The sequence below is a fragment of the Vigna unguiculata genome, chromosome 10 (genome assembly GCF_037176805.1).
Source record: "Vigna unguiculata cultivar grain cowpea cultivar isolate G323 ecotype 2 chromosome 10, ASM3717680v1, whole genome shotgun sequence".
In the NCBI taxonomy this organism is placed as follows: domain Eukaryota; kingdom Viridiplantae; phylum Streptophyta; class Magnoliopsida; order Fabales; family Fabaceae; genus Vigna; species Vigna unguiculata.
In genome coordinates this window covers 10,648,949-10,721,037 of record NC_140801.1, presented here as the reverse complement: position 1 = coordinate 10,721,037, position 72,089 = coordinate 10,648,949, and the positions used below count along the sequence as shown (strand labels likewise).

The 72,089-nt window shown below is 32.1% G+C and overlaps 2 protein-coding genes and 3 pseudogenes across 2 annotated transcripts; 1 reads left to right on the top strand and 4 right to left on the bottom strand.

Moving 5' to 3' along the window:
* Positions 1 to 21,886: 21,886 nt before the first annotated feature.
* Positions 21,887 to 24,279, bottom strand: LOC114167574 (double-stranded RNA-binding protein 1-like; annotated as a pseudogene).
* Positions 24,280 to 39,155: 14,876 nt separating this feature from the next.
* Positions 39,156 to 43,618, top strand: LOC146882128 (uncharacterized; annotated as a pseudogene).
* Positions 43,619 to 46,728: 3,110 nt separating this feature from the next.
* On the bottom strand, positions 46,729 to 51,952 carry LOC114194840 (uncharacterized; annotated as a pseudogene).
* LOC146882127 (uncharacterized) lies at positions 47,315 to 48,655 on the bottom strand. The gene is made up of 4 exons (XM_085668104.1): positions 48,410 to 48,655; positions 48,129 to 48,335; positions 47,811 to 48,047; positions 47,315 to 47,736 (listed from the first exon to the last, which is right to left on the bottom strand). The coding sequence occupies exons 1-4, from the start codon at positions 48,653 to 48,655 to the stop codon at positions 47,383 to 47,385; spliced, it is 1,044 nt and encodes a 347-aa protein (XP_085524230.1). The 3' UTR covers positions 47,315 to 47,382.
* On the bottom strand, positions 48,775 to 50,115 carry LOC146882126 (uncharacterized). Its single transcript, XM_085668334.1, has one exon. The coding sequence runs from the start codon at positions 50,098 to 50,100 to the stop codon at positions 48,775 to 48,777; it is 1,326 nt and encodes a 441-aa protein (XP_085524460.1). The 5' UTR covers positions 50,101 to 50,115.
* Positions 51,953 to 72,089: the final 20,137 nt, after the last annotated feature.

Sequence of the window (72,089 nt, the reverse complement as noted above, 5' to 3'; positions counted from 1 at the left end):
TTTGCTTTTTGTCGATTCTTCATCTCACTATGTTTCTCTATCATCTTCGCATCTGTTATTTTTTTTTTGTTTTATGTTTGTTCTTGAATTTTTTGGTGATCAATGAACTGACTCTTCACATTCTTCTTATATTTTAACCCAGATTTTGTTGATGCTATTTTTTAGAACTTACAAGCTTGAAATGAAGAGTTTCTAAACATGCAAGAGTCTTGAAGACCAAAAATCGGTCATTCTTTTTCTCTGCAGATCTCTTTGAATTTTTGCTTTTTGTCGATTCTTCATCTCATTGTGCTTCTCTAACATCTTCGCATATGTTATTTTTTTTATTTATGTGTGTTCTTGATTTATTTTGTCATCAATCAACTGACTTTTCATGTTCTTCTTATATTTTAACCCAGATTTGTTTGATGCTATTTTTTAGAACTTCCAGGCTCTAAATGAAGAGTCTTAAGGAACAAAAAATGGTCAGTCTTTTTCTCTGCATATCTCTTTGGATTTTTGCTTTTTGTCGATTCTTCATCTCACTGTGTTTCTCTAACATCTTCGCATCTGTTATTTTTTTTTTTGTTTTATGTCTGTTCTTCAATTTTTTGGTGATCAATGAACTGACTCTTCATATTCTTCTAATATTGTAACCCATATTTCGTTGATGCTATTTTTTTAGAACTTACAAGCTTGAAATGAAGAGTTTCTAAACATGCAAAAGTCTTAAAGACCAAAAATCGGTCATTCTTTTTCTCTGCAGATCTCTTTGAATTTTTGCTTTTTGTCGATTCTTCATCTCACTGTGTTTCTCTAACATTTTCGCATATGTTATTTTTTTGTTTTATGTATCTTCTAGAATTTTTTGGTGATCAATGAACTGACACTTCATATTCTTCTTATATTTTAACCCATATTTGTTGATGCTATTTTTTAGAACTTATAGGCTTGAAATGAAGAGTTTCTTAACATGCAAGAGTCTTGAAGACCAAAAATCGGTCATTCTTTTTCTCTGCAGATCTCTTTGAATTTTTGCTTTTTGTCGATTCTTCATCTCACTGTGTTTCTCTAACATTTTCGCATATGTTATTTTTTTGTTTTATGTCTGTTCTTGAATTTTTTTTGTGATCACTCAACTGACTCTTCATGTTCTTCTTATATTTTAACCCAGATTTGGTTGATGCTATTTTTTAGAACTTCCAGGCTTGAAATGAAGAGTTACAAAACATGCAAGAGTCTTAAAGAACAAAAAACGGTCAGTCTTTTTCACTACATATGTCTTTGGATTTTTGCTTTTTTTATTTCGATTCTTCATCACACTATGTTTCTCTAACATCTTGGCATCTTCTATTTTTTTGGGGGTTATGTGTGTTCCTGAATTTTTTGGTGATCAATGAACTGAGTATAACATTAGTCACGGCCAGATTTCAGGTTTTCAAAGGAAACAGTTGATCTTGCTCAATGTTTTTGATCTTATTCTCCTATTTTTACGAAGATTTCTTATTTTTTTTATATTCTTCTTCTACCTTTACCCATATTTATTCTTTTTAAAGCTTTCATTTACTTTTTTTTGGTTTAACACATTTTATTCAAGACTTTTGAAGACCAAAATATGGTCATTCTTTTTCTCTGCATATCTCTTTGGATTTTTGCTTTTTGTCGATTCTTCATCTCACTATGTTTCTCTATCATCTTCGCATCTGTTATTTTTTTTTGTTTTATGTCTCTTCTTGAATTTTTTGGTGATCAATGAACTGACTCTTCACATTCTTCTTATATTTTAACCCAGATTTTGTTGATGCTATTTTTTAGAACTTACAAGCTTGAAATGAAGAGTTTCTAAACATGCAAGAGTCTTGAAGACCAAAAATCGGTCATTCTTTTTCTCTGCAGATCTCTTTGAATTTTTGCTTTTTGTCGATTCTTCATCTCACTGTGTTTCTCTAACATTTTCGCATATGTTATTTTTTTGTTTTATGTATCTTCTAGAATTTTTTGGTGATCAATGAACTGACTCTTCATATTCTTCTTATATTTTAACCCATATTTGTTGATGCTATTTTTTAGAACTTATAGGCTTGAAATGAAGAGTTTCTTAACATGCAAGAGTCTTGAAGACCAAAAATCGGTCATTCTTTTTCTCTGCAGATCTCTTTGAATTTTTGCTTTTTGTCGATTCTTCATCTCACTGTGTTTCTCTAACATTTTCGCATATGTTATTTTTTTGTTTTATGTCTGTTCTTGAATTTTTTTTGTGATCACTCAACTGACTCTTCATGTTCTTCTTATATTTTAACCCAGATTTGGTTGATGCTATTTTTTAGAACTTCCAGGCTTGAAATGAAGAGTTACAAAACATGCAAGAGTCTTAAAGAACAAAAAACGGTCAGTCTTTTTCACTGCATATGTCTTTGGATTTTTGCTTTTTTTATTTCGATTCTTCATCACACTATGTTTCTCTAACATCTTGGCATCTTCTATTTTTTTGGGGGTTATGTGTGTTCCTGAATTTTTTGGTGATCAATGAACTGAGTATAACATTAGTCACGGCCAGATTTCAGGTTTTCAAAGGAAACAGTTGATCTTGCTCAATGTTTTTGATCTTATTCTCCTATTTTTACGAAGATTTCTTATTTTTTTTATATTCTTCTTCTACCTTTACCCATATTTATTCTTTTTAAAGCTTTCATTTACTTTTTTTTGGTTTAACACATTTTATTCAAGACTTTTGAAGACTAAAATATGGTCATTCTTTTTCTCTGCATATCTCTTTGGATTTTTGCTTTTTGTCGATTCTTCATCTCACTATGTTTCTCTATCATCTTCGCATCTGTTATTTTTTTTTTGTTTTATGTTTGTTCTTGAATTTTTTGGTGATCAATGAACTGACTCTTCACATTCTTCTTATATTTTAACCCAGATTTTGTTGATGCTATTTTTTAGAACTTACAAGCTTGAAATGAAGAGTTTCTAAACATGCAAGAGTCTTGAAGACCAAAAATCGGTCATTCTTTTTCTCTGCAGATCTCTTTGAATTTTTGCTTTTTGTCGATTCTTCATCTCATTGTGCTTCTCTAACATCTTCGCATATGTTATTTTTTTTATTTATGTGTGTTCTTGATTTATTTTGTCATCAATCAACTGACTTTTCATGTTCTTCTTATATTTTAACCCAGATTTGTTTGATGCTATTTTTTAGAACTTCCAGGCTCTAAATGAAGAGTCTTAAGGAACAAAAAATGGTCAGTCTTTTTCTCTGCATATCTCTTTGGATTTTTGCTTTTTGTCGATTCTTCATCTCACTGTGTTTCTCTAACATCTTCGCATCTGTTATTTTTTTTTTGTTTTATGTCTGTTCTTCAATTTTTTGGTGATCAATGAACTGACTCTTCATATTCTTCTAATATTGTAACCCATATTTCGTTGATGCTATTTTTTTAGAACTTACAAGCTTGAAATGAAGAGTTTCTAAACATGCAAAAGTCTTAAAGACCAAAAATCGGTCATTCTTTTTCTCTGCAGATCTCTTTGAATTTTTGCTTTTTGTCGATTCTTCATCTCACTGTGTTTCTCTAACATTTTCGCATATGTTATTTTTTTGTTTTATGTATCTTCTAGAATTTTTTGGTGATCAATGAACTGACACTTCATATTCTTCTTATATTTTAACCCATATTTGTTGATGCTATTTTTTAGAACTTATAGGCTTGAAATGAAGAGTTTCTTAACATGCAAGAGTCTTGAAGACCAAAAATCGGTCATTCTTTTTCTCTGCAGATCTCTTTGAATTTTTGCTTTTTGTCGATTCTTCATCTCACTGTGTTTCTCTAACATTTTCGCATATGTTATTTTTTTGTTTTATGTCTGTTCTTGAATTTTTTTTGTGATCACTCAACTGACTCTTCATGTTCTTCTTATATTTTAACCCAGATTTGGTTGATGCTATTTTTTAGAACTTCCAGGCTTGAAATGAAGAGTTACAAAACATGCAAGAGTCTTAAAGAACAAAAAACGGTCAGTCTTTTTCACTACATATGTCTTTGGATTTTTGCTTTTTTTATTTCGATTCTTCATCACACTATGTTTCTCTAACATCTTGGCATCTTCTATTTTTTTGGGGGTTATGTGTGTTCCTGAATTTTTTGGTGATCAATGAACTGAGTATAACATTAGTCACGGCCAGATTTCAGGTTTTCAAAGGAAATAGTTGATCTTGCTCAATGTTTTTGATCTTATTCTCCTATTTTTACGAAGATTTCTTATTTTTTTTATATTCTTCTTCTACCTTTACCCATATTTATTCTTTTTAAAGCTTTCATTTACTTTTTTTTGGTTTAACACATTTTATTCAAGACTTTTGAAGACCAAAATATGGTCATTCTTTTTCTCTGCATATCTCTTTGGATTTTTGCTTTTTGTCGATTCTTCATCTCACTATGTTTCTCTATCATCTTCGCATCTGTTATTTTTTTTTGTTTTATGTTTGTTCTTGAATTTTTTGGTGATCAATGAACTGACTCTTCACATTCTTCTTATATTTTAACCCAGATTTTGTTGATGCTATTTTTTAGAACTTACAAGCTTGAAATGAAGAGTTTCTAAACATGCAAGAGTCTTGAAGACCAAAAATCGGTCATTCTTTTTCTCTGCAGATCTCTTTGAATTTTTGCTTTTTGTCGATTCTTCATCTCATTGTGCTTCTCTAACATCTTCGCATATGTTATTTTTTTTATTTATGTGTGTTCTTGATTTATTTTGTCATCAATCAACTGACTTTTCATGTTCTTCTTATATTTTAACCCAGATTTGTTTGATGCTATTTTTTAGAACTTCCAGGCTCTAAATGAAGAGTCTTAAGGAACAAAAAATGGTCAGTCTTTTTCTCTGCATATCTCTTTGGATTTTTGCTTTTTGTCGATTCTTCATCTCACTGTGTTTCTCTAACATCTTCGCATCTGTTATTTTTTTTTTGTTTTATGTCTGTTCTTCAATTTTTTGGTGATCAATGAACTGACTCTTCATATTCTTCTAATATTGTAACCCATATTTCGTTGATGCTATTTTTTTAGAACTTACAAGCTTGAAATGAAGAGTTTCTAAACATGCAAAAGTCTTAAAGACCAAAAATCGGTCATTCTTTTTCTCTGCAGATCTCTTTGAATTTATGCTTTTTGTCGATTCTTCATCTCACTGTGTTTCTCTAACATTTTCACATATGTTATTTTTTTTGTTTTATGTCTGTTCTTGAATTTTTTTTGTCATCAATCAACTGACTTTTCATGTTCTTCTTATATTTTAACCCAGATTTGGTTGATCCTATTTTTTAGAACTTCCAGGCTTGAAATGAAGAGTTACAAAACATGCAAGAGTCTTAAAGAACAAAAAACGGTCAGTCTTTTTCCCTGCATATCTCTTTGGATTTTTGCTTTTTTTTTTCGATTCTTCATCTCACTATGTTTCTCTAACATCTTGGCATCTTCTATTTTTTTGGGGGTTATGTGTGTTCCTGAATTTTTTGGTGATGAATGAACTGAGTATAACATTGGTCACAGCCAGATTTCAGGTTTTCGAAGGAAACAATTGATCTTGCTCAATGTTTTTGATCTTATTCTTCTATTTTTACGGAGATTTCTTATTTATTTTATATTCTTCTTCTACCTTACCCATATTTATTCTTTTTAAAGCTTTGATTTACTTTTTTTGTGGTTTAAATGTTTTTATTCAAGGCTTTTGAAGACCAAAAAATGGTCATTCTTTTTCTCTGCATATCTCTTTGGATTTTTGCTTTTTGTCGATTCTTCATCTCACTGTGTTTCTCTAACATCTTGGCATCTGTTATTTTTTTTTTGTTTTATGTCTGTTCTTGAATTTTTTGGTGATCAATGAACTGACTCTTCATATTCTTCTTATATTTTAACCTAGATTTCGTTGATGCTATTTTTTAGAACTTACAGGCTTGAAATGAAGAGTTTCTAAACATGCAAAAGTCTTAAAGACCAAAAATCGGTCATTCTTTTTCTCTGCAGATCTCTTTGAATTTTTGCTTTTTGTCGATTCTTCATCTCACTGTGTTTCTCTAACATCTTCGCATCTGTTATTTTTTTTGTTTTATGTCTGTTCTTGAATTTTTTTGTCATCAATCAACTGACTCTTCTTGTTCTTCTTATATTTTAACCCAGATTTGGTTGATCCTATTTTTTAGAACTTCCTGGCTTGAGATGAAGAGATACAAAACATGCAAGAGTCTTAAAGAACAAAAAACGGTCATTCTCTACATTTCTCTTTGGATTTTTGCTTTTTTTTGGATTCTTCATCTCACTATGTTTCTCTAACATCTTGGCATCTTCTATTTTTTTTGGGGGTTATGTGTGTTCCTGAATTTTTTGGTGATGAAAGAACTGAGTATAACATTGGTCACGACTAGATTTCAGGTTTTTTAAGGAAACAGTTGATCTTGCTCAATGGTTTTGATCTTATTCTTCTATTTTTACGGAGATTTCTTATTTGTTTTATACTCTTCTTCTACCTTTACCCATATTTATTCTTTTTAAAGCTTTGATTTACTTCTTTTTTGTGGTTTAAATGTTTTTATTCAAGACTTTTGAAGACCAAAAAATCGTCAGTCTTTATGTCAATGAACTGCGTAGAACATTGGTCACTGCCAGATTTCAGTTTTTCGAAGCAAAAAGTTGATGTTTCTCGATGTGTTTCATCTTATTCTTCTATCTTTATCTAGATTTGTTATTTTTTTATCTTCTTCTTCTATCTTTGTTACCCAGATTTTTTTTTTGTTAAAGCTTTGTTTTTTTTTTTGTTTAAATCTTTTTATTCAAGAGGTGGGATTTTGTTTATTCTTATTCTTATTAACTTCTTAAAATTTAATTATCATTTTACGAATTATCATTTTATAATTAATATTTTGTTATATTTACAATTTTTAAGTTAACATATTTTTTTTTAATTCGTAATTCATTTTAAGTTTTTTTATTCCCAAGCGACTGCATTAGTTATGAAGCAGTCTGTCCAGTAAGTACGGACGCTTCTAACAGGTATGACTTATCATATTCTCTTTATATGTATTCCCAACCTGTGTTACGCATTACCAACTACCGAGTGACAAATCTTCTTTTTCTTCTCTTACCTATTATATTCTCTTACTAATATTCTTCCTCACCAATCTATTATCGTGCAATGGCAATGACATCAATCGCCACCCCATAATCTATACTGTCTGCAAAACTTATTGGCGGATTCCTTACTATGTTTCTGAAGGACCATGTTTCTTTTTCATTCCTCCACATTTATTTTTTATCTTTATTTTGATTTCTTTATTCTGACCTTGCTAATCTTTGAAGGCTTTTGGACACGTTGACCGACTGTTCATAATACGATATGGGAAGGACATTGGTTCACTGTGGACCATTGTTGATTACGAAAGTAATGTTCACAATGTTACCTACAACATGAATATTCACACTCCACTGATTACCGAAGGCTGGAATGATTTAATATCTTTCTATGCAGCTAAGTTTGACAAATTGGTTTTGTTCAAATACGTCGGAAATTCTTCTTTCCAACTCCATGTCTCTAACCGTTCGACAGACTCATGACTCCGAGCGAATTTCCTAAACCATATTTGCATATGTCGTCCTCTAAGTATGTCAAAGTTAATTCATTTTCAAGTTCAACTATCCAGATACTACTGTAAAGCCAGCCACTTGGTTAGTTATTTTTTTTTGGTTTAATTATTTTTTTACATGCCTTCTTAATAAGTAATATGACTTCACATTATGTTTCCAGTATTGAAAAAAGAATTTGCGAGTTATTTTCAAAACAGTGGACTTTCATCTGTTGTTCTACATGGACCAAGGGGCGAAGTTGAATGTAAATTGATCATAAGATGTCGTTCTGTAAAGTTAGGAGCTGGCTGGAAGAATTTTTGTGCTCTTCATGAACTATCTGTAGAGGATCACAATGAACTATTTTTTGAAGTTGAAAGCGAAAAACCAAGCATTCATATCAAAGTTCATTATCCTTTAATTTGGTTTAAAAGTTGAACATTTACTATGTTATTTTTTTTGGAACTTCTTATATATATATTTTGCAGTTATTTGTTTTTAAATTTAAACTAAACTTTAATATATCAAGTTATGTGTTTTTTCTTTTTGTCGTTATATAGTTATGTCAATGTAATTATTTTAATTTGGAAGTTCTTTGATCCAAAATATGAAAATCACTTTTTAGAAATAACTCTAAATAAATGATAATTATATTTTGAATTAATCAAATTAATTATCATGCCATCTAAATTCAAAATTAAGACGGCAGTCCAAACATTAAATATTATTTATTATTTTTTTAAAAAGAGTTTAATGTAAACATTAAATTTTAATTCTCAGAACATTCGGTGGCCTACATCATTCGAATTTAACCTAATCCTTTAATATTTAATTATTTTTATGTAAATATTACATAAAGATTTACTTAAATGATCAAATAAAAATCCAATATTTTTTAATCTATCAATTTAAATAATATTACAGTGTCAATAAATATTCAGAGTCATTAATATTCGCACTGCTCGAGATAATGATGATTAAAGCAGTGTTTTACGTATTTAAACTGCTGCTTCATCTTCCACACATTTTCATTATTGAACTGATTCAGATTCTTGATCACGGTGCAGGTTTTCTTTCATTATGGTGTTCAATTCTCAATAAAATCATGATTGCAATGTCAAGACTTCTCAACTGCTCTCTTTCATATTTTAATCAGCACACTCTTTGCTCACCATTACGTCTTTTCACATTTCAAAAGACATTTACTTATCTCATCTGCCTCTTATCTTCTTCGTTTCTGCATCCTCTTCTCTTCTCTGATCATCATCTATTACAACTTTTAAATTATGTACTAATGAATAATAATTGTGATTCCTGATCACTGTGCAGGTTTTACTTCTCAATAAAATCATCATTCCAATGTCAAGATTTCTCAACTGTTCTCTTTCATATTTCAATCAAAAGACTCTTTGATCACCATTACGTCTTTTCAGATCAAATCTCTCATCTGGCTCTTATCTTCTCTGTTTCTGCATTGTCTTCTTTAATCATCATCTACAACAAGCTTTTATCTTCTACATTTCAGAAAGGTATGTACGTTCTTATTTAAGATTTCTTTCACGAATGTAACATCCCTAAGGAATATTACTTTTAAAATAATATAAGCGAATCAAAAGAAAATAAAATAAGATGCGATAATAATGATAATACCTCATTTATAATCACGTGTTCTCAAAATCCGAGAAAAATAAAAATCACAAAGTCGCTTACATTATAAATGTTCATAATCCAAATTTATTACAATTATTAAAGCTAAAATAGCTAATGTCCAAAAACATGAAAATATCATAAAATTCAAAATCTTCAAATGCCCCCGCTCTCTAAACTCAAGCGTCTCCTGGCTCACTTGTCAAATCATCTGCTCCCGGATAATAAATTATCCGATCATCGCCACACACAAACAGATAAGGTGCTATGCACATATGAATATAAAATAAGTATGACACCCATCCCAAGAAATAAATTTTTCTGATATGTTTTAATTGCAAATTTCCACCCCTAATCTCATATTCCTTCATGAGCCATATGCATGAAACTAGGTCTTGGGACTTTACTGTGCTCCCACGAAACTATCCCTTTCGTGGTCCAACCCTACGAGCCAATCCTGCTTATAGTCCAACCTCACAAACTCCTCGTCTGTAGTAAAACATCCAAGCCTTCCTAGCTTGGACCTTGGCATGCACGCAATCACCATACTATGGACTCCTCGCCCAATAGCAGCCAACGGGAATAAGACTATTCCTTGCCCATCGTGCGTCCGACGCATGCAATCACCATACTAAGGACTCCTCGCCCATTAGTAGCTGACGGGAACTAACCAGTTCCATGCCCATCATGCGTCCCACCACCAAGCACATCCCAGACCCCTATTGGACTTAGTCCATCAAGCCCAAGCATAAAAGTAAGTGAACTTAGTCCTTCAAGTCCACTAATCAAAATAATAACCAATTACACAGCCACCAAAACCGCCTGGCACCGCCTAGACACCACTAGGCGAATACTGGCAGAAAACTGCACGGCGGTCACACCCCCACCGCCAGGTGCTGCTGAAAAAAAACAGAACTCACACGCCTCCGTCACCGCCTGGCGGACACAACCCTGTCGCCAGGCGCCTCTTGCAGACAGTGGCCACTGCCACTAGTTTAAGGCACCACCGCCTAGCGGTCTGTCCCGCATGGTCAGGCGCCATACCAGTAGCGCAATGCTACTGGTTTTTGGCACTTTTTACAGGTCTTAAGACCTCAACTTGCAATACTACTTTCACACATCAATCATAGTATTTAAGACATATCACCAAAACTAAAACACACCTAGTATAATCAATTCATGTCCAACTCAAATATTATCATGTCTTAACAATCCTCAATTGATTCTCTAACGGAACAAGCCACAATCAACAATAGTATCCCTACCATTTAACATCATACAAGTTATTCAGTGTACATTACCATACCCAAAATATTGCAATATACCCAATTAATTCTTGCACCCATCCTTTTCCCATTTAATTACCTTAAACTGGTCCTCATATTCAATATACCCCGGGTTCTAAACTCTTACAATCTTTTATTCATTCTACCCAATCTGATCAGTATTGTACATATACTTGGACATCCAAACTAACACTACAGCTACCAACATGTAGAAACACCCTATGCACATATTTAATCCTTCATTTATTATTTAAATATCATAGATAATGAAATCCCAACCTATCCCGTCTCAAAATACTTCCAATAAGAACCCCAATTCAATGCGCCCCATGGCAAGAGCACCAACCAAATCAAACTTGTTGTTTTACTGACAGGTCGCCTGTCAGACAACCTCAGTGCCGCCAGGCGGTACGTGAAAAACTGGGCTCTGCCCAGATTTCTCCCGCATTCGACGTGACTCACCAACCCTATTGTTTCACAGTTCACCCTCAGGATGATGTAATTTCGCACGCACCACATCCCAGATTCAGAATACACTCATGTTATCATCAATCTCACAAAAACAGTACACCACTCACAATCATCGCTTATGACATTCATTCCCAAACCAAAGCAGGACCCAAAAATCCCAACTCAAATGAAAGTTCATGTAATCTTCCCCCAATTTCGCGATTATAGGTAATCACACAACACTTCAATCATACACAAATCATATAAATTAACACAAACATCCAACATCACAGAAACACCCAACATCCGCAAGAACTGGACAAACCAGTTCGTATCACCTGGCGGGCAGCACCTTGCCGCCAGGCGGTGCATGAAGAAAACCCAGTTTTGGGTCCTGAAAGTATGAGTCGCCTGGCGGACCTTCAACACCGCCAGGCAGTTTCTGGGTAAAATCCAGAAAATTGCGAAAAGTATCATAAAATGCAAGGAACACATGCAATTTCATTCACACATGGCATAGTTTATCATAACCAGAATAAAACTAACATAAATAACTCCCCTAACCTGGATTAAAGCTTTCCTTGAGTGATTTTGTACTTCTTCCCTTTGACTCCAAAATGGCCTTCCTTGGCTTCTCTCAATTCAGCCCCCAAGAATCCACTCACGCTCTCAATTTCTCACTGAAATTCGCACTCCTCTGCCTATCCAACAATAACCTCTGCAGAAACCTTTCTCCCCTCTCACAATTAGCTTTTTAGTGATGTTTTAATGATGGTTTAAGGCCCTAAAACGAAAATTGCATTAAGGAGTGGTGTAATTGCCATTCAAGCACACTTAATTAGATTATTTTCCAGCTACCCTTGACTGCTATGTCTGCTAGGGTTTCCTTTAACCCTTCAACTTCAAATCAAAACTAAAAATGGCAAAAATAGAGTTTCATTTGGGTCCTCCAAGGTTTGAACCCACACCCATGCACATACCAAACCAATGCCAAACCATTCAACCAATCCAGATTTCATGCTAACCAATATGATTCAATGATTATAACACTCCACAACATGATTAATATATATATAAAATAACAACATAGGACTCGAACCCAAGTCCTTTCACACAATAAAGTACTCTCAACCATTTGAGCTAGTACTTTTCCATGTCATAACATTCCGCATTTATTACCTTAAAGGTTCCTTTTACCCGCATTTATTAAATAATTATTTAATTAACTATTTAATTTTTCCCGGGTCTTACAACGAACACTCTTTTTATCTTCTCTGTTTCATGATCATTGTTTCTCATCATCATATTCAACATTTCACTTTACACCGAGTCTTTTTTCAACTTCTTCTCCATTATAGAAAGGTACGCATGTTATAATCACCAAATATAAGAATACATTACCATCTACCATCTTCTTCTCCATTTCAATTTTGTTTTAATACATGACCACTAAACAATGCATACTTGGTGAAAGTTCCATTCTTTCTGCCAAGTGGAAGGGTGGTTTCTTTGCTATTTTCCTCGAAGAATAGGATTGTGTAATATTTCACACATTCCAATCTTGACTACCATTCTTATATGATTTTCTTTTATTTTTTTTGATGGTCTTCCTATTTTGACAAGGATTTTGGGTTCGTGAACCGTTTGTTTGTCATAAGATTACGCCATGAACTCGGTCCACGTTGGACTATTTCCGATAACAAGGGTAATATTCACCATATTACCTTCAACATGGATATTTATAATCCAAGGATTACTGAAGGGTGGTCTGATCTAAGAAATTTTTATCATTTACAACCACCAAAACTTTGTTATTTAAGACACACTCGAAATTCGGCTTTTGAAATATACCTTTACCAACATTGTTCAGAGTCAAATGTTCAAAAAATTTTAAGTCATGTTTGAAAAAATGCTCCTCTGACAAGGTCCAAGTTAATTCATTTTGAGTTCAGGCTATCTAAAACAAACTGCAAATCAAGTTTTTTGGTAAGGTTTCATGACCAAACTTGTTGTTTTCTCTTCTATTATTCTCTATTAATACCTTATTTTGATTTCATATTAATTCTTCTTATTTTGTTCTGCAGGATTTGAATTCAGACTAATGTAAATATTTTCGCAATAGTCAATTGTCAGATATGTGTGTGTGTTTAATTTTGTTCATTTTCAACTATATTATTGCCATTTTAAAAATTTGTCATTTAATTCAACACTGCTCCATATCTTTTTCCACAATTAAATATATTTGCCATTTATTTAATGTCAGGCACCAAAATGTCTTATCAGTCAGTATTTTTTTTTAAAAGATTTTGTAATTTAAAATTTGATTTTTTAACTATTGATTAAAATGACTCTTAAGATTTTTTTTCATTTTTTGCGCTATCCAAGACACTTATGCAGTTACTTAATGCCATACTGAACCGTCAAAACTCTCTCTCGTCTTTTGAATTTTAATAATTTGTAAACTCTGGTCTTGAAATTGTGTAATGTTATGATTGTATGTGCTTCTCGATATATTTTGTATATATTCGTCCAGATTTTTCACTGCTCATAATTAATGCATATCAACACGTCATATAGTTATAATAAAATAAAGTATTAAATTTATTCCATCGGATATTTACTTTGCTTCTCCATGAAGTTTTTATCAGTATTGAAATTGAAATCTGATATGTTTTATTCACCCCAATCTTTGTATGCACAAGTTTTCTACCAAATTTCTTAACACTCGCAAGGTACGCACTACATCTTCCTATGAGTTCATCTGTATACGAGCCTTAAGTTTATCAAAAATTTTCAAATCCATGTTATGCATTGTTTGACAAAACAAATTTCGAAACCCATTTGTAGTTTGCTTCTCCAACAAGTTTGTATCAGTATTGAAATCTTATTTGCTTTTTTTACGACAAATCGTCTGTGCATAAGTTTTTAGCCAGATTACTTATCCCTAGCAAAGGTATTGACTTCATCTGTTGTTCTTTATTAGGGTTTGTCCTTCTTTTGTTCAATTTTGAGATAACATCTTCTCTCCTCAATTCTTTTTTTTTTTGAATGCTTTGTACGCCAATATGTATTTGCAGATCTTCATTGTTTCCACATTAGTGATATAATTAATGTTTGTCTGCGTAATAGATTGACTGGAAATTATGTATATACTTTTAAATAATCTTTTACATGCTTTCTGTTCAGCATTATTTTTTTGTATTACTTTTGGCAGAATACAGATCTGCATTGGTTCTGACATGAATACATGATATTTCCAGTTTTCACCAAAACATGTTAGTATCAAATTTGCATTTGTAGATGAAAAGTATATATTACTATTAACATCATATGCCTATGACTTTTTCAATAGCTTACAAGTCAATGAAATCTGCATTTGTCCTTTATTGATTCTTCTATCATTGAAAATTAAATACCCAAGAAAGATATCAGCGTTAAGTTTTTCGAGAATTGCCAAATCCATGTTATCTTACAATTTTGTATGCATTGTTTGACCAAAAGAAAAAGCTAAATGTTTAGGCATGTGAAAAAAAGGTGTTTTTTCTTTTCCCCATTTTTACTTAATTTGTGAAACCAAAACCACAACATGCATCTGGTTTTATTTTTGATGTATGATCTCTACAAATACATCAGACCATTCTTATTTTTTTAGGTTCTCTACAAATACATCTATCCACACCTTCCTTTTTTCATTATTTTCTAATTCCACATTTTCCTTACACCATTTCTGCTTTGCAAAAACAAACGCAGTCATTACAAGAACTGAACCCGGAGAAGGAAAGCTGGAATATCGTTGCAAGAGTTGTAAGGTTATGGTTTGTTGAAGATTACACAAAAGGAAAATCTCCATTTTCAATGGAGATTGTTCTTCAAGACAAAGAGGTACTACCCAATGCACGTTATTTTCTTACTTTTCCTTATTATTTTAATTACATTATGATATTGTTATGTGATATATGGAACGGTTTATGAAGGGTTTCCTAATTCATGCATCTGTTAGACGCACACTGATATACAAATTCCAATCTGAAATCAAAGAGGATAAGGTTTATGCCATTCAATCTTTTAGTGTTTCATGTAATGGTGGTTCTTATAGAACTACAAATCACGCCTATAAGATCAACTTCCAATTTTGAACCAAGGTCAATTTGGTCGAATGTAACTTAGTTCCGAAAAGTAGTACTGCATACACCCCTTTTTCAACCATCACTGCTCCTGGTTTTGACACATATTACTTAGTTAGTAAGTATCTTCTTTTCTTTTTCTTCTTCGTTTCGTTTAACTTTTCATTAATGCTTTATTTGGTTATTGTTTATTTTTTTGTAGATGTCATTGGAATGTTTACTAGTGTTGGAACAGAGAGAGAGTTAGAGAAAGGTGGTAAGAAGACCAAGATGAATGTCATCCTTATTGAATCTGATGGGTAAGAACATTGTTCTTCTTTTATATGATGTTTAACATTAGTCTTATCTAACGAATTTTTACATCATTCAATAGTTATCGACTGCAGTGTACTTTATTTGGTCAATATGTTGATATGTTAAATGCATTTCTTGCCTCTGGAGAGGATCAATATGTTGTCATTGCTTTACATTATTGCAAAGTGAAGACCTTCCAAGGTAACCAATTTGGTTCATTTATAAAGTTGTAGTAATTTTATAAATAGTGTTCTATTTTTCTGTAGAATTGTTGTAGTCAAATATGTTCTCATATTTTATAGATAAAGTTTCTATTCAAAATTGTATGAACTGTATGAGGATAATCTTTAACTGTGATGGTGAAGATGCTACGAAGTTGAAAAAATTGTAAGTACATTTTACATGCTATTTATTTTTATTTATATATACATACATATATATACATACAAATACACACACACACACACACATATATATATATATATATATATATATATATATATATATATATATATATATATATTGTAGGATGTGGGATAGTACTGAATCTCCTTCTTAACCTTTTACCCAACTATGTCAAGCTTCAAAAGTTAGCTTAGAAGAATATTTCATTAAGCTGCATCCTAGATGTTCAATTGAAGGTCTTAAAGATTTTAAACAGGTTGAATTCTTTACTCTATCTTGCATTTAAATTGTTTTGTTTGAATACCGTGCATATGCTTTAATTTATTTTTTTTTGCTCTACCCAGGCAAGTACTTTTGTAGTTAAAGCCACTATCAAACATGTTCTAGATCATGATGATTGGTGGTACACAGCATGTATCTGCAACAAACATGTCATTAAGGTTACACCTAGGTAATATTATTAATCTTCAAATTTGTGATTTTAAATTTATTTTATACTTAACTTTACTTTAATTTTAATTTAAATAATAAATGAATAATTTTCCTAATATTTATTTTTAGGTACAAACTTAGACTTCGTGTAATTGATGCTACTGATTCTACAACTTTTGTTGTGTTTGACCGTGATTCAAGTGTAATGTTGAAGAAAACATGCTATGATATTCTTGACTTACAAGACAAGGTTAAGTTTCCTATGTAGTGAAACAAATTCTTAATCATTCTATATTCTTGACTTCTTTTCAAATTATTTAAATCATTTCTATTTGTACTTCTTTTAATAGAACACTGCTTCTGGGAACTTTCCTAAAGAGCTTGAAGTCCTCATTGATAAGACCTATCTGTTCAAAGTTGAGTGCAAGAATGATTATAATAGCAAATTTGATCAATCATTCAGAGTTAAAAAAGTATGCATGGATGAAAAAGTCATTGAAAGCTTTAGTGATTTTGAAGTTAAGTCTTTGGTAAGATCTGATTTATTTCTTTTAACGTCTTATCATATATATAATTTTAATTTTTCTCTTTTTGTACTTGAATATCTTTGTTAGGATCTATACACTACAAATGAAGAAGAAAGCAAACTTAAGCAGATTACAAATGAGATCTCATCTGATACCATTGTAGAGGTATGTGAAGATTAGAACTATTAGAACTATACTTTTTTTTTGTAAAACTTGATATATTCTTACTTTTTCAAGTTTATTTATAGGATTTACTGATCAAATTCACTGAAGAATCAAATGATGTGGATACTCTAACTGATGATTTGAACACTATAGCATCAGAAAATGATTCTATAGAGGAGGCCTTGATCAATAAAGTAGTAATTGATGTTGAAATTGATGAGTTAACGCGCAAAGAAAACAAGAATCGATCTTTGGTTCAAGAAAACAAGAAGATCCCAGTGAAGATGTTGAAGAAGAACATCAAAATTGAAAAGTGATTTGTGTTATTTCAATCTCAAAATTGTACTAGACTTTATTTGTGTTTTATTTGGTGATGTTATTTTTTTGGAAAACATTTGCTGCTTTTAATTGCATGTACTGATGAACAATATTTGTTGTTGTTTTTAATTTGTTTTTTTTCAAAACATTAACTTGAAGTTTCTGTTTGTGAACTATATTAGTTATTGCTCAACATTATTTTGTGGTTATTTTTGCAATGACAAATTGCTAGCAGAGTCAAATTGTGTTGATATTATTTTATATTCTCAACACCATAATCATGCTAGCTACATGAATGATGATGCAAACAGAAGAGAAAATCTCACAACAAGACTATATTACTTGAATCCATCGAAGAAGACAATGTTCCATTGAAGATTCTGAAGAGAAATATTAAAAAGGAGAAATTATTGATTTTATAGATAATGTTGCTTTTTATATTTCAAGTAATTTTTTTATGGTATTTTGTGATTGTAATATGTGTACTACTCCGTCTGTCTGTAATTTGTATTGAACTACTTCTGCTTTTGCTAATGATTTTATGCGTTTATGTTTTATTAATTATTTTTTATTTCCAATTTAATCTCCGCTGGTTTACCAATAATTGTTGACATTTATGAAGTTGTGTCAACAAAAAAAACTGCCAGCTACATCAAGTTTCTACAAATCGTTTATTACTTACATTTATATATTTTCAAATATTTGTTAACATCAATTTCTACAAATATAATGAAATATTTTTTATGAACAACGAATTTCCAAAAATGCTTTGATTATTTAGTATCATTTTCGAAAATAATTTATATTGGTTAACCAAATAACTGTTGACATTTTTGAAGTTGTCTCAACAAAATTGGATGCCATTTACAATTTTGAATCATTTTGCTTTGTGTACTCACTTTAACCTTAAAAAAATAGATATGAATATAAATAACTATATATTTATCATTCTCTTAATTTTATAATTTATTAATTATCATATTTTATGAATTGCTTAAAAAATTTAGTATTTGTTAATGTATCAATATAAATAATTATATTGGTACCATATTTTCAATCAAATTTTTAATTCATTTGTTTATATTTTGTTTTATCGTATATTTTTATTGATATTTTTTTTAGTGACATAATATATGCGTAGGTGTATATGTTATTTTAATACTATAGTTATTAATATATATACTATATATATTATACACTAGAGTTGACATATATTATATATATTATATTATAAGTATAAATATTATATACCAGAGTTTATATATATATATATATATATATATATATATATATATATATATATATTATATTATATTATATTATATTATACGATTATTAATATAGTTAATATTCTAAAGTAACTATACTCATAATATTAATTGTTTGTACGTTTTCCAAAAAGATCAGTAATGACAATATTGTTGTCAAATCTAATTGCAATCGTTTTGTCTTTTGATGTGCCTTTTTCTGCTATTAATATCCATGTCCAGTCCATCGCAACCCTGAGTTGAAACAGATTCTCTATTCTTTCAACCCTCTTTCTACTATCATTGATCAAGTCCAACCAAATGGAAAACCACTTCAATGAAGATGAACTTTTTTTAAAAATGACTAGGTACCAGTTCTCTATTATTCTCTGTTACAAATTTGTACATTGCGTTATGTGCCCGCAATAAGCCGAGTGTTACTTCTAGGTACTATCATTGGTGGAAGCAATCAAATAAAAGTAAGGAAAGAAACAAACATTATGATTGTGTTGAAATTAGCTCAAGACATGCGTCACCAATATCATTATATGTGAAGAAAGAGAGCAGCCTATCCTGTGGCCCACCACCTGGTTTTACTAGCAAGATTAAGAGAAAACATGAAAATGATTTTGATGAAATGAAAAAGCCTCCAGTCATTGAGTTGTCCAGTTCTTCAAGTGAAGATACATGTGTTGGTGATGAAGAAGTTGAAAATGTTTCTGGTCCGGTATCTATTGTTTTTCCATCCTTAAGTGCCGAAGAATCAAGAAGTGTCAAAGACAACTGAAATGGAGTCAAAATCAAGAATTTATTTTTTGATAGAGATGGTGTCAGTGATGTGGAAAGGAAATATACAAGCTCATGCATAGAAGAAATAGCTTCTGATCTTGAAAGCCGGATTGGGAGGCTTGAAAGAGTGGTTGCCAAGCTTAAAGCAGAAAAATTAGGTCATAAAGTTTAAAATATTGGAGTCAAAGCTGAACCATAGTGTCCTTTTTTGTAAATGAAGACCAAGAATCCTTTTTTGCCATTATAGAGCAGAGTTCCTGAATCTAGCTAGCAGAACAGAATGTGTAGATTGCTAACTTATATTGCTGCTTATTTTGATGCGATGGTCCCTCTTTTGGTACAACATGTGTAGTTGCCTTTACTTGTTTATTAGCAATGGTTATGTTAAAATGAGATATTTGAATTTTGTTTAATTCATTGATAATTCTCTTGACCTAAGTAACAATATTCTTTGAAACTTGAATATTGTCTTGTACTCAAGCAAATTCAAATTATGTGCAGACTTGTATGGAACTGGTTAAAAGAATAGCTAAGAAAATTACCAAGTGTATTTGATTCTGCTTTTGTACTTCACGGCCATTGTTTAATTCAATCTATTTTTGTCTCAAGTTGTTTTAAGTTTCTATGCCTTACGATTAACAAGGATTAACTATGTTAGAATTTATACAGATTGTGAATTTAAATTGGCAAGAGGCTACTTGGGAATCCTAATTCTATTTGCTCCTGCTTTCCAGAATTTGTCCTTGAGGGCAAGGCCAATTTTATGCATGGTGACATTGATAGGAACCATGCCTCAGAATGGGATAAGCCATTTTGGACTTATCAACGAAAGCCCAAGCCCAAATGTAGTTAATAATTTTTGTTTTTCTTTTGTAAAAGTTAGAAAGGGTAGAAACATGAATTTTGGTTGCATGGAGTGTGATGTGTGCATTTCTGTTATAAGAAATGATGTAGTGATGAAGAAGTATCTTTTTGGAGGATCATAATTAGAAATTGGAGCATAGAGTTTCTCTTGCTTGAGGGAGCTCTGACTCTCATCCACTCCCATCCTTTCTTTTCATTTAACTGCTGCTGTTTGTCACTCATTGGTTTTGTAGCTAACTCTGACACATCAGAAGTTCATGTTTTTTTTCCTTCTTATTTTTTTCCTACTTATGCATAAGATACTTTTAACATCAAGTGTAGGTACTCAGCAAACTTTTCAATAAAATAAAAGATCTTATGTCATTTGGAAATTCCTGTCTCACACAACCTATTTATTGTCACTAATAGGTAGTAATGTAATTCCTCAGGGAATAGAAGTTTGAGAAACATGTATGCACTTCGAATCTGATACACAACAGGTGCAAAGAGTGATTTTAGGTTCTGTCCTTTTCTTGCAGGATTAGAGAGCATTGTTTATTCCTTCATATCATTCTAGACTTGTTGAAGTACTGCATAGGGAGAATCTCCGCTAGCATCTAGAATCTGCATTAACATCTGTTCCTACCAACTCTGCCAGCTTTGGGTTCACATGCATGGTTTCAGTTTTTTTGCATTCCATTTTGCATCATAATTGCATATCTAATATTAGCAAGGCAAATTAGACTTGTTGCATGCATTAGATCATAAAAATGAGTATTTGGATCTCTCTGTGAACGTCTATCAACAGTTTCTAAAGTTGCTAGCCTGCACTGTTTTCAGCTTTCTTGTATCATCATTAGTTGCCTTTTGCATTCTCATAGAATAGCACGCATTAGGTTAAGTTTAGGTATATACATCCTTTTAATCGTTCATTTCCCCATTGTTTTCATTTTAATTTTAGCAAAGATAAAAATACATGCTTAAGATTACCATCTTGGATTGATTCCCGAGTTAATTCTCTAAACTACATCAGGAGGGAACTTGAATTTTTGTTTGAACTTGTTCAAAGGACTGTAAAAAAATTTGTCTAAATGAACCAATATTATATATACAAAAGTTGATCAATTTCCAAATGGAAAACAACCATCTCATACACCAGTGTAGGTCTGGGCATAAATATAACAATAGAGTGCATTCTAGTTAGTAATAAGCAGAACCATAAACATTCAACCGTGCAATCAGAACAGTTACTCAAATTACTAACCATCTTATATATTCTAACAGTGCGCAATGAATATGAACATTTTGGAATCTGTAAAATCTACCATGGCATTGCAATCGGCTAGACTAACAGGAATGATGTTTATTTCATATTCTGCATTCATATATCGTTTTTTTTAGTCTAAAAGGTCAGAAGGATGCTGAATTATGTCTAAATGCATTGGCTCTGTAATGCTGTGAAATATATCTAGGACAGTGTACCAGTGCTAACTAAGATCCTATAGTAATAGTATCATGTTAAACTTGTTTTTCTGAACATTCATGTCATGTTATTCTGCAAGTATATATAAAAGGAAATACATGTTAACAAGTAGTAAGGTTTTGGTTTGATAAGCTAATAATTTTTTCAATAGTGACCAAATTTTGTTATCTTTAATTTTTCGATCACTGTCTCCAGTTTTTTTATTCTCTGTTCAAGATCGATTACATTCATTCCAGATACACAATTATAGCTTTCACCTTGAGCCCCAGATAGGCTCACTCTTCCTTCAAAATCAATGGTTCAACAGTATCTTTCCCAACCAGTTTTGCCTGTGGTGACATTCTTTTAGCATTTCTGTAATCTACAGTAGAGGCTGAAGAACTCTGGTTGGACAAATATTTACATCTTGCTGGAACTTCAGCATCAATATTTTCCTTATCTTTGAAACCATCTTGAGCATAATTTCCACAAGGAACAGTTTTCAAGCGTTTAACAAGAAATTCAAAAGGCACATTAGCATCGCTGTTACCTTTCCTAGCATTTAAAGCATCATCACTAGATTTTTCAATATACACAGTGCCACCAAGTTTCTGAGGAAAACCGGGAGAAACATCAGCATCATTACCATTTGTACGATGAAGTGACCTCGTACTTCTCTTTCGCTGCACAATATTCTTAGCAAAATCATGTTGATCACACATCACTGGTAGTAAAAAATTAAAAATAGTGAGTGGGGGAGTCTCCACAAGGTCATTTAATTGGTGTAAAATTTATATTAGGATTTCACAAAATAGTATAATTGATCTAGAACCATCATCCAACGTTTGAGATATCATGATTTAAGTAGATGTCATGCCTTAAATAGAAGTCATGATTTAAGTTCAGGTCATTCAAAATACACAAAAGTAGAGGTAAAGTTTTTGGTGATATATCAAAATTTCCTCAGTGTTTCTTATCCATGGAAGCAAAATTAGGGATGTACACCAATGAAGTGGGACAATGAACTTACACTTTTTTAAGGCAATGTAAGCCATCTTTGCAGCATCCTCTTCTGCCTCTTTCTTGAATCTACATCCCTTTCCATGAAATTCCTCACCCTCTACTTCCAAGGTAGAGAAGAAAGATGGCTTTGCAGGGAGAACCAGCCTGCATAGTTTTATATGTTGGTTTGTGAAAGCCTTCTCTCTTAGTTAATTTTATTACTGAAGTCTTGAATGAATCAGAGTCACCCTGGATAAGAGGATAAAAATCCATATACAATTGTAGCAAATTTTAATGAAGACATTGTAAAACTAATAAAGGATCTTGAAGAGTTATGATTCTCACACGATAAAACATTAGAGCACTAACCTTGATCCATGGGAGATCCTGTAAATAGAATATGCTTTCTTCAATATATATTCCTGTGTGCTCTTTGATCACCGTTTTCCAATCTATCTCTTTGCCTTTCTTTCTCTTCTCACACGTTCTTGATGGGTTACTGTGAAAAGAACCTTATGACCGTAGACAGAACTCCAATCCTTTTATATACCAATGTCCATCAAGCTGGTTTTTATTTTATTTTATCTTATCTTTATTTTATTTTATTATCATTTTCCATAATAATAACCAATAAGTCTTTATATTTTATTAAATCACAATTGGATCCGTAATAATATTTCAAATAAGTCATTAATAGAATTAATTCGTCAATTAATTCTAATAGACAGAACACACGAACATACATGTGAACACAAGAATAGATTTGACCTTTGAACGAAGTTGATCAATTTAAAATCTAAATGCCTTCCATAGGTAAAATTTTCTTCACACCGAATAACAAGTAAACATTCAGATATTATATATAATATAGAGATCGAACAACTATTTTTAAACTGAATTTTTTTTATATAAAGACATTCTAAAAAAGATAAGACAAAAGAAACTTACCGAGACATTCTATATTTTTTACCTGGAAAACATCAGTATAAAACATATTCACTTTTAATAAATTTTTCCTCATGAGAGGATAAGTGTAAAAGATTAGGAACTAAGATGGCAATTTAACTAATTTGTCATATTACTTTTTGTTTGTAACGTATTTCTTGGTCACAGCAAGTATTAAAACTGTAGCTGAACGAAAAATACATAAAATAGAGTTCCCTCTATGTAATTGAACTATATAGGTCCTGATTTTTTTTTTTCTCTTACATTCTTCTTAGTTAGTAACAATGTTAGACATTAAAAGGACACTTGCCATCTGAAAGATGTCAGGTGATAATAATCTAAGGAATAAAGTAGACAACTCCCTTCACATAACAGGAATTCACTACTTCAAGACTTTCATGTTTATCAAGAAAAAACAGTAAAGAAACCAACTTTCCAAGGAAACTGAGAAAGGAAAGAGGTGGAGTACCAGAATAGAAGCTGAGGAAAGCAACCATGGCAGCTTTGTTTTCAGCTTCTTTAAGGGAACTAGAGGCACTGTATGAAGTGAAGATGACACCATTGACATGAACAGAAGCCTTAAAGCTTGGTATATGATCTGGACCATCTTTCATGGCAGAGTAACTTGGCAAACCCCATTTTCTCTTGTGGCACAGCTCTTGTAACCTTGTCTTGTATATTTTCACTTTCATACACAACAAAAGAAAAATGCTCTCCAAATAATACATACATGAGAGGAAGAACTAATATTGTTGATGATTGGATTAGATTTTAGTAAAATCAAATCTAGTTTAAAACCTATGCATAAAGGACCTTTAAAATCAATTAAAAGAAATCATATCAGGAATAGATTTTAAGAAAATTATTGTAAAAGCCAATAAAATTTGCTAGGACATGTGAAATCTAAGCATCAATATATGTTAACATATGCATTAACACTTTTATTCACTTATCATATATGATCAACTTTAAGTAAAATAATCTCAAACTTTAAAGGACTATTACATGATAAGATTGTTTTTTCTTATCTTAATATATTGTGTTTGATTAGATTCTCTGAGAAGAAATGCTTCCTGCATGAAGGGGAGTGATTATTTGTTCGTTTTCTAAAGTTTATGTTCTACTGCTTGCTTAGAAAATCATGTGGAATGTATGCTTTCCTTTGAATTCGAAGAAAATTTGAAAACATGTTTTTTGCCTTTTAGTTCTGTTAAAAAGAGTTAGGCAGTTTATTTTACTTGTCTAGTGTGAAATACATACTTGTAATTAATTTCACATATATGAAATAACTGTGAAACGTTATTAAATCCTTTGTAATAAAATTATTAAAAACTAAAACAATAAAATTTTAATGAAAAATAATCAATTTAACAAACAATTAACCAACCAAATCAATGTTTAAAACATCAAATAATATATTCAAGAACAATCAACAATAATCATCTCGAAAATCAAGTTGAACATGAACAAGTGTGTGAAGTTTATTCATACTTATCTTAGGTGACAGATCTTCAAACAAATTTTAGGAGGTGTCAAAATAAAGAATTAAGTATGTTTTTAGACTTTGAACTTTAACGTCAAATTTAAATTTGTCACCATCCAAACTTTGATACATTTTTTATCCATAAACTTTTTTACAAATGAGTGGATATAATCCTTTTATCCTAATTGTGTTAAATTTTTTTTATGTCAAACGCATTTTTCAATAGATATTAAAGAAGGAGCGTGTTAGACAATGTAAACAATTTAAATGATAACACAAAACACATCTGGCACTTTTAAAATATTTAACGTAAATGGGTTAAAATGATTATATTTATTATTTTTTAAATTTAGGGACAAAAAAATATTAAAGTTTGAGACATGATCAAATACAAATTTTATATTAAAACTCTGATAAAAATAACTAAATCCAAGATAATATAAAATTTTTGAAAATATAAAATACATTATATATATAATAAAATAATAAAAATAAATAATAATATATATTTATATATATATATATAATAGTAATTATTATTAATAATATATGTATATAATAATTAATAATAATATATATAATATAATAGTTAATAATATATAACAATTATTATTATTAATGATATATGTATATAATAATTAATATATATATATATATGTATAATAACTAAAATATTATTAAAATTTAATATTTTTAACTTATCTAAAAATTATTTAGTTTTATTTTTATCGTAAGGGTAATTAGGTAATTTCCAAATTCTAACTATTATAATTTTTTTTAATTTATCATATCATTCAAATCACTCACTAACTTTCGAAATTTATCTCCAAATTCACTCCTTTTACCTTTTAAACACATGTTCCTCTCAAATCCATCTCTTCAAAGGAACTTTAATGCTTGAACTACTCAAATCCCACCCAATTCGGAACCCCGACCTCATCCAACCCAAAACCTACTTGCAAAAGTAAAAAAGCATTCACTTGTTTGGGCAATCCAAGCTTGAAGACACGTTTGCTTTGCATGACGGAGAATTTGATAGTGAGTCCAGTTATACAAGACTCGTTGTCTTTCGAGAGAGGATCATTGGAAGATACAACATCAATGAGACATGAGCCCAAACCACGTACATAGCGGGCACAAGGGATTGACACGACGATGAGTTTATGGACCTTCATCTTTATTCAGTGCTTAACTTTCTCATTTTTACTCAATGTGGACTTAGTGCTGATACCACTATTGGGTTTTTCAAGAGAGGATCACTAGGGAGATACAACACCAATAGGACATGAGCCCAAATCACATATACGGAATTGACATCACTCTTAACCCAAAACCTTAAGGCAATAAGTTTATGGGCAACGGAGGACCTTGCATGTGACCAAGAGGAGCCAGCTGTAACATCCCAATTTTAGCATCTTAAAAACTAATAAAATAGGATTGTTTCACTATGAGAGTCAAAACAAAAGATCCAGTGTATAAAGTATATTAATACAGTCCTAAAACAGATAGGATATAAAAGTATAACATTTATATAAACCAATTAAGAATCAATTCTAATTCTAAGCACGAACCACTCACAACAGCTCCCACAAAAACCTTCCATCACCCTAAAAGATGTCTCACATCCTCTAGAGGTGCTTCTGACACTGCAACCACATATACTCCCACCAATAGGCGATCATCGCAAAAGAAAGAAAAACAACACAAAAACACAGAAGAAGGGTAAGCTAATTCACAAAAGAGATAATCATACATATTTATATTGAAATCTTGCCAAATACTTACAATCATGTTCTAAAACATAACTATGATATAAAATCACACAAGCAGTTGACACTAAACTTAATTATCCGGATACATGCATCTGACATCGGATCCCCTGGTGGCCTACACTTGCGGATGGTTCCCAAACTCTACAGAGTTTGGCCTCAAGGGGTTATCACCCAACCACTCGCAAGGAAAATCCCCTTTGCGCCTAGGACTTGATCAAGTCCAGTGACTAGGATCTCTTGCTACTCCTCACGACATAACTCATTCTGCTATATTTGGGGATTAATGATTATTAGAGCTTCAGGATACCAACCAATATCAAGTCCTTATGTCATTGCATACTCTAAAATACCACCACAACCATCACCACTAGGAACTTCTCCTTGAAATTCCTTAAACATCATAACTTTGCATGCTCACACAACATTTCATACCAATTATCATCGTATATACCTATAATGACATTTTTATCTCAATTCATATCAATAAGGACTATAGAATCTAGTTCAAGTATACACAGAACATCCATAGTAACCAAAACAACAAAAATAGGAAACAGAGAATTGGCGCTATACATGAAATACATCCAAATGGTGGAAATAATTTCTCTAACCACAGACTTCAAAACAAAGATCCCACCAGTCAAAATGAAGACTCACGTGTCTAGGATCAGCTGTCAAAATTTCAACTTAATCTGACGGTTAACGAAGCAGGAATCTTCATTTTACCAATAAGATGCAGTGTTGAAAATTGGGTAGCGCTCAGCGCCAGAAAGTTGTGCCCAACGTTGATCAATTCGCAAAAATCAACGCTCAGCATCACCTAGCCAGCGCTCAGCGCCAATCAATTTGCAAAAACGAGCACTAAGTGCTGCCACGTGAGGCTTAGCGTTGTATCAAATATCAACAACATCAAATTAAGGTTTTTGAGCAATCTGGACCTGTTTCATTACTCCAATTGGTACTTCTACTATAGACAATGGTCAAAAAGAGTTTTAAATTATAGTAGATCACACCAATTAGATTCATGATCCAACAACTCCATCTTTCTCAAATACCCCTAATTCAAACAATACAATCAATTCAATTCAATCATTTAAAAGATCAGCATACCACAATCACAAACATCCATAATTCATCATAGCATACAAAATACTTCATAATCATATAAGATATGACTCGCTAACTCTAAAAGCTATTAGCTTCCCTTACCTAACAAAGCGAATCTGCAGACCAAACCGCTAAAAGAAGACCAAAACGCATCTAACTCCACAGGATGCTCTATCTACACATAGAAATATCATAAGAACGATCAGGACCTACCATTATGATCACTAATCAACAAAGACTCATACTGATGATTAAAACAAGGCATGGAAGTGAAAGATGACTCACATGCGAGAGAGAACAAAATTAGACCAAAAAGAGGGCAGAAACTTAACTTACTCGAAGAGAGAAACTAATCAGTCCAACTTGAAGAGCTCGCCGAGAGGATCAATTCTACGATCTCGGTTCTTCAATCAGATGACCAGAGAGACAAAAATCCTAGAGAGAAGTCATAGAGCTCTAGAAAAGTGGTTTCTAGAGAGAGTGTGTTTTAAAATAATGAAACTCTTTTAGAATGATTCTATTTATATTAACACTTTTTAACATTAAAATAATCGAGTGTCACTATTTTTAAACCTCTATCACTTCTAAAATGCCATTTTCTAGGGTTTCACACCGGCCATGGCTCCCCCAAGGTTTTTAATTTTAATTCATATATATACATATATATATATATATATATATATTTATATTTTTTAAATTTAAATTTATATGGTATAATTACAGATTTGGTACCCCAACTTTTTTGTTAAGTTCAATTTGGTACCCAAACTTTTGGTTTGTTTAATTTAGTACCCTAATTATCTAAAGAGATTTAATTTGGTCCTCTCCGTTAAGTTGGAGTTAACACCGTATCCGTACAGGACACGTATCAAGCCATTCAATTTTTAATTTTTTTTACAAAAATTATTTTTTTTTTTGAAAAAATATTTTTTTTTTCAAAAAATTTAAAAACTTCCACGTGTCAGTTTATCATTATGCCACATGGCAGCTTACAATCATGACACGTGGCAGTGGTAATAGTTGTTTTCAATTTAGTACCCCAATTTAAATTTTTGATTCAATTTAGTACCTCAATCTTTTAAAATGATCCAATTTCGTCCTCTCCAATTTGAGACCAAATTAGTAAATAAGCTTAATTACAACTTATATATACATGTTACAATAACTTTTTCTAATATATACATCAAATCATTTCACCTAAATACTTAAATTATTTTATTTTTTACATTTTAACCTTTGTAATTTTTTACACATGAAATTTTTTACACTGGTAAAAAATAAAATAATTTGAATATTTAGGTGCATTGATTTGATATATAAATTCAAAACAATTATTTTAACATGTATATATAAGTTATAATTAAACTTAGTTACTAATTTGGTCTCAATTTGGAAAGGACAAAATTGGATCATTTTAAAAAATTGGAGTACTAAATTGAACCAAAAATTTAAATTGGGGTACTAAATTGAAAACAACTATTACCACTACCACGTGTCATGATTGTAAGCTGCCACGTGACACGATGATAAATTGACACGTGGCAGCTTTTAATTTTTTTTAAAAAAAACATATTTTAAAAAAAAAATTAATTAAAAAAAATTAAAAAAATTAAAAATTCCATGGCTTGACACGTGTCCTGTACAGAGATGGTGTTAAATCCAACTTAACGGAGAGGACCAAATTGAATCTCTTTAGATAATTAGGGTACTAAATTGAACAAACCAAAAGTTTGGGTACCAAATTGAACTTAAACAAAAAGTTGGATACTAAATCAGTAATTATACCTATTTATATATTTATATATTATTTTTATTAAGTTATATATACATTATTTATATATTTTTAAAAAATAAAATAAAATCTAAGATAGATTTTGATTAATAAAGGATTAAGGTTTTGTATCTAATCATAAAGTTTTTTCATAGCAAACCCTTAATAAAGTGTAAATATAAAAAGAAAGACAAATTGGAAAATGGAAATGAGAGAACAAAAAGATCGAAAAACTCATATTCACAAGATCTCCTAAATGAGTATCCTAGTATTCTAGTATGATTTATGCATATTATATTTATGATTTTTCTATTTTGATATATTTCTTCTAAATTAAGTTTTTCCTAAGTTAGTATGAAAACTAACTTGATTTTAGGGATTTTTTTATGAAATTGACATGAACCCTAATTATATTTTTCTTAAATTAGTATAACCCTACATTACAAAATATTAGGATTTTATGTTTTCCGGTGCATAAATGAATTAGTTAAATAATTTTGAATTGGACTAGAAATTAAAATATCCATTTTGTGTGAATTCAATCAATTAGAAAGATCAAAAAATTGAGAAGTGTGAATTATAGTATGAAAATGGTTTAAGTCAAAGAGATAATATGTTTTAATTAATAAATTATATATAAAAAATTTAAATTGGCACCCTTAGATTTTTTTGTCTAAGTTCCGCCACTTTTTATGTGTTTCTAAGCATTAACTAGGAAAATTTTATTTTTGTTTGGTGATGCTCTTTTCTAAAAGAGATATATAATATTTTACAAAATTATCAATTATTTATTTTGTTTATATATATATATATATATATATATATATATATATATATATATATATCGCATAACATTAATTATCATGTTAAGCCTCAAATTTGCTTGATAATTAAAATTTCAAAATTCTCATTAATTATCATGTCAAATCAGGTGAATAAAAAATAATATAAAGAAACTAATAATTGATTAAGCTAAACTAGTAATATATAAAATGAAAAAAAGAAAAAACGTTAGGTGAAAGAAACAAGACCCATATTTGTTTCTGTTTGCATTGCTCTTTTTGAACCCCTTTTCTGATATTTGCAACTTTAAGCTTCATATGACCAGACTACTTTGCACACCCCTGTTTCTTATGTTTTGCACCTCCGTGTTTCTTATGTTTTGCACCTCCGTTCTTTTTTCATAATTTTAATTATCATGTCGAGTCCCAAACTCGCTTGATAATAATTATTTTTCATAATTTTAATTATCATGTCGAGTCCCGTAGTGGCGGATCTTGACAAATAATTTTTGGGGAGCCAAAATAATATATTCAAAATTCAAAATTTATATATTTAATTATTGTCACTAATACAATAAAAATAAAAATGAATAAATAATTTAGTATGATTGTACCTACGAAAGAAATCACACATATACAAAGGATTGTCCTTCGTTCTTTCAAATTTTTGAACCCATCAATAATTGAATTAAAACTAAAATTTTCAACTATTTATTTTTCAATGTAAATATAAACACATTCCAAATAATTAATATAAAATAAGTTCCTCTAATTGAACAATATGATCATTTGTATCATAATTTAGGATACGTTAAGATAAGATATTGAATTTGAATTGTTTTCATCGCCATGGATAACTTTCTTTTTATCACTTTTAAAAAATAATTTCATTCTTTTATTCAACATCAATATATCTATTTTTTTTAAGTTTAAGATTAAAAAATAATTTATCATAATTTAATTATAAAATAAAAAATTAAGAGTCACTAAAAGAAAAAATCAATGACAATCAAGTTCCAAATAAAAGATAGTTATGGAAAAACATATAGAACAATCATTTTTTTTCTCTCATAATCATAAAAAAATGAATATAAGACTCATATGGTAAAAAATAATATTAACTATTAAACAAATATTTCATTATCAAATGATATCAAAAATTTGTTTTTTTTTCCTTCACAAATGAAAAAAAAAACAAATGAGAAATGAAAGCAAAATTAAAAAAATTGTATTTAACTGTTTTTTTTTTTTCAAAACAAAAACAAAAGATGTGAGAGTGTGAGAACATAATAAGTTCGGAAAAACTTAAAAATACAATAAAAAAATATCTTAATAAATATTTTTATTCTTCATTATATTTAATTTTATGTTTTATTATTTATTAATATTAAATGTTATATTTAAAATTAAAAAAAATACTACATTAAACTTCTATCAAATTTTAATATATATTACATATAATTTGAAAAATTAAAAAAATCAAAATAATTAATATACATATACATAATATAAATAAAATTAAAAATTGAGGGGGGGCCATGGCCCACCCCTGCTCCAATAAAGCTCCGTCACTGGAGTCCCGGACTTGCTTGATAATCATTTTTCATAATTTTAATTATCATGTCGAGTCTCGAACTCGCTTGTTAATAATTATTTTTCATAATCTTAATTATCATTTCGAGTTCTGGACTTGCTTGATAATCATTTTTCATATTATCATGTCGAGTCTCAAACTTGTTTGATAATCATTTTTCATAACTTTAATTATCATGTCGAGTCCCGGACTTGTTTGATAATAATTATTATTCATAATTTTAATTATCATGTCGAGTCCCAGACTTGCTTGATAATCATTTTTCATAACTTTAATTAACATGTCGAGTCCCAAGCTCGCTTGATAATAATTATTTTTCATAATTTAAATTATCATGTCGAGTATCAGACTTGCTTGATGATAATCATTTTTCATAACTTAACTTATTATGTTGAGTCTCACACTCGCTTGATAATCATTATTTTTCATAACTTTAATTATCATGTCGAGTCCCAAACTTGCTTGATAAGCATTATTTTCATAACATTAATTATCATGTCGAGTCTCGTACTCGCTTGATAATCATTAGTTTTTATACTTTTTAATTATCTTTTTTGGGTCTCGGACTTGTTTGATATCTACTTTTTACAACATACAAAACTTCTCTAAAACAATTTGAGTTTACAAACCCTTTCATCTTTTCCAAACTTTATTTTTCATTTAGAACTACGTGATCCCTGATTTTTCATTCTGAATGGAAATACGTAGGAGCAAGGCCAAGTCTTTGTCGGGTTCACCTTAAAAAAATTAAAATCTTTTCGAAATCATTTTCCTTTTTTTTTCACTTAGAACTACGTGATCACTGATTTTCCATTATGAACGAAAATACGTAGGAGTCAGGCAAAGTCCTTGTCGGGTTCACCTCCCAAAAATCTAAAATCTTTTTTTTTCCAAATAGTTTATAAAGAACTACGTAACATTGATTCTCTATTGCGAATGGAGATACGTAGGAGCAATGTCAAACCTTGTTGGCCCCAAATAAAAATTTCTATAATATTTGGTATTCTTTTATTTGTTTGATTTTTTTTTTTAATTTTAATTTTAATTTTAATTTAATTTAATTTAATTTCATTTCATTTAATTTAATTTAATTTAATTTAATTTAATTTAATTTAATTTAATTTAATTTAATTTAATTTAATTTAATTTAATTTAATTTAATTTAATTTAATTTAATTTAATTTAATTTAATTTAATTTAATTTAATTTAATTTAATTTAATTTAATTTAATTTAATTTAATTTAATTTAATTTAATTTAATTTAATTTAATTTAATTTAATTTAATTTAATTTAATTTAATTTAATTTAATTTAATTTAATTTAATTTAATTTAATTTAATTTAATTTAATTTAATTTAATTTAATTTAATTTAATTTAATTTAATTTAATTTAATTTAATTTAATTTAATTTAATTTAATTTAATTTAATTTAATTTAATTTAATTTAATTTAATTTAATTTAATTTAATTTAATTTAATTTAATTTAATTTAATTTAATTTAATATAATTTAATTTAATTTAATTTAATTTAATTTAATTTAATTTAATTTAATTTAATATAATTTAATATAATTTAATTTAATTTAATTTAATTTAATTTAATTTAATTAATTTAATTTAATTTAATTTAATTTAATGTAATTTAATTTAATTTAATTTAATTTAATTTAATTTAATTTAATGTAATTTAATTTAATTTAATTTAATTTAATTTAATTTAATTTAATTTAATTTAATTTAATTTAATTTAATTTAATTTAATTTAATTTAATTTAATTTAATTTAATTTAATTTAATTTAATTTAATTTAATTTAATTTAATTTAATTTAATTTAATTTAATTTAATTTAATTTAATTTAATTTAATTTAATTTAATGTAATTTAATTTAATTGAATTTAATTGAATTTAATTTAATTTAATTTAATTTAATTGAATTTAATTTAATTTAATTTAATTTAATTTAATTTAATTTAATTTAATTTAATTTAATTTAATTTAATTTAATTTAATTTAATTTAATTTAATTTAATTTAATTTAATTTAATTTAATTTAATTTAATTTAATTTAATTTAATTTAATTTAATTTAATTTAATTTAATTTAATTTAATTTAATTTAATTTAATTTAATTTAATTTAATTTCTAACATGGTTTCTGTTTGTAATTGAACTGCATGATTCTTTTAACCAGATTAGTTTACCCTTTCTTTTCTCTGTGTGTTCTGTGTTTGGTTCTTTCTTGCAATGATCACTTTGGTGTGAGCAGATGAAAATGCAGGTGAAGATACTCATCTCCTAGATAGGAGTTGACAGCAACATAGGAACTTGATATTTGTCCCTATTTGTGTTTTATTTAGGAGATTTTTGTTAGCCTTTCCTTAGTATAGGATGTGCTTGTAACCAATATGTTATTATGGTTCTGCGGATGACTGTATGAATACTTCATATTGGCCAATTCCTACTATCTGCTTTGTTTAATCATGATATAATGTTGTGTTTAGCAGCGTAAAAACTATTAAATGAGATGTTACATACATTTTGGTGTGACTTGTCATAAAATTGGGATATGTAATATGCTAATACGTTTATAACGAAATTTAATCCAATTTAATCAAGTTAGATCGAGTTAACACGACGAATGTTTATCAAAAAAGAAGTTTTTCTTTCTTTAGTGCTATGCAACACGTCTAATAAGAAGATTTGTGAAAATTTACAATTTTAATAATTATTATTATTATCATATTTAAGTCATACTTTCTTAATATTATATATTAACCATTAATTTATTTCAAAATTTCATTTCTATTATATTTTTAAATTGAAGTTCTTATTAAAAATAATCTTGTATACAACCATATGAATCTTGTATACAGTTATTCATCATGAACCTACATAATTATTATTTTTTATACATATAAAAGTGTTACATATATCACTTGATATGAATAAATTACAACTATATTACAGTAAGTCCTCACAAAATTTAATTTGTTTTCATTAATGTAATAAACACATTTGTTAGATTAGTATATCCTATAAAAGGTACGATTAGTAATAGTATATTGTAATAAGCTAGCAATACAATTCCATGACCTACAAATTATTATTAAACGATTTTTGTTTTTATACTTTTCTCACTAAATCACTTAAACTTTTGACATGCTGTTGTCAAATAACTTGAACTTGTGAAAATTGATCAAAACTCTTCCTATCTTTATCGCTGACAATTAACTATAATAATAATAGGTTTAATTACTTGTATGGTATCCACTTTGGTAGTAGATGTGTGTCAATCTGGTACCCAATTCTAAAAAAGTGTCAATTGCATCCCAACTTTTGAAAAAATGTTTCAATTAGATCCCTTTCAAATGGAGATACTAACGCCGTTAATGGCGTGCCACGTGTCAGTCTGTGATTTTTTTTAGTTTTTTTAAAAAAAATTTAAATTTTTAAAAAAAAAAAAATTAAAAATGTCACATGTCAAGTTCCTAGTGTGACACATGACATTGTCAGTGCCACGTGGCAATGCAATGCCAAGTGTTAGTGTCAGTATTAGATGTCACTGTGTTGATTTCAATTTAGTCATGGTATATGTCTTTTTGATTCAATTTAGTACCCTACTTATGTGTATCTAATTCAATTTTGTCTCAATTTTTTTAATAATTAAAATATTTTTGTAATCCATTTTTTATAAGATTAAAACTAATTAAGTATAAATATTTTTACAAAATTAAGTAGTGATATTTATATTATTGCTCTCCGATTCAGACCAAATTTATTATTTGTATACGTGTTATACTAATATTTTTTATTAAAAACAAAATTTTAACATATTACTTTATTAATTATTTTTTATTACGTATTCATGTTTTGTTATTTTTATTTTCAAAATACAATAATATTGTCTCTTACTAATTTTAAACCAAAATTTTTATTTGTATGAATGTTATACTATTATTATTTTTATTAAAAATGACTTAATAAAATGACTTTTACCACTAAATTTTAATATAAATATCAAATACTTAATTTTTGTAAAACTTTTATACTTAATTAGTTTTAATTTTATAAAAAATTAATTTTAATTATTAAAAAAAAATTGGGTCAAAATTGAATCAAAGATACATAAGTATGGACTAAATTGAATCATTGAGACGTATGTGAGGACTAAATTGAAATCAACACAGTGACATCTGATGGTGACACTAACACGTGGCATTGCATTGCCACATGACACTGACAATGCCACCAATCACATCAGGAACCTGACACGTGACATTTTTTATTTTTATTTTTTAAAAAATGATTTTTTTAAAAAAATAAAAAAAATCACAGATTGACACGTGACACGCCGTTAACGGCGTTAGTCATCTTCGTCTGAAAGGAACCCGATTGAAGCACTTTTTCAAAAGTTGGGATGCAATTGACATTTTTTCAAAAGCGGATATCAGATTGATACATCTCTACCAAAGTGGGTACCATATAAGTAATTAAACTATTATAATAATAATAATAATAACAATAATAATTATAAGATAATGTCAATTGAAACGAATGATGTTAGAATATGTTAAATTATATGTGGGACACTAAAATAATTATAAAAATTAGAATGTGTTTAATAATTCTAAACTAATGCTAACATTTATTGAAATGAAAAATAATGAAATTAAATCATAATAACACAGCATTCGTCAAGAAAACAAAATGAAATATAAAAAAAAAATATAGACACTAAACCATGTAACACCCCATTTAATTAATAACCTTGACTAAATGAAATGTCACACAAAATTATATAAGAAGCGAGTCATGGAGTATAAAGTCACTACTCCTTACAGTTATACAGAAGAAACATAAATGAACTAGGACACACCACGATGCCAACAACAAAATAGAGTAAGGGACCAACATTATTCAAAATAAAGCCCAAAGGCAAGACAATACATGGGCCTGAGCCCTAAAAGAAAACTCAAATCAGCGAAATCCAGTCTAGAAAGACTATGCAGCAGAATCTCCATTTCCCTGTTGACCACGAGACTACCGTGGAATTATGTCCTGACCACACCAACATCATGTTCCATCAATCAATATAACATTATTACTCATTACCAACAGAGAGGGGTCTTTCGCTTAAGCCACGAGCCCTCGCTTAGGCGAGACTGCCAACAGAGAGCTTTGTTGATATCACGAGCTCTCGCTTAGGCGAGCTCTCCTCGCTTGAGCGAGACCACTCTTCGCCCAAATGTGAGGTTCCTCGCTTGGGCTACAACTATAGCGACAAACCTGAAGCTCCCACGAGTTCTCGCTTAGGAGAGCTCCTCTCGCTTGACGAGATAATATCTCCCTCAAAACGAGAGCTCTCCGCTTGAGCGAGAGCTCGAGTATGAACCTGGGTGTGTTTCTGCTAGTCTCGCCTAGGTGAGACATGCTCGCTTGGGCGAAAACATCAAGTTTCGTCACTATTCTCCCTGCAACAGCCATACATTCATACCTAAACAACAATATAAGGTATTCCATACATCAACCGTATCACTCAAGCCATAAAATCGTGAAACAGTGGCAAGTCAAGCGAAAAACGAAGTAAACAAACAAGCCCTAGCTTCCCTTACCTGGAAAGAGCTAGTACAAGACTTCGACACCAACACCGGAGCACAACAGCTCTAAGAATGGATTAATGAGCTGGAAAAATAGCGGAAATCAATTTTAAAGCAGGCATACTACGAAACCCTAACTGGAAGTACGAAAAAAATATGTTTAGAGAGGAGAGGTATGAGCTGGAGAGTAACTTACGTGGAGTAGGAAAACGAGTTTGAGCTACTTGACCAAGATTGGGGTTAAACCCTAGCAAAGCTTCTGTTAAGAGAAAAGGGAAGAATGAGAGTACTATTTTTGGCAAGTGAGTGCAGAATGAGGGACCTTGGCTACTTTAAGGGCCTTGGCACCCTATGGGCCAACCTTTAAGCCGATCTGCTTAGGATAGACCCTTAAAATTTAGGGCAGAAAAGCAAAGAAATAAAGTGGGCCTTACAACTAACGCTAAAAAAGAAAAAATAGTTTTTTAATAAAAACAAATAGGTTTAATTACTCTTTTGGTCCTTATTTTTGTGCAAAAGTGTTAAATTGATCCTCTGGTATTTGTAAGTTTCAATTTGGTCGCGATTTTTAAAAAATTGATGCAATTTGATCCTTTTTGTTAAATTTCTTGAAGCGAATCAATGATTTTTTATCAAATTTGACACTATTATAATATTAATTACATCAATACAACAAATCATGATTATTAACAATTTCAATTTTGATGAAAAATCCTTGATCCATTTCAAAAAATTTAACGAAATAATAACTACATTGTATTAATTCTTCAAACATCGAGACTAAATCCAAACTTAAAGAGACTGAAATACCAATTTAACACTTTTAATCAAAAATAGAGACTAAAAGAATAATTAAACCACACAAATGACATTGAAGTTGACTGACATCAATTTATTAATACGAATAGTTCAATTTTAGTTTCATTTTCTCACTCCTACCTATGTCGAAAAAACATCTGAGTTTCTTGTTTTTCACTTTTTCCTTAGAAATCCCAATCTTTTCCTGGTGTGGTTGTTTACCTTCGGAGAATTGAATGCTGAAGCTCACATTAGTTCTTCCTCGTTCAATCTCAGAATATTAAAATCAAAGAAACTGATGGTGCCATGTCCAACAATACGCCAAGTGCCAATATGACCGTTACTGCCTTTACTAACAACCAACAATGCACTCTCTTTTTATCTTAGTTAGTTATGCTTTATTCTTTTCATATATATATTTGTAACCTCCCTATTTCAATATAGACGAAGATATACAGTAATGAAAAATAATAGTTTAAGTTTTTCTTCTCCCAGTTTTCCCTTTCTGTATCTTTTCGTTTTCCGCTGCCTTCATCATCTCACATCCTCGACTATTCGTTTCTCTCATCCATGGAATGACAGTTTCTAAGATGGTATCAGAGCTCTTCATTTGAAGAGCTCTGCTGCGCGTCTTTGATCGATTCATCTTCAACCTTCTTTTTTATTCTTGCTTTTCTCTTTTACCCTGTTTACGTTGTTTGCTTTCATCATGGCCAATGAGGATGTGACAGCCACTCCTCCTACACCATCGTATCTCTACCTGCATCCGAATGAGAACCCAATGGTTCCCTTGGTGTCCCCCATTCTTGAAGCATGTAACTACCATTCTTGGAGCAGGTCTTTCGCGACAGCCTTGAGCGCCAAAAACAAACTAGAGTTCATTGATGGAACAATTGAGGAACTAAAGAAGAATGACCCAAATTACCCGTTGTGGAACCGGTGCAACAACATGGTGGTTTCGTGGTTAGTCCATTCCGTGTCCCCTTCGATAAAACAAAGCATACTATGGATGGACAAAGCGGAGGAAATCTGGAAGGATTTGCGGTCAAGATTCTTCCAGGGGGATCTTTTTAGGATCTCTGAATTGCAGATGGAAGCAGCGTCCCTGAAACAAGGTGATCTCTCCGTGACAGAGTTTTTCACAAAGCTAAGGACAATTTGGGATGAGCTTGAAAATTTTAGACCCGAACCTACTTGCAAGTGTCCTACAAAGTGCACATGTGACGTTGCTTCAGTGATTAAGCAAAGGAAAATTGAAGATCACGCCATGCAATTCTTGCGAGGACTCAATGATCAATACAACAATATAAGGTCACATGTCCTTCTTCTTGAACCCATTCCTCCCATTACTAAAATCTTTCATTATGTAGCACAGCAAGAGCGACAGATTGGAGGAAATTCTTTCTTTCCTAACACTGATGCCAAGATTAATGCGGTTGCTACTATTTCATGCACCCACTATGGAAAAGGCGGACATGTCGAATCTACATGCTACAAAAAGCATGGTTTTCCAACAAATTCTGATAAAGGGAATAGAAACAATGCCAATAGAAAATTCTGCACGCACTGCGGACGAAACGGCCATACTGTTGACGTGTGTTATAGGAAACATGGGTTTCCTCCAAGCCATAAGCTTTAAAGCGTAAAGACAGATTCAGTCAATCAAGTGGAAACTCAACATGAGTCAAAGCATAGTGACCAGCAACGTGATGGAGACCAAGATTTCAAGCTCACTCAACAACAATATCAGGCTCTATTGGGCCTTCTGCAACAGACCAATGATGGCAGTAAGGCCTCTGCCAGCATAAACTAGGTTGGATCTATCACATCATGCACTTTTGATCCAGGTATTGTTACTCTTACTGCACATTCTTTGAACAAAGATAAGTGCTTAAAATGGATTTTAGATTCCGGCGCCACTAACCATATATCTTCATCTTTGTCAAATTATGTCTCTTATAATCAAATTCACCCTATTCCTGTCAATCTTCCTGATGGGACAAAAGTAAATGCAACCCATATAGGGGTTATAAGATTTAATAACAATTTCTTTATAAAGGATGTTTTGCATATCCCAAATTTTGCATATAACCTCATATCCATTTCTAAGTTAATCTGTGATCATAATTGTGAGGTAACTTTCATCTCCAATGCTTGTATTATTCAGGATGTGAGAACCAAAGGCAAGATTGGTACAACTGATTTTTGGGGTGGCTTGTATGTGCTAAGAACTGGATTGGGTCATGAAGAAAATAACACTGCATTGATTTGTAGGGATGTAAATAAGAACAATATTTGGCATGTTCGATTAGGACATCTTTCTAACTAAAGACTTGCTGTCATGAAGCAACAACATCCTTGTATACAATATAATATGAATGATTGTTGTGATGTTTGTCATAAGGCTAAGCAAAAAAGACTTCCTTTTCCTGAAAGTTTTTCACATGCGTCTAGTGCTTTGATCTTATTCACACTGATATTTGGGGGCCCTGCTCCACAGCCTCCTTGAATGGAGAGAGGTATTTCCTTACCATCGTTGATGATAACACTAGATTTACTTGGATCTTCCTTATGAAATCCAAAGCTGAGACTCGTACACACATTATTAATTTTGTCCATTATGTGAAAACCCAATTTGGTAGATCTGTTAAAGTCATGCGATCTGATAATGGCATTGATTTTGACATGAAAAGTTTTTTTCCAAAATGAAGGCATTGTGCATCAAACTAGTTGTGTTGAGACCCCTCAGCAGAATGGTATTGCCGAGAGGAAACATCAACACATTATGAATGTCACTCGTGCAATCCTTTTTCAGTCCAAACTTAGCATGCAATTTTGGAGTTATGTTGTCCCTTACGTTGTTTTTCTCATAAATTGTGTTCCCACTCCTTTTCTTAAGAATACTTCACCCTTTGAAAGGTTGTACAACAAAATTTTTGATATAAATCTCATTCGGGTTTTTGGTTGCCTATGCTTTCTATCTACGAAAACAGCTAACAGAAAAAAATTAGATGCTCGTGCTGACGCTGGCATCTTTCTTGGGTTACAATCAAATGTTAAAGGCTACATTATTTACAATTTAAAAGTCACACAATTTATGTCTCTCGGAATGTAATTTTTTACGAAAATCAATTTCCTCATACTAGACTCTTTGAAAACAATGATTCTTATCATGACATTGTTGTTGAGCATCAAATATCACACCATGACACCCTTTATGAAGAAGATTTCAATTCTGAAACCACCAATGACACTTTTGGTGCCACTAATGACGAAATCCCTGCCAATCATGATCCTCACATCGACAATAGTGATATTGCAAATGATCGCAATGTCCACCATGAAGATGTTAATCTTCGCAGATCTATTAGAACTAGGAATGCTCCAACTTATTTGAATGATTACCAAACCAATTTGGCTATGCATAAATCCAATTATCTTATCAACTCTTATGTTTCCCTTGCTCGGCTCTCACCACATTTTAAACAGGTAGTTCTCTCTCTTGATACTAACATTGAACCAGAGAATTACAGAATTGCTGCACAACAAGAAAAATGGAAGAGAGCCATGCAAGAGGAGCTTGAGGCCCTGAAACAGAACGCAACCTGGAGCATCCTACCTCTTCCCCCCAACAAGATAGCCATCGGTTATAAGTGGGTCTATAAAACTAAATATAATGCTGATGGTTCTGTGAATAGGTATAAGGCACGGTTAGTGGCCAAAGGCTATGATCAATTAGAGGGGTTAGATTATTTTGAAACCTTTTCTCCTGTAGCTAAAATTACTACTATCCGTGTCTTGCTTTCTTTAGTTGTTATAAACAATTGGCACCTCAAGCAATTGGATGTGAATAATGCCTTCCTTCATGGGGATTTACATGAGGAGGTATACATGCAGGTTCCTCCTGGTCTGGCACATAAAAAGGACCATGTTTGTCTTTTGCATAAATCCATTTATGGTTTAAAGCAAGCAAGTAGGCAATGGTATGCTAAATTGTCTGATTTCCTTATTTCTTATGGATATAAGCATGCTACTACTGATCACTCATTATTTTTAAAGTTCTCTCATTCGAAAATCACTGCTCTACTTGTGTATGTTGATGATGTTGTCTTGACAGGAAATGATTTAGATGAAATTTCCAGCATTACTTCCCTGCTTCATGACACCTTTAAAATAAAAAATTTAGGTGACTTGACTTACTTTCTTGGTTTTGAAGTTGCTAGATCTGTTACAGGCATACATCTCTCCCAACGTAAGTATACTCTTGACCTTCTTAAAGACACAGGCATGTTTGATTCTGCTCTTGTTTCCACTCCTATGCATGTATCAAAACATAAAGTTGCTGAAAACACTGATATACTTCCGGACCCCACTCCCTATAGACGACTTATTGGAAGGTTAATATATTTGACTCACACACGACCCGATATCACGTATGTTGTGCATTTTCTTAGCCAGTTTGTAGCTGCACCTACCTCCCAACATCATCAGGCCAGCATGTGCATTCTTCGTTACCTTAAGAACGCTCCTGGCCAAGGCATTTTTCTCCAAGCAACAGGTGACCTTCAATTTAAAGCCTTCAGCGACTCAGATTGGGCAAGCTGCTCTGCCACTCATCGTTCAGTAACAGGATATGTCATATACCTTGGTCAATCTCCCATTTCCTGGAAGTCCAAAAAGCAACCGACAGTCTCAAGGAGCTCCTCAAAAGCCGAGTATCGTGCCCTTGCATCCACCACTTGTGAATTGCAGTGGCTCATTCATCTCATGCATGACCTACAAATCCAAGTCTCTCAACCTTCCCTCTTGTATTGTGACAATCAATCGGCCATACAAATTGCTTCCAACCAAGTTTTTCATGAAAGGACAAAACATATAGAGATAGATTGTCACATTGTGAGAGAAAAGGTTCAACAAAAACTCATCAAGCTTTTACCTATTAACACTCACCTCCAACAAGCTGATATCCTAACCAAGGCTCTTCCTACTCCTACTTTTCGTTTCCTCTGTTCCAAGCTGGGAATGCTTAATATATATTCCCAGCTTGAGGGGGACTCTCAGAATATTAAAAGCAAAGAAACTGATGGTGCCACGTCCAACAATACGCCAAGTGCCAATATGACTGTTACTGCCTTTACTAACAACCAACAGTGCACTCTCTTTTTATCTTAGTTAGTTATGCTTTATTCTTTTCATATATATATATATATATATATATATATATATATATATATATATATATATATTTGTAACCTCCCTATTTCAATATAGACGAAGATATACAGTAATGAAAAATAATAGTTTCAGTTTTTCTTCTCCCAGTTTTCCCTTTTTGTATCTTTTCGTTTTCCGCTGCCTTCATCATCTCACATCCTCGACTAATCGTTTCTCTCATCCATGGAATGACAGTTTCTAAGATTCAAGATGAATTTTTTACCTTTAATTGGTTTTAAAAATCAAACATGTACCAATTTCGTGTTAGAAGATGAATTTTAATCGATTCTACGTCACTCTTACGGAGAACCAAAGACGCACTCCATCATCTATGAAATTCACAGTGCCTTTAATCTCGCCTTTGTAGTGAGATTCTATGAAACTCTCATAAGAAATCTTCTAAACACTCTGTTTTTTGCATTCGTTACCAGAGCAAGAAGCCCTAAACCTCCGAATCTTCCAAATCGGGTCTTAGTATGAAGCCCGCTTAAAATGGATGCTTGTGGAGGTCGCTGATTGAGGATGCCGAGAGAAAATGGCTTATTACACCTGGAAAGATTAGTTTTGTTAAAATTACATTTACATATCTAGATTCGTACTTCATTTAATTGATAATCGTGTTATATCTATATGTATGTAGTTTTCTATTATGAAGCTTAGTTAAGAAATTCTCCCTGGGGAAAAGTGATAATTTCATTGTAGTACCCAAACTAGAAAGAAAAACAGAAACTTATATAAATAAATGTTCCAAACCTTCTAAGCAAAGAAGATATTTCTGAAAGTGAAATGTTTGCATCATGTGTGAAAATCCGAAGTTTACAGATCTAAAAGTGTTTCTTACAAAGTGAATTAGTTACCTGCCACAACCATCAAAAGGATTTGTTGCAGCTGCTGTAGTATGCAATGCATAACTGTAAATTAGGGATGGACAAAAAATCTGGATCTATCAAACTGTTCTATTTTTTATTTAAACTGATCTATTCAAAATCTATTTTTTTTAAATCTGTTTTTTACTTTGATCCATATTTAGTCCATTTTTTAGATCAGTTTTCCATTTTGTTTATATGGATTTTAAAAATTGAAAAATCCACATTTCCAATCTTAATCGGCAACTATCATCAGAATAAGGTCACTGAAACGGTTAATGCAAGGAAAAAAAATCCGCATAATTGTGCACCTTCTCTCTTAAATGAGATTCACATGGATAGAACACTAATCATGGTGTAATGCACAAAGTTTTGAAACGAGGAAAAGTTCCTAAAAATATATATTTAAAAATAATTTTAGTTGTAAGATAACTTTCATTATTTATTTTATACTTTTAACCTCATCAAATTTATCTTTTCATAGAAAATTTTAAAAGTAATCATTTCTCCTATTATTTTAAGGATTTGGCTTTTCTAAACTTTTAAATAATATTTATATTATTTAATACATTAAAAATAGATAGTTATAAATTATATATGCAAAAGCTATTTTTAATATAGATCGTATCCTTAAACTCTTTAAGTTATTCCCGTGGTTATATAACTTCTAACTACTTCCCGCAAATTAAATACTGTATGTTTAGGATTTTTTTTTACAGAAATAAAATCTTTACACTAACACAAAAAAGTCTTTTAATGTCCTACATTTTCGACCTTTGACGTCTGCCCAAACACCGATGTCGTATCGGGTGACGTTAAAATAACGTCGGAAAAAACAGCAGATGTCACTTGACGTCGGTCCTTTAGGAGTCCGACGTTATCCAACGTCGGGGCCAATAATAGCAGACGTCAATTTTCGCGCTAGAAAGAGGGAAAAACCTGAGCAATTTAACGTCTGTCAGAGCCCGTCAGACGTTAAATAACGTCGGCCCTAGTACAGTCCGACGTTAAATAACGTTTGTCAAGACACACCAGACGTCAAACTGCTCCATTTTTTTAAAGAAAATTGACTGTTTTTACAATATCCACACACCTGAAAATCAGAAAATTCTCAGAACAATTTCATAATACTTTCAGCACAATTTTAGAGTTACAGTTATATATAATAGAACTAAAGTTTCAACATATATTCTAAACTAATATAAATAACAACAAACTAAAAGTTTCAACATGAAATTCTTGTACAATAAAGTTTTTAAAACGAGTTCTAATTCATGTGGTATCAACTCCATCTCTCCAATAGATATGCTGCCCATTCCTGTCTTAGTGTGTGGATAATGTCATCTGGCAGAGGTGATTGATTCTTGAATCGCTGAAAAAGTAATACAATTTCATTATGTATGAATATCATTCTTTAAAGTTTGATATGATTTATAATATGTGAAAGATATATATAATTACCTCTATCCATTCATCTTTAACTGCAGCTCGAATGATTGTTCTTATCCAAGACATGACATAATATCCACATTCCCATGAATCTTCTTGCTTGTTACACTGAACATTACAAATAAAATAAACACATCAAAGTCATAAGTTGACATACAGAAATTAATAACTTTAAAATGAATGAGTTCTAACCTTTGGATATATGACTTTAAGTTGTTGGCCTCTAGGTTTACCCACAATTCTAATGAAATTTTGGAAACATAAAACATATTTAAGTTTTTATAACTAAGTAGATACATAGGTTAGGATTGAAAAAAAAAATAATTACTCTTGTAACATGTTTTTAAAAGCTGGTGGAATTTTCCTATGGCATGAACAAAACCATACAACTAGGCATTGTCTTGGAATGATGAGACAAAGTTGCCAATGATACCTACCATCAATCACAAGTACTTAGCCAAAATAATTAATAATACTTCACAAAATATTATTAGCAAAAACACTTACGAATCAATGTATGGTGCAAAGTAGATCTCTCTATTTGACTCAACCATCCATGTTTGCAAATAAAGTTTGATGTGGTCAGGTGAGTTTCCCGAAGGTTGAATTGTTTGAGGTTCAATGAATCCATAGACGGAAGATCGACCTTGGTCCACAATGACTTTGTCCATGTACCTACAAGAAGACAGTTAGGTATAATATTAAAAGGTACCAATTCCTTACTTTAAATATGAAATACAATGAAAAAAAATCTTATATGCACCATAGTTGTATGACTGAAATATTTAACATCTTTTCTCCTGTAATGATCTCTAGTGCATCATTCAGGGTTATGTACAATGGGACATGACAATGGAGGCCAAATACTCTTAACTCCCACTCTAGCTCTACCGGTCCTCTTTTCAACTTGTGTAATTTCAGAAGCAGCTTTCCTAGAGGATCATCTTTTGCTTCTGCCATTTCATCATCTTCACGTATAACACGTGGATGTCGAACCGGTTGTTTTTCAGGACGAGTGGACTGAAATAAAGATTTAGAAAGGTTTGACGTTAAAAGTTTTATAAATTGTAAGATTGAACTACTAAAAACATGATGTCATAATACCTTTGGTGGGCTAAAGTATGGCATGATCAATGCTTTAGGCCAAGCCATAAATGTGCCTAAAGCTTCCCCAACAAATTGAATTTCTGAAGTTGGCACAGGCACTTGAGCATGGGGATCTCGAACTTCATCAATCATCACACGCGCATACTGGGGCAATAGAGGAACACCATGGATAGTCTCCCCACCCTGAAGTTGTCGTCCTATGGCCACTACGCGCGGGGGGTCTTCATCAACCAATAGCTCATACTGACTTGTGTAGTCAGTATGATCTACACCAGAGCATGAGCCTTTTGTACTCACACGTTATCCTGTTAGAGCTTGAGTGGGTAATTCCATGTTCTGTTGCTGCATGGACTGAAGCTTTTCTTCAAGTGTTCTTTGTATTTGTTGTTGTTGTTGAAGTTGTTCCATAAAACGTTGCTCCATAATTCCCATGCGTTGGTTGAATCTTTCCTCCATTTGTTGCTCCATCTTCCTCAAGGCCTCTTGACTCAACGATTCATTACTTCTTTGTGGAGGACCAAAGTAATCTCGAAGACCAATGGCACCTCCAACACCATGCACACGTCCTGGGTGCTCTGGCCTTCCAATTGCCGTTGTATCGTCCCGACCATGGCCAACAAACGAACCCTGAGTCTCTTGCTCAATTAATTCATCCTACAACACAAAAGAAAGTTTAATCAAAAGGAGAAACATATGAACTATGATAGTCAAATAAGGTTTGTACTTACTATTTTTTGAGATATGATTTGAGCAGATTGTGATGTCATTTGCCCATCGGACTTAGTCCGAGCAGCCTTCCACATCTCGTACCTAGGAATTGCATCCACTAGGTCAGGGGACTCAAGTCCCAAAGACTGTGCACGAGACTTTTTCAATTTTTTCTCCAATAATGCATAACCATCTCGAGAGAGTAAGTGTGGTGTATCATTAAGCTTTTGTCTTTGTTGGGCTGCTGTCCTTTTTTCCTGTCACACATAACATTATTTAATAGTTTTAATACACAAATGTATGACTAGTGTCACTATAAACAAATTTAACAAACAAACCTGCCAGTCTCCAGACTCTCTACATGCACGAAATTGCATCCACTCCTCCTTAGAGATTTTGTACTTCTCACAAGGAGTGTCATGTTGTCTATCTCCAAACACATATAAACGTGTGAGCCTTGCCTTGAAGTCCCTCCATCTGGTGGCTATGTGAGATAAGACTTTCTTTCTAATTCGCTCAGTGTTCGGAGTAATCTCAAATTTATGCTGTTTGAAACATAAAATATGTTATGTTAACAGTAACATAAAAAAAATACTATAGTTGGTTTAAGTAAACATACCATAAGATCCTGCCATAGGAGGTTCTTCTTGACCTCCGCGACGTCATCCCAACATGCAATTACAATAGAAACTTTCGTTTTGGCCAACATTCCTATGTAGCTACGGTACTTTTTTTCCCAAGGGCCACTGGGTTCACCCGATCGAGGATCAATGTGGACCGGCATCCTTTCTCGTCGGGTTGTGACATCCGGCAACCGAGTCACAGATCTACCAGGTCCCTCCTGGTCTGATCCAGAGCTTGTCATACCTGAAACATATCATTAGGAAATGTTAACAATGAAAATATACTCAATTAACGACTATTATATTAAAACAGCAAGACAAATAAAAAATTGTAAATGTGACAATATTAAATAAACACCTATCAAGAAATTGTGTTCTCCCATATGCCTTCATTGTGATCACTTCGAATAACATGGATGTCATCAATTACATCATCAACTTTGTCTTGAATGGTTCTTGATGAGAAAGACGTTGTCTCAAGTATGTCTAGACAATCTTCATCATCATTTACGTGCATGTTTCTTCCTTCTAATACAACTGACAATTTCTGATTGGCTGGATCAATGACATAAAAAATTTGTCTTGCTTGACTAGCCATAATAAATGGTTCATTTGTATCACTCATCTTGTTAAGATCCACCAAAGTAAAGCCAAAGTCATCTGTGCCAACACCCGAATTACTATCAACCCATTTACACTTGAAAACTGGCACTCTAAAAGTCACATAATCAACTTCCCATATTTCGTGTATTATTCCAAAGTAACTCATGGAGGATGTAATTGGATTCTTGTCCTTAGAACTGGCAAAATGTACAGATTCAACTTGAAGTGTAACCCCACTATTTTGAACTCTACTTTTGTCATCTTCCATCTTTGAATAGAAACAATGATTGTTTATGTAGTACCCGCCATATGTAATGACATCATTGTTCGGTCCACGAGCTAGCCTCAATAGAGTTTCAAAAACATTTGGAGTCGCGTAAACCTTTTTCTTAAACCATGATAAGAATGTTTTGTTATGTTCATTAAGTGCCCATTTTTCACTCATTCGTGGATTTGCTGATTTCGTTTCATCAATGTGTTGCGTAATGTAAGGAATGACCTCTACAGTGTTGTTTAAGATGTACAAATGGGCTTGATCAACTAATTTTCTACTAACACTTTGAATCTTCACTCCACGCACACCCTTACCTTCACATTTGCCTTCATGTCTAGTCTTAGGAACTCCAATTGGTTCACAACTTGGCATATAACTTGAGCAGAATTCAATGGCTTCTTCTGCAATGTGCCGCTCTATAATTGAAGCTTCTGGTCGATACTGATTCTTGACATATCCCTTTAAGATCTTCATGTATCTTTCCACTGGGTACATCCATCTCAAGAAAACTGGCCCACATAATCGAATTTCCCTCACAAGATGAACTATCAAATGAACTATGATATCGAAAAATGAAGGTGGAAAATACATTTCCAATTGACACAATAGTCTAATGGCCTCATTTTCCAAATCGTCTAACACTCGAGGGTCAATAACTTTCTTGCATATGGCATTGAAGAACATACACAAACGTGTTAGAATACCTCTAAAAGAAGTAGGTAAGATGGCTCGAAAAGCTACTGGTAAAAGTTGTTGCATCAACACATGACAATCGTGAGACTTTAAACCGACTAACTTTAAATCTTGCATAGAAACAAGGCTACTAATATTTGACGAGTAACCTTGGGGAACCTTCACACTTCTTAAACACTCACAAAAAATTTGCTTCTCTTTTCTAGAAAGAGTGTGACAAGCTGGAGGCATGTAGGTTCGTCTTCCAATTGATTATGCATGTAACTCAGAACGGATGCCCATTTCAGCCAAATCTTGTCGTGCTTTAACTCCATCTTTAGTCTTTCCTTTTACATTTAGTAAAGTCCCGATGACGCTATCACATACATTTTTTTCAACGTGCATGACGTCTATACAATGTCGTACATCAAGTTTACACCAATATGGAAGATTAAAGAAGATTGATCGTTTCTTCCAAATGCTTTTCTCCGTGGTCTTTTTCTTTGGATGTTTCCCAAACACAATGTCAATGTTTTCCACTTGGTTGTATATTTCTTCACCATTGCGGGGTCTCGCTACAACTTCATCCTCAAGACTTACATTAAATGTTTTTTTCATTCTATGATGAGGATGATTTCGAGGAAGGAACTTTTGATGTCTTGTATACACAATTTTCTGACCGTGCTTCAATTGAATATAACTCGTTTTTTTCACAAATGGGACATGCAAAATGACCTTTAACACTGTAACCGCTCAAGTTTTCATATGCTGGAAAATCATTTATGGTGCAAAACAACATTGCACGCAAACAAAACAATTCTTGAGAATATGAGTCATACACATCGACACCTTCTTCCCATAACAGTTTCAAATCATCGATCAACGGCTTTAGGTACACATCAATGTCATTTCCAGGTTGTCTGGGACCCGATATCATCATAGACAACATCATATATTTGCTCTTCATGCACAACAAAGGAGATAAATTGTAAATCATTAGCAAAACTGGCCATGAACTATGTTTGCTACTTAAGTTCCCATATGGATTCATACCATCTGTAGCAAGTCCAAGTCTTAAGTTTCTTGGCTCAGCACCAAATTCTGGAAATGTTTCATCAATCTTCTTCCATTGTGGAGAATCAGCTGGGTGTCGAAGAAGATTATCACACTTTTTTCCATCAACATGCCATTTCAGGTTTTTTGCATCTTCTTTAATGGAAAATAGTCGTTTGAATCTAGGTATTATAGGAAGGTACCACATCACCTTAGCAGGTGGACCATCTTTGTCTTCATCGCCACTATTTCCATCAATTTTCTTTTTAAACCGCGATAAACCACATGTTGGACACGCCTTCAGTGAAGCAAACTCTTCTCTGTATAAAACACAATCATTTGGGCATGCATGTATCTTTTGATATTCCAAACCCATTGGACATAAAACTTTCTTCGCCTCGTAATTACGGATAGGTAACGTGTTATTTTCTGGAAGCATCTCCTTTAACAACTCCAACAATTCTGTGAAACTTGTATCCGTCCATCCATGCCTTGCTTTTAAACTGAATAATTTCAAAGTTGCTGACAGTTGCGTAAAGTTAGTGCATCCTGGGTACAATTTTTCCTTTGAATCGGACTTAAGAGAATCATATAAATGAACTTTTCCAAAATTCTCCTCCCCAACATCACGTACCATATCTTCTAAATGATCATTCATCCAGTCATCTACATAATCTGTTCCTCGTGACGTCGTAGGCTTGTCTAATACTTCTCCATGCCAAGTCCAAAGTCTATAACTTCTCATTATACCACAGATGAATAGATGATCACGCATTGTTCCCAAGTCATGACGTATTTGATTAAGACAACGAACACAAGGACAAAAATATGTCCCGTTACTTGAGATTGCGTGTTCTTGAACATAGTGCAAAAACTCAGAAACCCCTTTTTCATACTTTTCACTTATGCGACACTCATTCATCCAGCTTCGATCCATACTATGTTCGTAAAAAACTCAATCAATCTCAAACTTTTAACTCTCACAAGGTGAAGCCTTACCCATTCGAAAAAATTATTTTTCATAATTTTCTAACACATACAAATAAGTCAAACATCATAAATTTCACAAAATTTTCACAGCATTTCGCATTGGTCTCTGAAGTACACGAAATGAAAGTGATTAATCATGATCACAATCAAGTATGCATCCAGAGAACAACACAAATTAACTTCAATCGAAATTTTGTGAAATTTATGCATAAACCTCAATGTATGCATTATAACAAATTATGAAAAATAATTCTTCCAAACTGTCCGATCGGACAATTCAAGATTTAATACAAACGATTAAAAATTTAATCATTTGTACTAAATCTTAAACGGGAACTAAGGTTCGCTTAGTATTTAATTAAGATTATAATAAATCTTCATATATAAAACAACAATGCAACCATAGTATTAAAAAATCAAATAAAATTGAAAATATTTTAAATAAAAGAAATCTAACAATAAACATAAATTTCTTTCAAAATTATGTAAATATTAATACAAAAATTCAAAATAAAAAAGTAGACCCAAAAAACTAACTAAAAAATATTCAAAATGTTAAACTACAACGGTAAAAAAAAAATTCAATTTTATACATACAATATGAACACACTAACAAAATGCAAAAAGAAGGATAAGTAAAGCTAACCTCTTGTTGCAAAACCAAAATCGAAGTTGGAGGAGAGTGGTCTTAGGGGCCGAACGTGCTACTGGCTGGCCAAATATGGGAAAGAAAAACACTACCAAATGGGAACGAAAACGATAAATATTGGGCTCAAAACTCAAAACCAATCCATAAAGCAAAATCCAACAACTTTCAGTGGTGGAAAATGAAAAACTGTACCTGCAATGGTGTCGTCGCCGGCACGGAGGGGAGAATGTGCGAGGCCAATATTTCGTTTCACACACCACGGAGACGAAAAATAACACTGCAAAATGGGGACGAAAATGAAAAATATTCGGTTCAAAACTCCTAAATCAATCCACAAATCAAAACCCAACAATTTTCAGTGGTGGAAAACGAAGAAACTGACCTGCAATGGTGGCTCTCGTTGTCGCCGACACGGAGGAGAAGAACACGCAACGTAACATAGGGGAGGAGAGGGGTTCGCGCTGGTTTTAGGAAAAAATTAACGTGTGTGTTGTGCCAGGCCGACGTAATTTGACGTCAGGGAGATCTGGGGCCGACGTAACTTGATGTCGGGGAGCTCTGTGGCCGACGTCCTTTTGAAGATGACGTCGGGGCGCTGGTGGGCCGACGTTACTTGACGTCGGGGCGCTGATGTGCAGACGTTAAATTTGTCCAGTTATTTACAAAACTGCCACCGGTCATTTTTTACGTGGATGTTCTTTTGAGCAGACGTTACACAGGTGACGTTGAAGGCCTTTATTGTGTTAGTGTTATAGAACAAAGATTTTTAAGAATAAGTTTTTCTTTCTCTCAATATTTATATTTTATGAATCCTTAAATTAATTTTCATAAAAATCTGAAAGTTGTTTTTTACATCAGAAAAATAAAAAAGTTGGCAAACCAAAGAGTCATAAAATAACTAGTTATTATTTATTATTAATGAATTTATTAAATTTTCAATAGATTAAAAAGTTTAGGATTATATGAAAAAAAATGTTTTCAAAACTGTTTAAATACTGAGCTTAATTTTATGATAAATCTGTCTGACCAAAAGAAATGATTGTCTAATAACGCATTCTTACTGACATAATTTATAAAATAATTATATATTAATCTGTATTTGACAATTACATGAACGTATTATCTTATTAATATAATACTATAAGTGGGAAAAAATCCATTTATGCGAAACTCTTTTAATTTTTTTATTATCTAATTTATTTAAAATTCATTTTATTAAATATTTAATTTATTTAAAATTTACTTTATGAAATTTTGATTTTAATTCAATCTATAATTTAATATAGAGTTTAAAAGCTAGTTCATACCAAATCTTAAGATGAATTGTCTCAGCTCAACGACAAGATGAGTCGACTCAGTCTGAAAGTTATGATAAGTTTGTTGGAGCAAAGGTCTAGACGGTACAACACGACATGAAATTTGACTGAATTCGGTCGCATCAGCCCCAGCTAAAATTCGGTTGTGTTAGTTCCGATCGAAATTTGGATGAATCGGTTTCGACCAAAATTCGGTCAAGTCAACCTCAATCGAAATTCAATCATATTCGGCTGAGTTGGCCTTGGCCGAAATTCAACCATATTTGACCGAGTTGGCCTTGGCCGAAATTCAACCGAATTTGATCGTGTCAACTCCAACGACATAAGTTTTAAAAATTCAATTTAAATTTATTTTATAAAAAATGGATTTTGGATTTTGAACTTGATCCACATATTTGGATCTGGATTTTCAAAAAATCCAATTTAGTTCTGCAGCAAAAATAGATTTGGATCCAAAATCCAATCCAATTATTTGGATTTAAAATAGATATGGATTTGATCTTTAGCAATCGAATCTATGAACACCCCTACTGTAAACCTATGAGAGAGAGGTAACCTAACAATAAAGTCCATGGTTTTCAAAATTTGGACATGTATGGGAAGAGATTGCGATAGGTTAGCATTTAACATGTTACTTTCTTTAGCCTATTAACTTACATGATCTTTAGGGTGTGTTCTTTTGGGAGGAATGATTTGAGGGAGGGGGAGTAAATTGATTTGGGTGGATTTGAAGATGAAGTTTGTGTTGTTTTTCTTAAGGAATTTGGAGGTGATGATGGAGTGGATTTGAGAATAAAATTTGTGAAAGTATGTGAGGGATTTGACTGGTGTGACTACTTAAAAATAAATTTAATAGATAGAACAAGTTGATTGCCAAATTGTCCTTGATGTTAAAAGTAATATAAAATGATATTTAGATGAGTTATTATTATTTTTGAAAACATTTTTTATCATGAATAAAATTATTAAAAATAATTTCTAATTCAAATAAATAAAAATTATATTATATTTGATGTAAAAAATTAAAGAAAACCAAAAGTTCCTGCAACACATAACCAAAAGTTTCAAAAGGAGGAATAGGTTCCAAAATAAAGAGAACATGTTCGATTTTTAGTATGAAAATGCAGATCCGGTTCTAAAACACTTTAGATCTGATTCTGTTTTTGCTCCATGCACCAATGTCATTATGAACCTCCATTTTCGCCATTTTCTTTGCATCACATACCCCACATGTGTTGTTTCAGAAATAATACCACACACTCTCGTGTGCTGCTTCAAGAATACCACATAGGTCAAGCATCTACCCTGTGTTGCTTTAGGAATCTTATTATGGCTGGAAAAAAGGTGACAACGTGAAGCTCGAAGAAAAGTGGGAACATGTAAGGCTTTTTACGAGGATAATTTAGTAAAATATCATCCTTCACCTGTAAATCTCTTTGTGGAAGCAGGATTGAAAAAAGGGTCTTATCCTATAGTTCTACACCTTCACTTTCCTTCCAATAAGCACTAAAGAACACGAAAAATCATTGTTGATAATCTCTTGCAAATCTGTTCTATGTGTTTATCCACACAAACAAACACGGTGTTAGTGTGTTGAGACAAGCCTTCAAGAAAAACTAGATACAAATTGTAGTCATAATATCTGATATGCTAACATGCCTGGACCACTCGTCTTGACCTTTGGCCCGGGGCCCGGGCAGACTTGGCTTAACCTTCGTTCTGGGCAGACTCGGTTCAACCTTTGTGAATGCAGTGATGGTGGAGTGAAAAAGATTGGAATTTTAATTTCCTTCTTTTTTTAATGAATTTCAAATTCTACTATTTTAGTTATTTGAAGTACTTACTTGAAATTCTTCAATTTTAATTTCCTTTTAATTTCCTCATCTAGATAAGTGATTTTGCTTTAAAGAATTTCAAATTCTCCAAATAAATGAATGACTCCATTAAATTGTCTCATCCAAACACAACATAAACATCTATATAAAGTCTTATATTAATATAAATTTCCCTTGATCAATTTAATTTCTTTATAAAAATCAAGCATGTAAAAACTATGTCAATTGTAAAGAATAAGTTAAGATGGTTGTATTTGAAAACATTTTGAAAAATTACGTTAAATAGAGTGCATAATAAAAGCCATTTGAAAAAAAGTGTCAAATGAGGGTGATAAAGTGATTATCGCTTACTCTTCACCTCTTACTGAGTGATAAAGTGTTGCATCTAGGGATGTCAAAAAAATTTGTACCCGTAGGTATTCACGGATAAAACTCGCAACGAGTAGGAAATAAATATTGAAAATGGATACCCGCGAGTAACGGGTACGAGTATTTTTTTAACAGGTCGGGTATGGGTATCATAGTATTCGTACCCGTGGATACTCGTACTCACTATACCCTAATTTAAATTAAAAAAATGATTAAAATATTAGTACATTGATCTTGAATGGGTTATTTTTTGTCAATTAGTTTTAAAAAATCTTAATTTATTTGTAAATTGTCATTTAATACTATTTAAATGAGTTATTTCCACTTGTTTGAAATTTATAAATGTTATGCACTATATTTTTATTTTAATTTATAGTTAAAATTTGTGGTTAAATATTATCAGACCAAGTCCACGTACTGTTGTGCTCAATCTCCTTTATCTTCTCATCCATTGCAAGTAGCCACTTTTCATCTTGCATCTTTAGTGCAGCTTTCAGGTCCTTCTTAGCTTGCAACTTTTCTTGCAATTTTGAAACATCTTTTTCAAGTTCCAAGCATCACTTCTACTAAGTCTACTTTCTTCTCTCTAAGCTTGCTTGTAACTTTGCATTTCCTCTAACCTCATTCTCAATTCTCTGTTGCAAATCAACTTTTACAAGTTCTAACCTTTGAATAATAAGTTCATCTTCGCACATGTCTAGCTATCCAAATTGTACATTTCTCACTTTCTCAATTTGTCCATTAAGTGGCTACCACATATCATAATCCACCATTTCCAAATCCATGTACCTCACCTGATAGTGACCAACGACCAACTGTAGCAACAACAAACTCTGCCAGAACCTCTCATACCTCGTCGATGTTGCATTGTAGAAAAACCGCGCATCAGATCGAAGCAAACAACCAACACACGAGAAAACACGAGAACATGCGCTCTACCCACACTAAACAAATTAGATCCACAGCGCGAGCATCACACCACAATGCACAAAGGAACCACACACCCTCGCGGGAACAAGCCTCTCCATTACAGAATGGAATCAGAATCGTATTACTGGAATGTTTACATTACATATTGAAATCACGAAAACAGAGTGAGTATGAATTTTTTTAGAATATGAGTTGATCAATTATATAGAGGAAAAATAGAAAAATTATGATGTGAAGATTTCTATGGTGTTTTTATTCCTAGGATTATTAACATTATAATAATTAGAATGACTTAGTCAATCTTGTAGAAGACTTTTAATCAATTAGAAAATGACAAAACGAAATTTAGTATCAAACAGTAATAACCTAATAATATATACCAAGCAAAATTTGGAAACATTAGAACAATAGTTTAAGAATGTTTCATCTACTTTCTATAAAATGGACTCACCAAGTGTACTCATTCTGGTAGCTTGTAATGAAGGGATGAACAATGATAGACTTGAAATGGGAGCTAGTTAGCTGTAAGAACTATATATAACACAAAACCTTCAAACCTTTTATTAAAGTGTAATGCAAATTCTAGAAGAATCTAGAAAATCATAAGATAAAAATAATAAAATGTAGTGAAAGTTCTAGAACAAATTAGAAAAGCCTAAGATAGGAAGAAAATATCAAGAACATTCTACATAGGAAAAATTCTAGAACATTCCACACAAGTTGTGGCTAGCACTTTCTAGAATATTCTATAGGTCTATAAATATCTATGTACTCAATCATTTGATGAATGACAAGAACTAAGACCACTTCTAGCACACCACTCACTACTACAACTACTACATACTCCTTCCAACTACAACTTCCACATTCTACTATCTCCACAATTTTCTCTATCCCATCAACTATTCTTTTCACAACCTCAAAATACTATCAGTGGTACCCGAGCCTGGTTCGGTCATCTACTGGGCGTAGATAAATTTTTCAACTACTTCAAAAAAAACTAGAACTTTATTCTATACTACTTCCAAAATATTTTCTCAACCCATGGCCATTACCAATCAAACATCATCAATTCCAGTACCTATTTTCACAGGAGAAAATTATGATTTTTGGAGTGTCAAAATGAAGACATTCTTTTGCTCTCAAGACTTATGGGACATTATAGAAGAGGGATTCACTATTGCAGAAGACACTTCCACTCATACTGCAGCTCAGAAGAAGGAGTTGAAGGAAAACAAACAGAAGGATTCAAGGGCTTTATTTGCTCTTCAACAAGCAGTTGATGACACAATATTTTTGAGAATAATAGGTGCCACAAGTGCAAAGCAAGCTTAGAACACAATACAAGAAGAGTTTCAAGGAAGTGATGAGGTACGCAATGTTAAACTTCATTATCTAAGACGAGAGTTTGAATTAATAAGAATGAAAGAATCTGAGACCATTAAAGACTACTATTGTAGAATAAAGGAAATAGTTAGCCAGACGAGAGCCTATGGGGAAACTATTCTTGACAAAAAAATCGTGGAGAAAATTTTAATTTCTATTCCCCAAAAATATGATGCAATCGCAACCGCGATTGAACAAACAAAAGATTTGGCCACATTGTCAGTAACACAACTAATGGGCTCTCTTGAAGCTTATGAAGAAAGATTGAAAAGACATGAAGAAGACTCGGTCGAAAATGCCTTTCAATCAAAACTAAAATTACGGTCTCAGAATAAAGAATATGAAGGAAATAAAAGTAGAGGAAAAATTTCTAGAAATAAAGAAAATTCTAGAAGCTTCCCTATGACCCGTCAAGGAAAATATCCCCCATGTGGCATATGTAAAAAGACAATTCACATGGAAAAAGATTGTTGGCATCATGGAAAACCTCAATGTCAGTACTGCAAGAAATTTGGCCACGTAGAGAAGTATTGTCGTAATAAAAATAAGTATCAACCAAACTTTGTTGAAGAACATAATCAAGAGCAACGCTTATTTTATGCCAATCAAGAATCTCCTAGCGGAAGAGAAAGTTGGTACTTGGATAGTGGATGTAGCAATCACATGGCCAAAGATCAAAGCATCTTCAAAGACATTGATAAATCTGTGAATGTCAAAGTTCGACTAGGAAATGGTGCCATAGTGGAGTCTCAATGCAAAGGAACTGTCATGGTGGAGACAAAGAAAGGTACGAAATTCATCAAGGATGTTTTATTGGTTCCCAATCTTAAAGAGAATCTTTTAAGTATTGGCCAAATGATGGAGAATGGATATTCTCTTCACTTTGAGAAAGATACATGCAAAATTTATGACAGTAGAAAGATAGAAATTGGCCAAGTAAAAATGGAGAAGAGAAATAGAAGCTTTCCCATAAGCTTCAAACCTGGAACTAATATTTCCATGAAGGCAGAAGTTGATGACTCGTGGCTTTGGCATAGGAGATTTGGCCACTTCAACACACATGCCTTAAAGCTTCTATATCAGAAAAACATGATGAGAGATCTGCCATGCTTGAAGGAGAATAATGAATCATGCGAAGGATGTCTCCTTGGTAAACAACATCAATTACCATTCTCGACGGACAAAGCATGAAGAGCAAAAGACTTACTAGAGTTAATCCATATTGATGTTTGCGGACCAATGAGGACGCCTTCACATCACAACAATAGGTATTTCATCCTCTTCATTGATGACTTCTCTAGAATGACATGGGTTTATTTCTTAAAGGCAAAGTCAGAAGTCTTTGGAATATTCAAGAAATTCAAGGCCCTTGTCGAGAAACAAAGTGGAAAACAAATAAAAGTACTAAGAAGTGATTGTGGAAAGGAATACATATCTCGCGAGTTTGACAAATTCTGTGAAGAAGAAGGCATAGAGAGACAACTCACAGTCGTATATACTCCACAACAAAATGGTGTGTCAGAAAGAAAAAATCGCACAGTCATGGAGATGGCAAGATCAATGCTAAAAGAGAAAGGTATGCCTAACACTTTTTGGGCTGAAGCAGTCTACACTGCAGTTTACATTTTAAAGAGATGTCCAACTAAGGCAGTCCAAGACAAGAATCCTATTGAAGCTTGAAGTGGAAGAAAGCCATAAGCCAAACACCTACAAGTATTTGGATCTATCTGCTAGATACATGTTCCCGATCAAAGGAGGCACAAGCTTGAAGACAAGACTATACGAGGAATATTCTTGGGATATAACACACAATCAAAAGGCTATCGAGTTTACAACCTACAAACAAAAAAGCTCGTCATTAGTCGAGATGTTGAAATTGATGAAAATGCTTCTTGGAATTGGGAAGAAGAAAAAGTTGTTAAAAGTAACACTTTAGTCCCAGTGCAACATATCAAGAAGAAATTTAAAAAGAGGCAGAAGCTTCAGGTACGCCTTCTCCACCTCCATTATAAGATTCTTCACTAGAGTCCACTCTAAGACGAGTAAGATCTTTGGTAGACATATACGAAACCTGCAATATGGCCATGATTGAGCCTAACTGCTATGAGGAAGCATCAAAGCAAGAAGTATGGGTCAAGGCTATGGAAGAAGAGGTTAAAAGGATTGAGAAGAATAACACTTGGGAGCTTGTAAACTATCCTCAAGGAAACGACATCATTGGAGTGAAATGGGTATATAAAACAAAGTTCAATCCTGATGGAACTATACAAAAGCACAAGGCTAGATTGGTCGCAAAAGGATACTCACAACAACCAAGAATCGACTACAATGAGACATTTGCTCCAGTCGCACGACTAGATACAATAAGAGCTCTAATAGCCCTAGCAGCACAAAAAGGATGGAACATCTATCAACTAGATGTCAAATCAGCCTTCCTAAATGGAGTGCTCGAAGAAGAGATTTATGTTGAACAACCTCAAGGCTTCATCAATAAAGGCAATGAAGGCAAAGTACTAAGACTAAAAGAAGCCTTATACGGCTTGAAGCAAGCTCCTCGAGCATGGTATAGCAAGATGGATCAATACTTCATCGATCAAGGATTCAGGAGGAGCAAAAGTGAGCCAACACTATATATTAAAGCACAAGGTCAGTATCACCTCATTGTCTCCTTATATGTCGATGATCTTATCTATACATGAAACAATTTGGAGATGATGAAAGAATTTAAAGAAGACATGATGAAGACATTTGAGATGACCGACCTTGGGTTGATGAACTATTTCCTCGGTATAGAGGTGAAACAAATAGAAGACGTCATATTTATCTCTCAAAAGAAATATATTGAAGCCCTATTGAAGAAGTTCAAGATGTATGATTGTAAATTTGTGGCTACTCCATTGGTGGTAAACGAGAAGTTACAAAAAGATGATGGAGCACAAGAAGCAGATGCATCATGCTATAGGAGTTTGATTGGAAGTCTCTTATATCTCACAACCACAAAACTAGACATTATGTATGCTACAAGTCTTCTATCAAGATTCATGCAAAAGCCACGTCAGATTCATTATGGAGTAGGGAAAAGAATTTTAAGATATCTACAAGGCACAAAGGAGTTTGGAATATGGTACAAAACCATGACTAACTCAAGGATGATCGGCTACATCGATAGTGATTGGGCAGGATCAATAGATGACATGAAGAGTACCTCAAGCTATGCTTTCTTGCTTGGATCGGGAATATTTTCTTGGGCATCAAAGAAGCAAGCAACCGTGGAACAATCAACAACTGAAGTAGAATACATGGTTGCTGCTGAAGCAACAAGTCAAGCTATATGGCTTCGAAAGATATTCAAAGATATGGGAGAGAAACAAAGTGGACCTACTACAATCAACTGTGACAATAAATCAGCTATCGCAATGGCGAAGAACCCAATACATCATAATCGAACCAAACACATAGCAATTAAATATGATTTCATTAGAGAAGCATAGACAAATATGAAGATCCAACTCGAGTACTGCACAATAGAAAACCAAATTGTAGATATTTTTACAAAGGCACTACAAAGACCAAGGTTTGAACTACTATGCGCTATACTTGGAGTTACCGAATTTCCATCAAGGAGGAGTATTAAAGTGTAATGCAAATTCTAGAAGAATCTAAAAAATCCTAAGATAAAAATAATAAAATGTAATGAAAGTTCTAGAACAAATTAGAAAAGCCTAAGATAGGAAGAAAATATCAAGAACTTTCTACATAGGAAAAAATCTAGAACATTCCACACAAGTTGTGGCTAGCACTTTCTAGAATATTCTATAGGTCTATAAATACCTATGTACTCAATCATTTGATGAATGACAAGAACTAAGACCACTTCTAGCACACCACTCACTACTACAACTACTACATACTCCTTCCAACTACAACTTCCACATTCTACTATCTCCACAATTTTCTCTATCCCATCAACTATTCTTTTCACAACCTCAAAATACTATCACCTTTTATAACACCAAATCCCCTACTTCTATTCATGTGTGATTTCTAGTGAATTTTCTATTTGTTCTAGAGAAATTATTCCATTCAAACTTTTTTTTTTTTTAACTTTATCATACTATTTATTAAATTATATATTGAGTTAGTTATCCGTTATATATACCATTACCACTTTCCACCTTATAAAAGTTTATAGTTTGCCTTTATGATAGATAATTTTCTATTTTTCATCAGTTTCTATTCAACATATATAATCCTATTTAAAATTATGTTCATAATATAATGTAATTTATTTATGATGAAATTTTTTATTAGAATAAATTAGACTGATTAACCACTTTTTATGTTTAAATTGCGCATATAAAAGATCTATAATCATCTTCACCATAAAACCTTAATATTTAAGGCTTATTTTTTTTTATGTGTCACTTAATTTCTTATTTGTTATTTCTTCTCGATACAAAACTTTGAACTCATACGTAACAATTTATTATCTGTTGAAAGCTAAGAATATTATAATTCTATTTATACACAAATGAGAGGAAAGTATTATGCTTAACTTCACCAACAAGACTCAATAGGAATGATAAAAGTGTACAATGAACATATGGGTATCTATAAAAATGTTCATAAATCGATAAAGTAAAATATATTTGTTTATTTGAAGATAGACCAGAGATAGGTATATTAACCTGCAAAATTTAATGGCTATAAGTGTGAATAGAGGTACTATTGAGATGAACATATTTCAGAAGTTATAGGTTTCTATAAATTTAAAAGTTCAAATATTTTGATATTTGCAACCAAAACTTGAAATAATTTTAAGGTTTATTAAAAATCAGTTTTTGAACAATTAAAAAATTTAAAAGTTAAATCTTTATCTTAAAACCAATTCAACCTACCTCACCTTTTATTATAATAGTAAATGTCCAATATCAATGTTAATTAAATCATCTGAACGGAATTTGATTCACGGGATTGTCCAATAAATTATTCACGGGATTGTCCAATAAATTATTCACGCCTTTGTGAAAATGTGTGTCCAACTTGAAAAATACTATTAAAAGTGAAATCAACTTCAAGAATTTCATTTAAGACTATGAAATCATACACATAAAAACAATATTCTCATGTTCGAAAGTTCGAAAGTTCTTCACTTCAATACTTGAATTGAAATATATGTAGAAATAATCATGAGACCATTAGAAATATATAAGAATAATGTTTTTAGCAATAAACAAAGTTGATTGGCAAGTGTGAATAGTAAAAAACAAATAAATATAGAAAGAATGAGATTGTATATTATTGAGTGTGTATAAAATATTACAAGTGTGATATATATACACACAAAGCTAACCTTAAGAGTCAAAAGTAAATGGGCCTAAAACATGAGCTTATGCTAACATTTTCTTCAAACTCACAATGTTACGACTAAATGCATTAAGAGCTTCTCAAATAAAAAACGAAAGCGTAAAACAAAGTGTGACTTAGTAAATATATCTGCAATCTGTAGAGTCGAAGGAACAAATGGTAAAGATCTAATGCCAAGTTGAAGATGATGATGACTAAAATGACAATGTATTTCAACATGTTTGGTTCGCTCATGAAAAATAGAGTTACGAGCAATACAAATAGCACTTTTATTGTCACAATGTAGAGGCGTAGGATCTTTCAAATAGACACACATATCTGCAAGTAACCAACACAATCAAATAACCTCACAGGTAGTCAAAGTCATGGCATGATACTCAACTTATGTGGACGATGGAGATGTAACATCTTGTTTCTTACTCTTCCATGATATAAGTGAATCACCAAGAAAAATACACAACCCAGTAGTGGATTTCCAATCATTAGGATTATCATTCCAATTCGCATCACAATATGCACGCAAGTCTAAAGACGACGTGAAAAAATCAAAAGAGACTGAAACTGAGTGCCCAGAAGATACTTGAGAACGAAGAACACCCCAATGAATTATTGTGGGAGTTTAAACAAACTGACTAACAACATGAACAACATGTGCAATGTTTAGACGAGTCACAATAATATAAACTAGACTCCCAACAATAGTTTGATATAAAGTAGAATCAGTCAAAGGAACATCATCAGATGAAGAATATCGTACACTTTTCTCAAGAGAGGTATCAACAATCTTTTCGTTAGTAAGTCGAGCATGCTCAAATTGGTCAGTAGTATACTTGTACAGAAACAAAAGATAAATTTTGGGAGAAGAAGCAACCTCAATACCCAAAAAGTAACGTAGTACACCCAAATCTTTCATAGCAAAATGATTGAATAATGTAACTTTTAAAGATGCAATTCCATAAAAATCATCACCAGTAATAATCATATCATCAACATATAAGGATAAAAAAAATACGTCATGAATTGGTTTTCTTGACGAATAATGCAAAATCATGATTGCTAACAACAAAACCAAGAGAGATAATTATTCTAGAAAACTTATGAAACCAAGTAAGAGGTGCTTGTTTAAGACCATAGAGAGCTTTTTGAAGTTTGCAAACTTCATCAGATTTGTGAGAGACACCTGGTGGTGGAATCATGTAGACTTCCTCATGTAGATCTTCGTTCAAAAAGACATTCTTCACATTCATTTGAAAAATCTTCCATTGAAAAATAGAAGCGACAACAATCAAGGTACGAATAATAGTCATCTTTGCCATAAGAGAAAATGTCTCCTTATAATCCATGTCATACTCTTGAGTATATCCTTTAGCAACAAGTTTAGCTTTATACCTTTCAACTGAACCATCTTATTTTGTCTTGATTTTGTATACCCAACGAGATCCAATAGGACATTTTCCTAATGGTAATGGAACTAGGTCCCATGTATGAGTATGATATAGAGTAATAAGTTCATTAGCCATAACATTATTCCAAAGTGGATCACAAACAACCTCTGTATAGGATGAAGGCTCATGAAGACAATGAATACAGGCAATAAAAGCACCAAATGAACCAGAATAAGAGGAATAAACAACATCTGGTACTTTAGTAGACTTACGATTACAATTGGGTCAAATAGGTGGCAGAGGAACCACAACCTCAGGAGATGACTAAGTAGGCATAGTAGGGGAATCAATAGATACCTCTGGTGCGGTGTATGGAATTGGTGCTAAGATAGGTTCTAGAGTTGGTACGAGAGTAGGTGTAATATCATCAATATCAAAAGAATCAATTTTAGTGACATCAGATGTACTTAATTATTAATTATAATGGATTTATTTAATATGTAAATAAAATTATTTTAATTTATTTGAATAGACACACACACACACACACACACACACACATATATATATATATATAAACAAAATTTAAAAAATACAAAATTATAAAATTAAAAAGAAGTTTGTGGGTAAGCTCCCCAACTCGTGGCGGGACGATTTAACATTTTTCAATTCACTTTTCTACGACAAGCCAACCCAGAACACCTCATTTTTGGTAAATGAATGACATAACAGACCAAAATGAGACGACAAACCCATTTTGTCACCTTAGTATGAAGAGAAGGAATTAGTGAAAAAGGAAGGAGAAAATTTTCTCTTCTTCAATGAGAGAGAATGTGTGTATAAGAAATGAAAAATAGAGGGGTTGTAGATCTTAAAAATTTAGTATCCAAAAATTGTATATTTTTAAAGTTGAGTGTTTGTGCTTTGATAACTAGAATAATATGATTGCTACTTTATATCGTGAGTACTTATGTATCTTTGCATGTGTCAACACCCAATTTCGTTCGGGTAAATGCATTTGTTTTGTTAATATATATATATATATATATATATATATATATATATATATATATATATATATATATATATACATATATATAAAATAAATAAAAAAATATGTTTTTGATTGATGGTATGTTTTTTAACTTTAATTCTACCATGAAAAAAAAGAAAGAAAAAAAAGAAAAAGAAGGGAGAATCTAATTTGTTTTTAATTATCACACCCTTTTCATGAGTCCAAATGTTTTGTACATACTTTCACTCCCACTGTTTGCTATTTACACTCCACATATGACATGTCAAAATAAATATCTTGAATTTATGCTTATCTGATGTGTCTCATTGATTTTTAAGTCAATGAAGATATTATTTTAATAATTAGAAGCAAATATTACTGATAATAATGATTTTTGGAGAATGGTACGATTTTAATAATTGGAAGAAAATATTCTTGGTAATAATTAAAATCAATTATATGAATAATATGTAATGATTTGATCAAAATCTTCATGTACCAGAAAATATATGATTCTAGTAATTATAAGCAATATTTTGTTAATAATTATAATCAATACCCTTAATATTATGCGACTTTTTAATTTCTGTAATATGTTTTATCGGGACCAATTCCTTCCTCATATATTTTATTATAATTAAATACTAGGATTTCAGTGGTATCCGAAGGTATCTATATAAGCACAACACCTCTCCAATGCAAGACACAAGAAAAAAATTCAAAAAACCTCTCTTCTTTTTTATTATCAGAGCACAAACGCAAAAAGGGTCCCCTTACTATCCTTTCAGTCCAGTATGTTTTGCTCTATTCGTGACCTTGAAAGGTAAATTCTTTTTGCTCCTAATGTTACTACGTCATTTTGCACTTTAAACCACACTAAAATATACTGCAGGTCTATAAATGTTCCTTAAATATATTAAATACAACAATTTTATAAATGTGATATAAAGTAAATCAACACCCACATTTATTTAAATGTTGTATTTAAAACACGTGGGCTAAAAAAAATGTGGTTCGAAAGAAAATGAAATCCACTTTAGGAGTTTTTCTACCTTTTCCCAGATCGAAAAATGTCTCTCCCATTCTTCACTATTGCACCTTTACTGTTGAACGTTATTGTCTCTCTCGTTCACGGTTGCACACCAATGCATCTCCCTCATTGACTGTTGCCAGTCCAACTACGTCGCGCAACTTCCTCTCTAGTTCAACCATCGCGGCTTCCTCTCAAGTCCAACTGCGTCGCGGCTTCCTCTCAAGTCCAACTGCGTCGCGGCTTCCTCTCCTATTCACTTTTGCGATTTTCGTTTCTCTGGTAGCTAAGCCATCGTTTCTCTGTTCTTCATTTTCGTTTATTACTCGTCGTTCTTCATTGTCTCTAACACTCATCGTTCTCCCTTTTTGTAATTTTGACATCTCACATTCTAAGGTTTATCTCTTCTACATCCACATTGCTTCTAGTCTCTTCACATTGATCGGTACAATTAAGGTTTTTCTCTTACCTATGCAATTTAGCGTTTAGTCCCTGATTTTGTTAATTTCTTTTAGTTTGGTTTAATTAATTTTGCTTGTGAGTATAATTGAGGGTTATTGTTTTTGTTCTTTGAGCCCCGTGCATGTTTGAAATGGTATAAAGTGTTTTTAATCTACCTCTTTGCCTTATCTTTTGGCCAACAAAGCAAAAACCTTAAACAAAACTATGACACAGTTAGTGATGAGATTGAGATGCTGAAAATGAGAGAAACAAGTGCGGCAAAATATTCTTATAAGAGTGAACCGTGAACGTTTCAACATTAGGTTTGTTAGCATGGTGCTTGTTCATTCATTCATTAGTGTAGCTAACACAGTAGGGATATATAAGACATTTTAATCTATTGAAAAACCATTCAACAAATTAAAAAAATAACAAGGACCAAATACAACTAATTAATGTTACAAGGTCTACAATATGAATTACAAACATCAAATACACTTTCTTAATGATGTAACTATGTGGAGAGCACACGTTCCAGCCTTGATCAACATGGATATCATCAAATCTCCTTTCCTTCATCAATGTAGACTTCATTCTAATGGTAATGGTTTCAAGATAGTTCAAAAGGGCTTCATTAAGTCTTCATCAAATCTTCAAGAAGCATACCACCTTGGCTTCACATGTCAACAATCTCCCCTGATTTGATGAAGTCAAGTTCTATCTTCTTCTATCTATATTATTCTATCTTCCATTGCAAATTTCTTCCATTGGTTGGATACCATTAAGTTGATGAAGTAACACCTAAGCTTGAAACTTGTGAACTTGAAAAACATTCGCAGTGGCAATACACACAAGCTAACAAGCACACAAATATGTCCATGCTTCCCCTATCAATAATATGGGTTTAAATACATATTTGATTTTAATTCCAATTTTAATGCTTCTATTTTGGTTCAATTTGATCAATTTGCTATTTGTTAATTTTTCTCCCCCTTTGGATTCTTTAAAAAGAACAAATGCATAAAGAGAACAAGCATTGCATATCATTTCATTAATACTGGAACAGAATACAACCAACAAAACTGAAAAACAGAGAAAATGGACATAAAGCTGATATAATTAGCTGACTGAAAATAAAAACAACCAACTGAAACGGACATAGCTTAAACTAAAAAAGCACAAACACATGGATGCAATGCATGATCCTAAATAGCCAACACACTCAGTCATCCTAAGGATCATTTCTGGTCTAGAATGAGTTTAACATGTCATGGATATCATGGATTTGGCCATCCAATGCATTGAATCTCTCATTACAATAGTTGTGATGTGCATGTTGGGAAACATTTAGCTCCTGCAGCTGGTTCAACACCATCCTTTCAAAATATGAGTACACAGGGCCTCTATCCTCTGGAGGGTTATAGAGAATTAAGTCCATAGGTCCAGTAGTTGGTTCTTCCTCTTAATTTGCACCACTTGGGCCAGCTTCATGATCATGTGCACCACCAACTACAACACCAGCAGTTGTCCATGCATTTCCCACCTTGAGAAAGCCCATTTTGTGCAGATTTTGGTTGGAGGTTTGGTTCAGCAATCTAGTTGACTCTTCTAGCTCATCCTCTACATCAATTCCAAAGTATTATATGAATTTTGACACCAAAAGCACATATGGCAGCCTAAAATTCGTGAGCCTCTTGGCCTTGAGCATGTGATCACGAAATACATAGATCCAATCCACTTGAATGTTGTGTTGGATGCAGTACATGAGTATCAAATCTCCTTCATTCAATGTTGAATGGTTGCTACCACGTGGAACTATGATTTTTGTGACAATCATAGCAAGAAGCCTTTGATCCACCTTGAGAACACCAACATGGAAGTGCTTGATTTCAGAAACAGGATTTCTCAAGCATTGGCCATAGTATTTCACCTTGTTGAATTCTGGAACAGCCCCAGTTTCACCTTTCCTCACTTTCACACCCCTTGTTTTAAGTCCAACCACATCTTTCCAAGCCTTTGTGTTGATCTCTATTCGAATCCCCTTGATACTTGACAACATGTCATTTTTGAACTCTAAGTTGGTCAAAAACACCTTCACCAATTCTGGATAAATTTTCCCTGAAAGTTCAAGGAATGTCTTCAACTTTTGATGTTTGAGTTGTTGGAATAGGCTCCAAAGCCTTCAGCTCTCACCCACGAAAACCTCAACACGTTAGTAATGCTGATTTGCTTCCTATTCATCTCAATGAGGAACACTTGAATGTTGTCCTCATGATCCTCAAATCATGCTTCAATTCTTCCATGGCTTTTGTGATTTGGAGACCTTGGGGTAGGAGGAGTGGAGTGCTCATCATCAAATTGAGTGGCTCTTTGTTGACGATGAGCCATGATGAGTGTGGGTATGGCTAATTCTAAGAGAAGTGTGATGCAAATGCAACAATACAAGTGTAGTATTTATAATTGAACAAATTGATTTTCAGAAACAATTGATTAAATGGTGCAGATTTTCCTAATTAATTCATTTTAGGTTACCCAAACCAGTTTAATGTAGTCCAAAACAGTATCTCACGCATTCATGGTATTTTCAATGTGTTTTTATGAGTGAATCAATCAGTTCAGATCATGTGAGCTGCATGCACATTGGAATTGTACATTAAACATGCTTTTTGGTCAAACAAATCAGTTAAAGCAACACATGGCTGATGAAATAACTGTTTGGAGCAGATAGTACCTGACAAAAAGACGCTTTCTTTGACTGGGTCAGCTTTACAATTTCATTCGTGAGTAAATGCACAGTTTAAGTAAAATCAACACGTTGAAAAGCAGAATCAGTCGATTAAAACAACATCAGAGTATTAGAGATTAAAACCAGAATCTGGTTAAGTGAAATCAGTTGACTGATTTTGAAAATCAATCGATTGAAAATCGTAAAATTGAACTTTTTTTTCTAGATTCATTTTTAATGAAATCAACTTTCTGAATTGTGAAAACAGCAGATTAAAAACCATAACAGATCAATTTTTCATCATTTAGTGGCAGTTTAAGTGAAATAAACATGTTGAAAAAAACCAAAGGTTGACAGATCATGATTTGTGCAAACAGAGGCAAATTTAAGTGAAATCAACATGTTGAAATTAAAAATCAATAGGTTAAATATGACAGTTTTCAATTTTTGCATACAACAACTGATTTTTATGAAACCAATGCATGAACACATAAGATTAACATGCTAAAAACACATCAGACCACATTCTTGATGTCTAATATGCCTAGTTCAATTCTTAGCTTGTTAAACCTATCTCCAGCCAATGGTTTTGTAAACAAATAAGCCAATTGATGTTCAATTTTAACAAATTGAATTTCACAATCTCCCTTTTGAACATGATCACGAATGAAATGATGCCTAATCTCTATATGCTTGGTTTTAGAATGTTGTATTGGATTCTTGGTTAAGTTGATGGCACTAGTATTATCACAATGCAAAGGTACCTTGCTTAGCCTTACACCATAGTCCAAAAGTTGATACTTTAACCATATGATTTATGCACAACCATGTCCAACAGCAATATACTCAACTTCAGCAGTGGAGAGTGCCACACAAGCTTGCTTTTTGCTATTCCATGAGATTAGACTTGATCCAAGTAGATGGCAAGTACCACTTGTGCTTTTCCTATCCAATTTGCACCCTGCATAGTCAGAATCTGAAAAGCCACTAAGAGTTATGTTAGAATCACATGGATACCATAAACCAACATTGGTTGTTCCTTTAAGGTACTTTAGAATCCTTTTTGCAGCCTTAAAGTGTGATTCCTTTGGATTTGCTTGGAACCTAGCACATAAGCATACTCCAAACTAAATGTCTGGCCTACTTGTTGTAAGATAGAGCAAAGACCCAATCAACCCTCTATGTTTGGCTGAATCCATTGGTTGGCCAGCCTCATCTGCATCCATAAGACAATTTGTTGCAATTGGAGTGGCAGCTTCCTTGCAATCCTTCATTTTGAACTTTTTCAACAAGTCAAAACAATATTTTGATTGATTTAAAAATTTTCCATGCTTGATTTGCTTCACTTGCAACCCTAGAAACTAGGTAAGCTCAACCATCATGGACATATCAAATTCTCCCGGCATAGGTGCAACAAACTCTTCACACAAAGTGTTGTTATTTGAACCAAAGATGATATCATCAACATACACTTGAACAAGTATAACATGATTTTCATGTTTTCTAATGAAGAGCCTTTTATCCACTTCACCTCTAGCATAACCTTTTGATAAGAGAAAATTGTTTAGCCTTTCATACCATTGTCGTGGTGCTTATTTCAAACCATATAAGGCCTTTTTCAATTTGAAAACATGGT

Coding starts and splice junctions, on each gene's coding strand:
- LOC146882126 (XM_085668334.1), bottom strand. CDS start 50,100: ATGCAAGATTTAAAGTTAGTCGGTTTAAAGTCTCACGATTGTCATGTG.
- LOC146882127 (XM_085668104.1), bottom strand. CDS start 48,655: ATGACAAGCTCTGGATCAGACCAGGAGGGACCTGGTAGATCTGTGACT. Junction 48,336..48,409: donor TCCTATGGCAGGATCTTATG/GTATGTTTACTT, acceptor TGTTTCAAACAG/CATAAATTTGAGATTACTCC. Junction 48,048..48,128: donor GAGAGTCTGGAGACTGGCAG/GTTTGTTTGTTA, acceptor TATGTGTGACAG/GAAAAAAGGACAGCAGCCCA.